The following is a 69,124-nucleotide window of genomic DNA, read 5'->3' as shown; positions in this document are numbered from 1 at the left end:
TATATTCAGATTTCTGAGGTTTTACCATACTGTCTTCCACAGTAGTAGCACCAGTCTACAACCCTACCAGCAGTGGATCAGGGTACCTTTTCCCCACATCCTTGCCAGCATTTGTCATTTGGTGATTTCTGTATGCAAGCCATTGTTTGTGGAGTGAGGTGAAACTTCATTGTGGTTTTGACTGAGTGTCCCTTATGGTTAGTGACCTTGAGCATTTTTACAAGTGTCTGTAGGTTGTTTGAATTTCTTCTCTCTTTTTAAAATTAATTAATTAATTAATTTTTAATTAATTAATTAATTAATTTTAAATTGAATTTCCTCCCTTGAAAAATGCCCGTTTAAGTCCTTTGCCCGTTTCTTTAGTGGATTATTTCTTTCATTGTTGTTGAGTTTCTTGAGCTCTTTATATATTCTGGGTTAACCCTTTATCAGTTGCGTACTTTGCAAACATTTTCTCCCATTTTCTCAGTTGTTTTTTCACTTTGCTGAGTATTTCCTTTGCAGTATAGAAGCTCCTCAGTTTGATGTAGTCCCACTTATCAATTTTGGTTTTTATTGTCTGTGCTTTTGGGTTCTTTTCCAAGAAGTCTTTGCCTATGCCATTTTTTGTAGTTTCCCCCATGTTCTCTAGTGATTTGGAGGTATTGAGTCATAGAAATTCTTGAGTTGTTGATTTCCAGCTTTATTCCATTGTGGTCTATCCTAGAGAAAATTCCATGCCCTGATATGAAGAATGTGTATTCTGCCACGGTAAAGTGTAAGGTTCTGTAGATATCTGTTGGTCTATAGCGTCGATTGACTCTTTTGTTTCCTTGGTGATTTTCTGTCTGGTTGATCAGTCCACTGCTGAAAGTGGGGTATTAAAATACCCCATAACTATTGTATTGGATTTTATGTCTCCCTTTAGGTCCATTAACATTTATTTTTTTAAAATTTTTTTTAAATTTTTTTTTTAACTTTTATTTAATGAATATAAATTTCCAAAGTACGGCTTATGGATTACAATGGCTTCCCCCCCATAACGTCGCTCCCACCCGCAACCCTCCCCTTTCCCACTCCCTCTCCCCTTCCATTCACATGAGGATTCATTTTGGATTCTCTTTATATACAGAAGATCAGCTTAGTATACATTAAGTAAGGATTTCAACAGTTTGCAACCACATAGAAACATAAAGTGGAAAATAATAGATGATTTTTTAAATGATGATGAAATCAGATCAGACCTATTGTCATGTTTAATCCCAGTGAGAGTTAAGTTGGGAATTGATAATTTCTTCTTCTTCTTCTTCTTCTTCTTTTTTTTTTTTTACAGAAGATCAGTTTAGTATACATTAAGTAAAGATTTCAACAGTTTGCACCCCCATAGAAACACAAAGTGAAATATACTGTTTGAGTACTCGTTATAGCATTAAGTCTCAATGCACAGCACAATAAGGACAGAGATCCTACATGAGGAGTAAGTGCACAGTGACTCCTGTTGTTGACTTTACCAATTGACACTCCTGTCTATGGCATCAGTAATCTCCCTATGCTCCAGTCATGAGTTTCCAAGGCTATGGAAGCCCTCTGAGTTCTCAGACTCTTCTCTTGTTTAGACAAGGTCATAGTCAAAGTGGAGGTTCTCTCCTCCCTTCAGAGAAAGGTACCTCCTTCTTTGAAGACCTGTTCTTTCCACTGGGATCTCACTCACAGAGATCTTTTGCCAGAGTGTCTTGGCTTTCCATGCCTGAAATACTCTCATGGGCTTTTCAGCCAGATCCGAATGCCTTTAGGGCTGATTCTGAGGCCAGAGTGCTGTTTAGGACATCTGCCATTCTATGAGTCTGCTGAGTATCTCGCTTCCCATGTTGGATCACTCTCCCCTTTATTTATTCTATCGGTTGGTGTTAGCAGGTACTAGACTTGTCTATGTGCTCCCTTTGACTCTTAGTCCTTTCATTATGATCAATTGTGAACTGAAATTGATCACTTGGACTAGTGAGATGGCATTGGTACATGCCACCTTGATAGGATTAAATTGGAGTCCCCTGGTATGTTTCTAACTCTACCATTTCATTAACATTTATTCTAATTAGCCAGGTGCCCTGTGGTTGGATGCATATACATTTATTATAATTTCATCTTCCTGTTGGATTGATCCCTTAATTGTCATATAAGTGCCCTTCCTTGTCTTTTTTAACATATTTTATATTGAAGTCTCTTTTATATAATATTAGGATGTCAACACCAGCTCTTTTTGGTTTCTGTTAGCATGGAATATCTTTTTCCATCCTTTCACTTTCAGTCCTTTCAGTCTGCATTTATCTTTGTTGGTGAGATGTGTTTCTTATAGGCAGCAAATAGATGGGTCTTGTTTTTAAATCCATTATGCCAGTCTGTATTTTTTTTTAAATTTATTTGACAGGTAGAGTTCACAGACAGTGAGAGAGAGACACACACAGAGAAAGGTTTTCCTTCTATTGGTTCACTCTCCAAATAGTCGCAACGGCTAGAGCTGCACCGTCGATCCGAAGCCAGGAGCCAGGAGTTTCTTCCTGTTCTCCCTTGCGGGTGCAGGGCCCAAGCACTTGGACCATCCTCCACTGCTATCCCAGGCCACAGCAGAGAGCTGGACTGGAAGAACAGCAACTGGGATTAGAGCTGGTATCCATATGGGATGCTGGTGCCACAGGCAGAGGATTAACCAAGTGTGCCATGGCGCTGGCCCCCAGTCTGTATGTTTTAACTGGAGAGTTGAGGACATTTACATTCAAGGTGATTATTGATAAGTAATTACTTGGCCCTGCCATTTCCTCCTAGATATTCCTATTGTTTACTTTGGATTTCTTTTGTGCTTTTACTGGGGGGTTTTCTACCATCTTATTCTTTTGTAATGATGGCTATCTTTTTGTATTTCTCTGTGTAGCATACCCCTAAGCATCTCTTGTAAGGCTGGATGAGTGTGACAAATTTTTTCAATTTCTGTTTGTTATGGAAAGTCTTTATTTCACCTTCATTCATGAATGTGAGCTTTGTGGGGTATAGTATTTTGGGTTGACAGTTTTTTTTTCTTTTAAGACTTGACAATATCTCACCATTCCCTTCTAGCCTTTAGAGTCTTCGATGGAAGTCAGCTGTGTCTAGTGGGAGATCCTCTGAAAGAAATCTGGCGTTTCTCTCTTGCACATTTAAAATATTTTTTTTATATTTTACTGTGGAGAGTTTGACTGCAATGTGGTGTGGTGAAGATCTTTTCTGGTCATGACTGTAAGGGGCTCTATGTGCTTCCTCTACTTCCTTTCTCCATATTGGGGAAGTTTATTTTGTAATTATTTCACTAAATAGGTTGTCTAGTCCATTCTCTCTCTCTCTCTCTCTTTTAAAGATTTATTTATTTATTTGAAAGTCAGAGTTACACAGAGAGAGGAGAGGTAGTGAGAGAGAGTGAGAGAGGTCTTCCATCTGCTGGTTCACTCCCCAAATAGCTGCAATGGCCGGAGCTGAGTTGACCCAAAGCCAAGAGCCAGGAGCTTTTTCTGGGTCTCCCACATGGGTGCAGGGGCCCAAGGACTTGGGCCATCTTCTACTGCTTTCCCAGGCCATAGCAGAAAGATGGATTGGAAGTGGAGCAGCTGGGATTTGAACCAGCGCCCATATGGGATGCCGGTGCATTTTAGGCCAGGGCATTAATCAACTTTCTAGGTCTGTCTGCCTCAAAATAAAATAAACCGTATTTCAAATTTTAAATTTGGATCTTTCCTTGGTGTAGCATTATGCAACAGCACGCTGTCAGCCACCCAACTGAGAGTAAAGAGCTGATACTTTACGGGGTACTGTGTTCTAAGCCATGATGTTTGGTAGGTTAAGTGTTAAGTGGATTTTTGACTTAGGATATTTTCAACTTACAGTGAGTTTATCAGGATATAACTGCATTTTAAGTTGAGGAGTAGCTACTATATTTAGGTATCCCATTATTCCCAATATATAGTGTTTAGAAAAGAAAAAGGACTAAATTTGGGTACAGTTTATACCAAAGACAATGCTTGAGGATGTGCAAAGGCTAATAGTACAGGCTGTACCTTGGAACTATATACTCCTAATGGAACAGGACTTTGGATTTGTCTATTACTAAAACTCAGGCATATTGATTTTTAGCTAAAATCTAACTATGCCATCTAATGGCAGAAGTTGGTATTTTAAATCAGAAAATCTGTTGTCACTAAGCACAGGTATTTGATACACAATTAGTGACTGAAGGACAATAAATTTCCTATATTTTTTGTTATGATGGCAAGAAGACATTTAAGTGAAGAAAGAACTGTACAAGAAATTTCCTGGATAAAATGTAATTATAAAAAGTAATATTGTAAAACAGAGTCCTAATTGATGTAAAATGCTATATAAAAAATAAAACTAGTCATAGACCAATGAGCCATAGCTAGTGGCCCAATGGTTTAATAAATGTTTCAGAGCCAGTGCTGTGGCTCAGTAGGTTAATCCTCAGCCTGCAGTGCTGGCATCCCATATGGGTGCTGGTTTGAGTTCTGGCTGTTCCTCTTCTGATCCAGCTCTCTGCTAATGGCCTGGGAAAGCAGTAGAAGATGGCCTAAGTGCTTGGGCCCCTTCACTTGCATGGGAGCACCTGTGTGGGAGACCTGGAAGGAGCTCCTGGCTCTTGGCTTTGGATCAGCCTAGCTCTGGCCATTGCAGCCATTTGGGGAGTGAACCAGCAGATGGAAGGAAGACTTCTCTATGTTTCTCCCTCTCAATATCTGTAACATTACCTCTAAAATAAATAAATAAAATCTTTAGTAAATGTTTCATGATGCACAATTAAGGAATATTATGTTGTGGAGAATGTAATTGTAGAAGGCCACTGGAATTTCAGAAAGAACATTAAAGTGTATCTATGGATGCCAGCCTAATTACAAGCTCAGAGGAGAACTGAATTCTAACATGGCTGCCTTGGTCCACTACCTATAGGTAGCCACTTGGAGCAGGCATGGCGGTATACAAACCATGCAACAATGAGTGTTACAAAAACATATTCCACTGTCACCTATCAAAGACACTAATAAATATAGTATAAGACTTTCTTGGATGTGAAAAAGAAAAAACTTGCAGAAATTGACCTTGGGGAGAATCCCCCAAGAATAAAGACTGGCAGGTGTTTGACAATGGGCTGCTAAGTTTTCTGATGGATTAAAAAGATTTTTTAATGAAACTGCACATTTATCGCCGGCTTTGTTCATTCTTTAGCTGAAGTTACAGTGGAAATACCATCAAGATCCTGGAAATAATCATTTTATATCAATTTGAAATCATAATCTACATCTTGTTGGATCAGGAACACATTGTAATATGACCATTATACAAGAATGAGTCAAAAGGCCCTCTAAAATGTATAGAAGCCTGCCTGAATTGGATATTTGGAGTAAGAAATGTAAACACTTTTATTTAAGACATGATAAAACCATGAAGGGCTTCCTAGCTCAACTAGGTGAGTTTGTGCCTCACCTGAAAATGAGGAAATGAGTGACAGATGTAGAATCTTTTAAAAGAGAGACTTCTAGGCACTGGAAAGTTTTTGTTTTGTCACCACAGTGGTTTTATGCCTAGGCAGCTGCACGTTTGAAATAAAGGCAACACTGCTGCTAAAAGTGCTATCTTTATTCTTTTGAACTAGATTGCATGTATTCCTAAAGCACCTCTAGATTGTTGAGTATCAGACTAGAACTGATTGTTAAGTGACTCTCCAGCACAATAACCTCATGAGTTACTTCTCCAGTTCTAACATTTCTTTTCAGGAATGGATAAAGCAGAGGCCCGAGCAAGGTTTCTTTTGCTGTCTTATAAGCTTTATTTTTTATTGTTTTTATGATGTAGTATTTTTTATCTTTTTGCTATTAAAGTTTCCATATGTGATATTTAAGGTACAACTCACTTAAGCAGCATTTAGTTGATAATCTCTTTTCTTTTAGAATATTTAGTCCATCTACATTTAATGAGAGAAAGGGTATAAATTTCCCATCTCATTATTTGCTTTTTATTTGTCACATTTACTTTATATTCCTTCTTCTCTCTTTTTCCTCTTCCTTTTGGGTTATCCATTTTTAAAGTCACTCCATTTCTTTCCCCAGTTAGGAGGAAATCTTTTACTATTGTATTAATTGTTTCTTAATGGAGAATGAGACTGGAAATGGGAGAGGGAGGTTTCTTTGGAAAAAAATGAAATTCTAAAAGTATATTATTGTTTTAAAACGTTTATTCATTACATAAATAATACTAGTGTTCAAAAATAAATAATATTACTGTTCAAAAAGCCTGGCCAAAAAAGCCTCAAACAAAAAATTTGCTTAAAAATTTTTCTTTAAGGTCTACAAATTACATATATTTTATGTATACAGATTAAGGAATATAGTGATGCTTCCCACCTCATCCTCCCTCCCTCCCATATGTCCACCTTTCCTCCTCCTTCCTCTCCTATTCCCTCTCAATTTTTACAATGCTTTACTTTCAGTTTACTATGTACTCATAAGATTTACCCTACATTAAGTAAATAGTTCAACAATAGTAAGAAGAAAGAAACACTGTTCCTCAACAGTAGAAACAATGGCTATAAACAATCATTGAATCTCAAGATATTAATTTCACTCCTATACATTACATTTTTGATACTCAATTACCACAGATCAGGGAAAACGTATGGTATTTATGTTTCTGGGACTGGCTTATTTCAATAAGTATAATGATTTCCAATTGCTACCATTTTTTGGCAAAAGACACTTTCACTTTTTTTATATGAGTGAATAGTGGAGGCGGAGCCAAGGTGGCGGAATAGTGAGGGCGTGCACCGATAGTCCGGGAAAATTTAGTTTAATAAAAGCGGAGTTACGGTAGCCTCAGAAAAAGGATCAGCAAAAAATTGCAGAGGAAACTCTTCTGGAGCTATTTGCTGTGACTCGAAGGACCTACTGGGAGAGCAGGGTCGCCCACCACGTGGAAGCCGAACCGCGGGAGCCGCAGAATCTGAGCGCCAGTGCGGGAAGGGGAGTCTATGTGACAAAGAAACCAGCGGGGAGAGGAGAGACGCCCAGGGCTCCGAGTCCACACATCAGCGCTGGAAGCAGAGGTGAGCTTAGTAACCGGAGACATTGGCGGGGAAATGGCGGACAGAATTTTAGAGGGACGTGGGTTTTGAAGCGGGAAAGTCCAACAGACTACAGGAGAGAAGGAAAAATAAATAAATAAATAAATAAATAAATAAATAAAAAGGTGGGGGCATACTGGTACAGACAAGTTCCACTCTCCGCCAACCTTGCAAAGGCAAGCAAGAGACAGAGCTGGGATATACATAATAAAAGGGGAGAGTTAAGACTACAATTCAGTAGCCTAGGCAACCCAGTGGGAGTCCAAAGGACTCTTTGGGTAGAAGCCAGTGAAGCTAAATACCATCCATTCTGCTCAGCCTTGCAGTACTACTTACCTCCTGAACAAAAAATAAAATAAAATAAATAAATGAATAAATAAATAAATAAAGAGAGATTTACCACGCATAACCTGAGGGTTTCACCTTTGCACACCTGTAACCCTGAAGAACCAAGCAGAGCTCTCAGGCCACACCCATCTCAAGCCTCCAAGGCTCCTCCATCAGCAGGCAGTACACTTAACACGGACATAGTATAATAATAATAATAAAAAAAAAACCTCACAGTGAGGGAAACAGAATTAATCATGCCAAGCAATAAACACAGAAATCGAGGGAACAAGATCAACGATGACATTATGATGCCTCCAATAAGCAAAACACCCCAAGCCAAGATTATGAAGATGATGAGATAGAAGAAATGCAAGATACGGATTTCAAAAAATTTATGATAAGAACATTTAGAAGTTTTCAAAAGCAAATCCTTGAACTACAGAAATCCTATTGGACAGCATTGAGAATCTCTCTCGTGAAAATGAAATTTTAAGGAAGAATCAAAATGAAACGCAGAAACTAGTAGAGCAGGAAAGTGCGATAGTGAAGAGAAATCAAAATGAAATGAAGAGCTCAGTAGATCAAATGACAAACACATTAGAGAGCCTTAAAAACAGAATGGGTGAAGCAGAAGAGAGAATATCAGACTTAGAAGACAGAGAACAGCAAAGGATACAGTCAAACCAAAGAAAAGAAGAGGAAACTAGAAATCTAAAAAATATTGTTGGGAATCTACAGGATACCATTAAAAAAACCAACATTCGGGTTCTAGGAGTTCCTGAAGGCATGGAGAGAGAGAAAGGATTAGAAGGTTTTTTAGTGATACTAGCAGAGAACTTTCCAGGTTTGGAGAAGGACAGAGACATCCTAGTACAGGAAGCTCATAGAACCCCTAGTAAACATGACCAAAAGAGATCCTCACCACGACACGTTGTAATTAAACTCTCCACAGTGAAACATAAAGAAAAGATCCTAAAATGTGCAAGAGAGAAACGTCAGATTACTCTCAGAGGATCTCCAATCCGACTCACAGCAGACTTCTCATCAGAAACACTACAAGCTAGGAGGGAATGGCGAGACATAGCACAGGTGCTAAGAGAGAAAAATTGCCAGCCCAGAATATTATATCCTGCAAAGCTCTCATTTGTGAATGAAGGTGAAATAAAGACCTTTCATAGCAAACAGAAATTGAAAGACTTTGCCGCCACTCGTCCGGCCCTGCAAAAGATACTTTAGATGTGTTGCACTCAGAAACACAGAAACACGGCCATCAAAATGAAAGAAGGTAAAGGAAGAACACCTACCAGTAAAAGAGCATAGGAAGCTCAAAGCATATACTAGAAAATATCTCCGGGAAAATGGCAGGGCAAAGTCACTATGTATCAATAGTCACATTAAACGTGAATGGCCTGAACTGTCCAGTTAATAAACACAGACTGGCTGACTGGCTTAAGGAACAACACCCAACTATTTGTTGCCTATAAGAAACACATCTCTCTAACAAAGATGCATGCAGACTGAAAGTGAAAGGTTGGAAAAAGATATTCCATGCCAACAGAAACCAAAAAAAAGCAGGTGTAGCCATATTAATATCAGACAAAATAAACTTTAATACAAAAACTGTTAAGAGAGACACAGAGGGGCACTATATAATGATTAAGGGTTCAATTCAACAGGAAGATGTAACTATTATAAATGTATATGCACCTAATTACAGGGCACCGGTCTATTTAAAAGATATGTTAAGGGACTTAAAGGGAGACTTAGATTCCAATACAATAGTACTGGGGGACTTCAATACTCCGCTCTCAGAAATAGATAGATCATTCAGACAGAAGATCAACAAGGAAACAGCAGATTTAATTGACACTATTGCCCAAATGGATCTAACAGATATATACAGAACTTTCAATCCTACATCTAAAGTCTTTACATTCTTCTCAGCAGTGCATGGAACCTTCTCTAGGATTGATCACATACTAGGTCATAAAGCAAGTCTCAGCAAATTTAAAAGAATTAGAATCATACCATGCAGCTTCTCAGACCACAGTGGAATGAAGCTGGAAATTAGCAACTCAGGAAACCCCAGAAAGTATGCAAACAAATGGAGACTGAACAACATGCTCCTGAATGAACACTGAGTCATTCAAGAAAGCAAAAGAGAAATCAAAAACTTTCTGGAAGTAAATGAGGATAACAACACAGCATATCAAAACTTATGGGATATGGTAAAAGCAATTTTATAGCAATTGGGGCCTATATCAAGAAATTGGAAAGGCACCAAATAGATGAGCTTTCAGCACATCTCAAGGACCTAGAAAATTTGCAGCAAACCATACCCAAATCTAGTAGGAGAAGAGAAATAATTAAAATCAGAGAAGAAATTAACAGGATTGAATAAAAAAAAATTACAAAAAATCAGCCAAGCGAAGAGCTGGTTTTTTGAAAAAATAAACAAAATTGAGACCCCATTGGCCCAACTAACTAAAAAAGGAAAAGACCCAAATCAATAAAATCAGAGATAAAAAAGGAAACATAACAACAGACACCACAGAAATAAAAAGAATCATCAGAAATTACTACAAGGACTTGTATGCCAGCAAACAGGGAAACCTATCAGAAATGGATAGATTCCTGGACACATGCAACCTACCTAAATTGAACCATGAAGACATCGAAAACCTAAATAGACCCATAACTGAGACAGAAATTGAAACAGTAATAAAGGCCCTCCCAACAAAGAAAAGCCCAGGACCAGATGGATTCACTGCTGAATTCTACCAGACATTTAAAGAAGAACTAACTCCAATTCTTCTCAAACTATTCAGAACAATCGAAGAAGAGGGAATCCTCCCAAATTCTTTCTATGAAGCCAGCATCACCTTAATCCCTAAGCCAGAGAAAGATGCAGCACTGAAAGAAAATTATAGACCAATCTCCTTTATGAACATAGATGCAAAAATCCTCAATAAAATTCTCGCCAATAGAATTCAACAACACATCAGGAAAATCATCCACCCAGACCAAGTGGGATTTATCCCTGGTTTGCAGGGATGGTTCAACATTCGCAAATCAATCAATGTGATTCACCACATTAACAGACTGCAGAAGAAAAACCATATGATTATCTCAATTGATGTAGAGAAAGCATTGGATAAGATTCAACACCCTTTCATGATTAAAACTCTAAGCAAATTGGGTATAGAAGGAACATTCCTCAATATAATCAAAGCAATTTATGAAAAGCCCACAGCCAACATCCTATTGAATGGGGAAAAGTTGGAAGCATTTCCACTGAGATCTGGCACCAGACAGGGGTGCCCACTCTCACCACTTCTATTTAACATAGTTCTGGAAGTTTTAGCCAGAGCCATCAAACAAGAAAAAGAAATCAAAGGAATACAAATTGAGAAGGAAGAAGTCAAACTATCCCTCTTTGCAGACGATATGATTCTTTATTTAGGGGATCCAAAGAACTCTACTAAGAGACTATTGGAACTCATAGAGGAGTTTGGCAAAGTGGCAGGATATAAAATCAATGCACAAAAATCAACAGCCTTTGTATACACAGACAATGCCATGGCTGAGAAAGAACTGCTAAGATCAATCCCATTCACAATAGCTACAAAAACAATCAAATACCTTGGAATAAACTTAACCAAGGACGTTCAAGATCTCTACGATGAGAATTACAAAACCTTAAAGAAAGAAATAGAAGAGGATACCAAGAAATGGAAAAATCTTCCATGCTCATGGATTGGAAGAATCAACATCATCAAAATGTCCATTCTCCCAAAAGAAATTTCTACATTCAATGCAATCCCAATCAAGTTACCAAAGACATTCTTCACAGATCTAGAAAAAATGATGCTGAAATGCATATGGAAGCACAAGAGACCTCGAATAGCTAAAGCAATCTTGTACAACAAAAACAAAGCCGGAGGCATCACAATACCAGATTTTAGGACATACTACAGGGCAGTTGTAATCAAAACAGCATGGTACTGGTACAGCAACAGATGGATAGACCAATGGAACAGAATTGAAACACCAGAAATCAACCCAAACATCTACAGCCAACTTATATTTGATCAAGGATCTAAAACTAATTCCTGGAGCAAGGACAGTCTATTCAATAAATGGTGCTGGGAAAACTGGATTTCCACGTGCAGAAGCATGAAGCAAGACCCCTACCTTACACCTTACACAAAGAATCTACTCAACATGGATTAAAGACCTAAATCTACGACCTGACACCATCAAGTTACTAGAGAACATTGGAGAAATCCTTCAAGATATTGGCACAGGCAAAGAATTTCTGGAAAAGACCCAGGAGGCACAGGCAGTCAAAGACAAAATCAACTATTGGGATTGCATCAAATTGAGCAGTTTCTGTACTGCAAAAGAAACAGTCAGGAGAGTGAAGAGACAACCGACAGAATGGGAAAAAATATTTGCAAACTATGCAACAGATAAAGGGTTAATAACCAGAATCTACAAAGAGATCAAGAAACTCCACAAAAACAAAACAAACAACCCACTTAAGAGATGGGCCAAGGACCTCAATAGACATTTTTCAAAAGAGGAAATCCAAATGGCCAACAGGCACATGAAAAAATGTTCAAGGTCATTAGCAATCAGGGAAATGCAAATCAAAACCACAATGAGGTTTCACCTCACCCCGGTTAGAATGGCTCACATGCAGAAATCTACCAACAACAGATGCTGGCAAGGATGTGGGGGAAAAGGGACACTAACCCACTGTTGGTGGGAATGCAAACTGGTCAAGCCACTATGGAAGTCAGTCTGGAGATTCCTCAGAAACCTGAAGATAACCCTACCGTTCGACCCAGCCATCCCACTCCTTGGAATTTACCCAAAGGAATTTAAATTGGCAAACAAAAAAGCAGTCTGCAGCCTAATGTTTATTGCAGCTCAATTCACAATAGCTAAGACCTGGAAACAACCTAAATGCCCATCAACGGTAGACTGGATAAAGAAATTATGGGATATGTACTCTTTAGAATACTATACCGCAGTAAGAAACAACGAAATCCAGTCATTTGCAACAAAATGGAGGAATCTGGAACACATCATGCTGAGTGAAATAAGCCAGTCCCAAAGGGGCAAATACCATATGTTCTCCCTGATCGGTGACAACTGACTGAACACCAAAAAGGAAACCTGTTGAAGTGAAATGGACACTATGGGAAACGGTGACTTGATCAGCATAGCCCTGACTGTTAATGAACAACTTAATACATTATCCCTCTTAGTAGATTTTTTGTCTGTTCTACTTAATATGACTGGTTTAATTCTGTAATTAATACACAGTTATTCTTAAGTGTTGAAATTTAACTGACATGTGATCCCTGTTAAACATAAGAGTAGGAATAAGAGAGGGAAGAGATGTACAATTTGGGACATGCTCAAGCTGACTTGCCCCAAATGGTAGAGTTAGAAACATACCAGGGGATTCCAATTTAATCCCATCAAGGTGGCATGTACCAATGCCATCTCACTAGTCCAAGTGATCAATTTCAGTTCACAATTGATCATAATGAAAGGACTAAGAGTCAAAGGGAGCACATAGACAAGTCTAGTACCTGCTTACACTAACCGATAGAATAAATAAAGGGGAGAGTGATCCAACATGGGAAGCGAGATACTCAGCAGACTCATAGAATGGCAGATGTCCTAAATAGCACTCTGGCCTCAGAATCAGCCCTAAAGGCATTCGGATCTGGCTGAAAAGCCCATGAGAGTATTTCAGGCATGGAAAGCCAAGACACTCTGGCAAAAGATCTCTGCGAGTGAGATCCCAGTGGAAAGAACAGGTCATCAAAGAAGGAGGTACCTTTCTCTGAAGGGAGGAGAGAACCTCCACTTTGACTATGACCTTGTCTAAACAAGAGAAGAGTCGGAGAACTCAAGGGGCTTCCATAGCCTTGGAAACTTATGACTGGAGCATGGGGAGATTACTGATGCCATAGACAGGAGTGTCAATTGGTAAAGTCAACAACAGGAGTCACTGTGCACTTGCTCCTCATGTAGGATCTCTGTCCTTAGCGTGCTGTACATTGAAACTTAATGCTATAACGAGTACTCAAACAGTATATTTCACTCTGTGTTTCTATGTGGGTGCATACTGTTGAAATCTTTACTTAATGTATACTAAACTGATCTTCTGTAAAAAAAAAAAGAAAAAGAAATTATCAATTCCCAACTTGACTCTCACTGGGATTGAACATGACAATAGGTCTGATCTGATTTCATCATCATTTAAAAAATCATCTATTATTTTTCACTTTATGTTTCTGTGTGGGAGCAAACTGTTGAAATCTTTACTTAATGTATGCTAAACTGATCTTCTGTATATAAAGAGAATTGTAAATGAATCTTGATGTGAACGGAAGGGGAGAGGGAGTGGGTGAGGGGAGGGTTGCGGGTGGGAGGGACGTTATTGGGGGGAAGCCATTGTAATCCATAAGCTGTACTTTGGAAATTTATATTCATTAAATAAAAGTTAAAAAAAAGAAAGCAAAAAAAATTGAGTGAATAGTGTTCCATAGTGTATATATACCATAATTTCTTTATCCAGTCAACATTTGATGGACATCTGGGTTGATTCCATATCTTAACAATTGTCAGTTGAACTACTATAAACATGGGGGTACAGATAACTCTTTCTTTCTTTCTTTTTTAAAGATTTTATGTATTTATTTGAAAGTCAGAGTTACACAGAGAGAGGAGGGGGAGAGACAGAGAGAGAGAGAGAGAGAGAGAGAGAGAGAGAGGGAGAGAGTCTTTCATCCACTGGTTTACTCTCCAATTGGCCACAACAGCCAGAGCTGCGCCGATCTGAAGCCAGGAGCCAAGAGCTTCTTCTGGGTCTCCCACGCGGGTGCAGAGGCCCAAGGACTTGGGCCATCTTCTACTGCTTTCCCAGGCCATAGCAGAGAGCTGGATCAGAAGAGGAGCAGCTGGGGCTAGAACTGGTGCCCACATGGGATGCCGGCACCACAGGCGGAGGGTTAACCTACTGTGCCATGGCACCGGCCCCCAGATAACTCTTTCATATGCTGATTTCATTTCGCTTTGGTACATTTCCAGGAATGTACCATACCAGTTTCTGAAACTGCTGCATACTTGCTTCTTTTTTTAAAGATTTATTTTATTTATTTGAAAGACAGATTTACAAAGAGGTAGAGACAGAGAGAGAGGTCTTCTATCCGTTGGTTCACTCCCCAATTGGCTGCAAGGCAGGGGCTGAGCTGATCTGAATTCAGGAGCCAGGAGCTTCTTCTGGGTCTCCCACATGGGTGCAGGGGCCCCAGGACTTGTGCCATCCTCTGTTGCTTTCCCAGGTGCATTAGTAGGGAACTGGACTGCAAGTGGAGCAGTGGGGACTCAAACCAGTGCCCATGTGAGGTGCCATCACTGCAGACCAGGACTTGAACCCAGTGCGCCACAGTGCCTCCCCCACATACCTGCTTCTTAAGTCAACGTTGTAATATGTGCCTGACTTGTGTACAGCAGAAGTAGTGCAGGCAACCAAAGGCTCCTTCATAAGAGATGCTTACCTGAGTCAACAGGCATTTATTATGTTGAGAACAAGCTATGCAGCAAGGCGGCATGGCCAGATGGAGACTTTTTATCCAAAGGCAAAATATCCCAAATGGTTCCCCTGGTACAGGCACTTTCTAGTTTCACACTCATAAACCTGTATAAAATCTTCTAAATTTAATCTTTTCTTCTTAAAGGGCTTTCCATGACAGGAAGCCATTTCTGTGGTCATGCATTTGTGATGGGTTTGCAGTTACAAGTGAGTAAGAGACTGAATAAGTCACCAAGGTGCTTTCATTGAAGGTCAAGCCAATTTCTTTGTACACTCTGAAAACTGTCAATAACATTGACATTGGCATTCATTCTTAGGTCCTATGCTAGGTTACACTTTGTGGCTGGGTGCATGATTTGCCTGGCAGAATGCCCCACAGTATCAGCTAACCCAGAAAGCAGTTGTGTTTCTCAGATACATTTGATATTCCTGTTTGGAACTTTCCTGTGGCTAAGGTGCAATGAGAATAGTTGCATGGTGCTTTCCAAATGTTCTTTATAAACTCTGTGGAACAGACATGAGCAAGTATGATTCATGAACTTTTCAGAAAGGTCAAATACCATAGCTGACATAATTTACATTCATCATCCAGATACTGTCATACCTCCAGTATTCATGTAGACGTCGGGAAGAACCACCATGTTCCTCTCATCAGCTTTAGTTGCTTTTGGTGGATTGATCTTGGCTTTCAGTCTTAGTGCACTGGATTTGGTCAATTGCTTTTTCTGGCAGCAGGGACTGGTATGTCAGTTTGCTTCCAATACGCTTGCTTCCTGAAGTTTTGCCTTGGGGAAGCCCGGATTTATCTGCATTGTAATTTCAGCTTTTTTAGTTCCTTTGGGTCAATGGCATCTGACTTCAACATGTTCCCACTAGATTCACCAACATTTAGCCACAAAATGATGTGAATATCTTGGGGCATGGGCTCACTTTACCAAATCCCTGAATAACAATTTTATCTCCAAACCCTGGCGTCATCCTTATGCTCATGTAAGTAGTTTTATTGAGGAAGTTTTCAATCTCAAGAAAAACATTAGGGGGGCTAGCGCTGTGGTGTTAGTGGGTAAAGCCGCCGCCTGCAGTGCCGGCATCCCATATGGGTGCTGGTTCGAGTTGTGGCTGCTCCAGTTCCGATCCAGCTCTCTGCTATGGCATGGGAAAGCAGTGGAATATGGCCCAAGTCCTTGGGCCCCTGCACCCATGTGGGAGACTCAGAGGAAGCTCCTGGTTCTTGGCTTCTGATCGGCGCAGCTCTGGCTGTTGGAGCCAATTGGGGAGTAAACCAGTGGATGGAAGACCTCTCTCTCTCTCTCTGCCTCTCCTGCTCTCTCTGTGTAACTCTGCCTTTCAAATAAATAAATAAATCTTAAAAAAGAAAAATATTAGGGCCAGTAGCATAGATATGACCATGATGTCAACCTGACTGATAGCCAGAATAGTTTGTGATGCTGGCTCAGGTAATCAGCAATGCAGGACATCTGTCACCAGTGCCCATTTCTAGGAGTAGGTGCATTAATGACAGAACCAACAAAGATCTCCTTACTAGTTCTGGAAGGAACTTTGTGATCCTCTCTAATTTATTTTGGAATAGTTCTTGGGATTGGTATCAACGCGATCTGTAGTGCTTCTGTGTGGCATATTAACCACAGCACATTTTTATGTGTTAATAAAGGCAAAGCACTTACCGGCTCCATGCTCCCATCTTTGCTTAATGGATAACCTCTCTTGCTGAGGTGCAGTACTGGCAGTGCTGGGCCTGGTAGCGCACGATGACGTCCCAGGAGCTGCTGTCATGCTGGATAGGGGAGGACAGGCTCAACCAGTGGTTGCAGGGTTTGATGCCGTGCCCCTGGCACTGGTTCTGCTCCTTGCTGTTTCCAATTTTGATGCATCATCTTGTTTCCCATGTTGTTGGTGTTGCCAGGAGAAAACAGTCCACCATCTTAAAGAAGCTGGCATCGTTTTCGCTGTTCACCACTGGCTGGCTGTGGCACAGTTGTTGAAGTACGATGGAGTGGGTTGTGGGTAGAGGGTTTCCCAGGCGGCAGCCCGGCAGCGGTGCTGTGTGGCTCCAAACATTAAGGTGCATGAGGTAGGAAGGAAGAATCCTGGGTGAGCTTTTAAAGCTCCAGCATCCTGACTCGTGGCTGCCTGTCTCCTGCAGTCACTGGTCACCTAACCCAGGTGAGCCCTCTGTGTCGACTGCCTAGGAGCACTGCGGACTTGGGAATTGGGCGCAGCCAGAGACCAGCTGGGGTCCAAGTTACGCCATGCATGGTGGCTGAGGAGGTTCACTCTCACTTTTTTTTAAAAGATTTTATTTATTTATTTAAGAGGTAGAGTTACAAACAGAGAGGAGAGACAGGGAGAAAGGTCTTCCATCTGCTGGCTCACTCCCCAAATGGCTGCAGCAGTCAAAGCTGTGCTGATCCGAAGCCAGCAGCCGAGAGATTCCTCTAGGTCTCCCACAGTGGTGCAGGGACCCAAGGACTTGGGTCATCTTCCATTGCTTTCCCAGGCCATTGCAGAGAGCGGATCGAAAGAGGAGCAGCTGGGACGCGAACCTGTGCTCATATGGGATGCAGGCACTGTAGGCAGAGGCTTAGCCTACTATACCACTGCACTGGCCCCCACCTTCCCTTTTAAAGTAATATTTTCCTTCACCGTCAAGGCACATTTTGGAATAGTGAACCATAGTTTGCATTCATTTTCTTTAAGCATTTAAAAAATACTAACCCTGGGGCAGGCGCTTTGGCGCAGTGGGTTAACGCCCTGGCCTGAAGCAGCGCATCCCATACGGGCGGCAGTTCGAGACCCAGCTGCTCCACTTCCAATCCAGATCTCTGCTATGGCCTGGGAAAGCAGTAGAAGATGGCCCAAGTCCTTGGGCCCCTGCACCTGTGTGGGAGACCTGGAAGAAGCTCCTGGCTCCTGGCTTTGGATTGGCACAGCTCTGGCTGTTGCAGCCAATTGGGGAGTGAACCATTGGATGGAAGACCTCTCTCTCTCTCTCTCCTCTCTCTGAGTAATTCTTTCAAATAAATAAATATTTAAAAAAATACTGACCCTTTCTTTTAAAGCTTCCCTTACTTCTGTGGGGAAACCAATTATTAGTCCTATGACTGTTCATTAAAGGCAGGTTCACAATTGCTTATTTTCCAGGTGAGAAGTGGAATGGAGGCCCATGGTCCTTTCTGTTCCAACCTCTGGATCTCTTGTGAATGCAGAGGGTCCTTGTATACTGAGGTAATTCAGCCCTCATGGTCAGGCCGAACACACATTCCTGGGGAGAGAACTGAGAGGCGCAGACTGCACCTGTGGCTGTTTGGGCAGGGAATTCTGAGGTCCTGGAATCTGGGGGCATGCTTACAGAGTGTGCTTTCTGTGGATAGGTGCCCCTGCTGGGGAGATCAGCTAGGCTTTGCAGGAGCCTTAACCTTGTGGAGAGCGGCAAACTGGAAGTGAAGCAGGAACCCCTAAGCACATTTTCTGGGTGATGTCCCAATAATCTGTGTCTAAATGTGATGCTACTTAAAAATAATTTGTCATTTTTTAAAAAAATTAAACCACTTGAGACATGATTGACATGTTAAAACATCTCAGATTTAATGTATGCAAATCAGTGAGTTTGGGGAAGAGTATACACTCATGAAACCAACACCACTATCAACACTGCTGTACACTTACTGAACACTTCCCAAAATTTCCACTCTCCTCTTTATTATCATTAATATTGCTTTTGGGGCTGGCACTGTAGCGTAGTGATGCAGTGCTGGCATCCCATATGGGTGCCGGTTCGTGTCCTGGCTGCTCCACTTCTGATCCAGCTCTCTGCTATGGCCTGGGAAAGCAATGGAAGATGATCCAAGACCTTGGGCCCCTGCACCCATGTGGGAGAACCAGAGGAAGCTCCTGGCTCCTGGCTTTGGATCGGCACAGCTCCAGCCATTGCAGCCAATTGGGGAGTGAACAAGGGATGGAAGACCTCTCTCTTTCTCTGGCTCTCCTTCTCTCTCTGAGTAACTTTTTCAAATAAATAAATAAATCTTTAAAAAATATTGTTTTTATTTTTGTATTAAGAATACATAAGATCTATCCTCTTGGAAACATTTATGTATACAGTATTGTATTGACACTAAACTATATGGAATATCATCATTATAATATATAATATCTACATTAATCTATATTAATCTGTGTATTGATAGAAATAATTTATGTGGCATAACTGAAACTTTGTTCTCTTTGCCTTTCAGCTACCCACTTCCCCCTTCCCTCAGCCCCTAAAAATCACCATTCTTCTTTATGTTAATATGAATTTGACTATTTTAGATTTCACAAGTGAGATCATAAAGTATTTCTTTCTGTTGGCTTATTTCAGTTTTTATAACATCTCCATGTTGTTGTAAATGACAGGGTTTTCTTCTGTTTTAAGGCTGAATAATATTCCATATATGGGTACATATCTGGTGAATATGTTCCAAGATTCCCAGTGTATGCTTGAAATGGATGATAGTACTGGACCCTATATATTCTGCTTCTCCATATATATCTATATATATCTATGATATATATATATATTCCTATATACCTATGATAAAGTTGAATTTATAAGTTAGGTACAGTAAGAGGTTACAATGATAATAAAAATAGAGCATTTATTACAATATTTATTGCAATATACTGTACCAAAATCACCAACCTTACTACTCTTATGCTTTAGGACAATTATTAAAATAAAGGTTAGTTGAACACAGCCCTTTGATACTGTGACATCTGATAGCTGAAACAGCTACTAAGTGACTAACAGGAGGGTAGCATTTATCAGTTTAGGGAGATATCCTGGACAAAACATTCACATGGAAGAAGGGGTGATTCATGTCCTGGGCAAGACAGAGTGGGAAGGTGTGAGATTTCATCAGGTTACACCGAATAGTGTTCTACATTTAATATTTCAGACTGTGGTTGTCTATGGGTAAATGAAGCTATGGAATGTGAAGCACAGATTAGGAGCTGGGGATTACTGTGTACCAGTTTTGTTTCTCCATTCATCCATCCAATGGGTATTTGGCATGTTTCCACAACTGGCTATTTTGAGTAAGGCTGTTATGAATCTGGGAGTGCAGGTATCTCCTAGGTCCTGATTTCAGTTCCTTTGGATAGATACACAGATGTGTAATTGCTGGATCATATGGCACTTCTATTTTTAGTTTTCTGAGGAAACTCCATACTGTTTTCCATAATGATTATGCTAATTTAATTCTGACAGTCTACCAGATTCACTTTTCTTCACACTTTTTTTGTCTTGTGTTTATGACTATTCCAACAGATGTAAGATTATATGTCATTTACATCCCATGTTGATTAGTGAAGTTGAGCACCCTTTAATGTATCTGTTAGCCAATTCGTTATGTGATCTTTGGGAAAATATCTATTTGGTTCGTTAGTCCATGTTTTAATCAGATTATTAGTTTTTTTCTGGTGCTGAGTTATATGAATTTCTTATATAATTTGAGATTTTTAACCTCTCAACAGATAAATGATTTGCAAATGTTTTATCCCATTTTTAGGGCTGCCTTTTCATTCTGATGATATTTCCTTTGCTATACAGAAGCTATTTTGTTTGATGTAGTACCACTTGTTTTTGTTCACATTGGCAGTGCTTTTGATGTACATATCCCTAAAATCATAAAGATAAATGTCATGAGGTTCTTTCTTCTACGTTTTCTTCTAGGAATTTTATAGTTTCATGTCTTACATTTAAGTCTTTCTTCAGTTTGAGTTGGTGTTTGTATGTGATATAAGGTATAGGGCAAATTTCATTCTTTTGTGTATGGATATAAGTTTTTGCATCACCATTTATTTTAATTATTTGTTTTTATTGATACACATTAATTGTACATATTTATGGGGTACATGTAATATTTTGACATATGCATACATTGTAATGATCAAGTTAGGATAATTAACATCCATCACTTCATATATTCAAGATTTCTTTGTAGTGTGAACATTCAGAAGTCTTTTTTCTAGCTATTTAGAAATATACAATATGTTACTGTTAACTACTGTTACCCTACTGTGTCATACGTAAGAGTGTTAATTGTTTTATTTATTTATTAATTTGCATACATTTCATAAATATAACTTTGGGAACATAGTAATTCTTCTCACTGTACCCACCCTCCCAACCATACCCATACTCCCACACCTCTTCTGTTCCCTATCCTGTTCCCCGTTTTATTTTTTGCTAGGATCTATTATCATTAAACATTATACACAGAAGATTTTTTTTAACTTTTATTTAATGAATATAGATTTCTTTTTTTTTTAACTTTTATTTAATGAATATAAATTTCCAAAGTACAGCTTATGGATTACAATGGCTTCCCCCCCATACCGTCCCTCCCACCCACAACCCTTCCCTTTCCCACTCCCTCTCCCCTTCCATTCACATCAAGATTCATTTTCGATTCTCTTAATATACAGAAGATCAGCTTAGTATACATTAAGGATTTCAACAGTTTGCTCCCACACAGAAACATAAAGTGAAAAATAATAGATGATTTTTTTTAAATGATGATGAAATCAGATCAGACCTATTGTCATGTTTAATCCCAGTGAGAGTCAAGTTGGGAATTGATAATTTCTTTTTTTTTTTTTTTACAGAAGATCAGTTTAGTATGCATTAAGTAAAGCTTTCAACAGTTTGCACCCCCATAGAAACACAAAGTGAAATATATTGTTTGAGTACTCGTTATAGCATTAAATCTCAATACACAGCACATTAAGGACAGAGATCCTACATGAGGAGTAAGTGCACAGTGACTCCTGTTGTTGACTTTACCAATTGACACTCCTGTCTATGGCATCAGTAATCTCCCTATGCTCCAGTCATGAGTTTCTAAGGCTATGGAAGCCCTCTGAGTTCTCCGACTCTTCTCTTGTTTAGACAAGGTCATAGTCAAAGTGGAGGTTCTCTCCTCCCTTCAGAGAAAGGTACCTCCTTCTTTGATGACCTGTTCTTTCCACTGGGATCTCACTCACAGAGATCTTTTGCCAGAGTGTCTTGGCTTTCCATGCCTGAAATACTCTCATGGGCTTTTCAGCCAGATCTGAATGCCTTTAGGGCTGATTCTGAGGCCAGAGTGCTATTTAGGACATCTGCCATTCTATGAGTCTGCTGAGTATCTCGCTTCCCATGTTGGATCACTCTCCCCTTTATTTATTCTATCGGTTAGTGTAAGCAGGTACTAGACTTGTCTATGTGCTCCCTTTGACTCTTAGTCCTTTCATTATAATCAATTGTGAACTGAAATTGATCACTTGGACTAGTGAGATGGCATTGGTACATGCCACCTTGATGGGATTAAATTGGAATCCCCTGGTATGTTTCTAACTCTACCATTTGGGGCAAGTCAGCTTGAGCATGTCCCAAATTATACATCTCTTCCCTCTCTTATTCCCACTCTTATGTTTAACAGGGATCACATTTCAGTTAATTTTCAACACTTAAGAATAACTGTGTATTAATTACAGAATTAAACCAGTCATATTAAGTAGAACAGACAAAAAAACTGCTAAGAGGGATAATGTATTAAGTTGTTCATTAACAGTCAGGGCTATGCTGATCAAGTCACCGTTTCCCATAGTGTCCATTTCACTTCAACAGGTTTCCTTATTGGTGCACAGTTAGTTGTCACCGATCAGGGAGAACATATGGTATTTGCCCCTTTGGGACTGGCTTATTTCACTCAGCATGATGTGTTCCAGATTCCTCCATTTTGTTGCAAATGACTGGATTTCGTTGTTTCTTACTGCGGTATAGTATTCTAAAGAGTACATATCCCATAATTTCTTTATCCAGTCTACCGTTGATGGGCATTTAGGTTGTTTCCAGGTCTTAGCTATTGTGAATTGAGCTGCAATAAACATTAGGGTGCAGACCGCTTTTTGTTTGCCAATTTAAATTCCTTTGGGTAAATTCCAAGGAGTGGGATGGCTGGGTCGAACGGTAGGGTTATCTTCAGGTTTCTGAGGAATCTCCAGACTGACTTCCATAGTGGCTTGACCAGTTTGCATTCCCACCAACAGTGGGTTAGTGTCCCTTTTTCCCCACATCCTCGCCAGCATCTGTTGTTGGTAGATTTCTGCATGTGAGCCATTCTAACCGGGGTGAGGTGAAACCTCATTGTGGTTTTGATTTGCATTTCCCTGATTGCTAATGACCTTGAACATTTTTTCATGTGCCTGTTGGCCATTTGGATTTCCTCTTTTAAAAAATGTCTATTGAGGTCCTTGGCCCATCTCTTAAGTGGGTTGTTTGTTTTGTTTTTGTGGAGTTTCTTGATCTCTTTGTAGATTCTGGTTATTAACCCTTTATCTGTTGCATAGTTTGCAAATATTTTTTCCCATTCTGTCGGTTGTCTCTTCACTCTCCTGACTGTTTCTTTTGCAGTACAGAAACTGCTCAATTTGATGCAATCCCAATAGTTGATTTTGTCTTTGACTGCCTGTGCCTCCTGGGTCTTTTCCAGAAATTCTTTGCCTGTGCCAATATCTTGAAGGGTTTCTCCAATGTTCTCTAGTAACTTGATGGTGTCAGGTCATAGATTTAGGTCTTTAATCCATGTTGAGTGGATTTTTGTGTAAGGTGTAAGGTAGGGGTCTTGCTTCATGCTTCTGCACGTGGAAATCCAATTTTCCCAGCACCATTTATTGAATAGACTGTCCTTGCTCCAGGAATTAGTTTTAGATCCTTGATCAAATATAAGTTGGCTGTAGATGTTTGGGTTGATTTCTGGTGTTTCAATTCTGTTCCATTGGTGTATCCATCTGTTGCTGTACCAGTACCATGCTGTTTTGATTATAACTGCCCTGTAGTATGTCCTGCAATCTGGTATTGTGATGCCTCTCGCTTTGTTTTTGTTGTACAAGATTGCTTTAGCTATTCGAGGTCTCTTGTGCCTCCATACAAATTTCAGCACCATTTTTTTCAGATCTGAGAAGAAGGTCTTCGGTTTCTTGATTGGTATTGCATTGAATCTATAAATTGCTTTTGGGAGAATGGACATTTTGATGATGTTGATTCTTCCAATCCATGAGCATGGAAGATTTTTCCATTTCTTGGTATCCTCTTCTATTTCTTTCTTTAAGGTTTTGTAATTCTCATCGTAGAGATCTTGAACGTCCTTGGTTAAGTTTATTCCAAGGTATTTGATTGTTTTTGTAGCTATTGTGAATGGGATTGATCTTAGAAGTTCTTCCTCAGCCATGGCATTGTCTGTGTATACAAAGGCTGTTGATTTTTGTGCATTGATTTTATACCCTGCTACTTTGCCAAACTCTTCTATGAGTTCCAATAGTCTCTTAGTAGAGTTCTTTGGGTCCCCTACATAAAGAATCATGTCATCTGCAAAGAGGGGTAGTTTGAGTTCTTCCTTCCCAATTTGTATCCCTTTAATTTCTTTTTCTTGCCTAATAGCTCTGGCTAGAACCTCCAGAACTATATTGAATAGCAGTGGTGAGAGTGTGCATCCCTGTCTGGTACCAGATCTCAGTGGAAATGCTTCCAACTTTTCCCCATTCAATAGGATGTTGGCTGTGGGTTTTTCATCGATTGCTTTGATTGTATTGAGGAATGTTCCTTCCAAACCCAGTTTGCTTAGAGTTTTCATCATGAACGGGTGTTGTATTTTATCAAATGCTTTCTCGGCATCTATTGAGAGAATCATATGGTTTTTCTTCTGCAGTCTGTTAATGTGGTGTATCACATTGATTGTCTTGCACACATTAAACCATCCCTGCATACCAGGGATAAATCCCACTTGGTCTGGGTGGATGATCTTTCTGATGTGTTGTTGCATTCTATTGGCGAGAATTTTATTGAGGATTTTTGCATCTATGTTCATCAGGGATGTTGGTCTGTAATTCTCTTTCAGTGCTGCATCTTTTTCCGGCTTAGGAATTAAGGTGATGCTGGCTTCATAGAAAGAATTTGGGAGGATTCCCTCTTCTTCGATTGTTCTGAATAGTTTGAGAAGAATTGGAGTCAGTTCTTCTTTAAATGTCTGGTAGAATTCAGCAGTGAATCCATCTGGTCCTGGGCTTTTCTTTGTTGGGAGGGCCTTTATTACTGTTTCAATTTCTGTCTCAGTTATGGGTCTGTTTAGGTTTTCGATGTCTTCATGATTCAATTTATGTAGATTGCATGTGTCCAGGAATCTATCCATTTCTGATAGGTTTCCCTGTTTGCTGGCATACAAGTCCTTGTAGTAATTTCTGATGATTCTTTTTATTTCTGTGGTGTCTGTTGTTACATTTCCTTTTTCATCTCTGATTTTATTGATTTGGGTCTGTTCTCTTCTTTTTTTTAGTTAGTTGGGCCAATGGGGTCTCAATTTTGTTTATTTTTTCAAAAAACCAGCTCCTCGTTTGGCTGATTTTTTGTAATGTGTTTTTGGATTCAATCCTGTTGATTTCTTCTCTGATTTTAATTATTTCTCTTCTCCTACTAGATTTGGGTCTGGTTTGCTGTAGGTTTTCTAGATCCTTGAGGTGAATTGAAAGCTCATCTATTTGGTGCCTTTCCAATTTCTTGATGTAGGCACCTATTGATATAAACTTTCCTCTTAACACTGCTTTTGCTGCGTCCCATAAGTTTTGGTATGTTGTGCTGTTATCCTCATTTACTTCCAGAAAGTTTTTGATTTCTCTTTTGATTTCTTCTATGACCCATTGTTCATTCAGGAGCATGTTGTTCAATCTCCATGTGTTTGCATATGCTCTAGGGATTCCTGAGTTGCTAATTTCCAACTTCATTCCTTTATGGTCTGAGAAGCTGCATGGTATGATTCTAATTCTTGTGAATTTGCTGAGACTTGCTTTATGGCCTAATATGTGGTCAATCCTAGAGAAGGTTCCATGTACTGCTGAGAAGAATGTAAAATCTTTAGCTGTAGGATTGAAAGTTCTGTATATATCTGTTAGATCCATTTGGGCTATAGTGTCATTTAAATCTACTGTATCCTTGTTGATCTTCTGTCCTATTGATCTATTTCTGAGAGTGGAGTATTGAAGTCCCCCAGTACTATTGTATTGGGGTCTAAGTCTCCCTTTAAGTCCGTTAATAAATCTGTTAGATAAACTGGTTCCCTGTAGTTAGGTGCATATACATTGATAATTGTTATATCTTCTTGTTGTATTGATCCCTTAATCATTATATAGTGCCCCTCTTTGTCTCTCTTAACAGTTTTTGTGGTAAAGTTTATGTTGTCCGATATTAAGATGGCTACGCCCGCTCTTTTTTCATTTCTGTTGGCATGGTATATCTTTTTCCAGCCTTTCACTTTCAGTCTGTATGGATCTTTGTTGGAAAGATGTGTTTCTTGTAAGCAGCAAATAGATGGGTTTTGTTCCTCAACCCAATCAGCCAATCGGTGTCTTTTAACTGGACAGTTCAGGCCATTCACGTTCAATGTGACTAATGATAAGTGGTAACTTTGCCCTGCCATTTGCCAAAGATAAGTTCTAATATATGCTTTGAATTCCCTGTGATCTTTTGCTGTGAGGTTTCCTTCCTTGGTTTCCTTCCTTTACCTTCTTTCATATTGATGACCGTGTTTCTTTGTTTCTGTGTGTAACACATCTTTAAGCTTCTTTTGCAGGGCTGGACGAGTGGCAGCAAATTCTTTCAATTTCTGTTTGCTATGAAAAGTCTTTATTTCACCTTCATTCACAAATGATAGCTTTGCAGGATATAATATTCTGGGCTGGCAGTTTTTCTCTCTTAGTACCTGGGCTATATCTCGCCATTCCCTCCTAGCTTGTAGAGTTTCTGATGAGAAGTCAGCTGTGAGTCTAATTGGAGATCCTCTGAGAGTAATCTGACGTTTCTCTCTTGCACATTTTAGGATCTTTTCTTTATGTTTCACTGTGGAGAGTTTAATTACAATGTGCCGTGGTGAGGATCTCTTTTGGTCGTGTTTATTAGGGGTTCTGTGAGCTTCCTGTACTAGGATTTCTCTGTCTTTCTCCAAACCTGGGAAATTTTCTGCTAATATCTCACTTTTTAAAAAGGCCTTCTAATCCTTTCTCCTTCTCCATGCCTTCAGGAACTCCTAGAACCCGAATGTTGGTTTTTTTAATAGTATCCTGAAGATTCCCGACAATATGTTTTAGATTTCTAATTTCCTCTTCTTTTCTTTGGTCTGACTGTATCCTTTCCTGTTCTCTGTCTTCTAAGTCCGATATTCTCTCTTCTGCTTCACCGATTCTGTTTGTAAGGCTCTCTATTGTGTTTTTCATTTGTTCTATTGAATTCTTTTCTTCAGTCACTATCACAGTTTCCTGTTGTACTAGTTGTTTTGTTTCATTTTGATTCCTCCTTAATATTTCATTTTCACGAGAGAGATTTTCTATCTTGTCCATTAAGGATTTCTGTAGTTCAAGAATTTGTTTTTGAGAACTTCTTAATGTTCTTATCAATTTTTTGAAATCTGCTTCTTGCATTTCTTCTATGTCATCATCTTCATAATCTTGAATTGGGGTGTCTTTTTCATTTGAGGGCATCATGGTGACTTCCTGTTTTTATTACCTCGGTTTTTGCATTTGTTATTTGGCATATTGGAGATATTTGGTTTCTTCACTGTGGTGCTTTTTCTTGTTGTACTATGACTCTAGATTAAGTGGACTCTCTGTTTTTGATGGAGCCTTAGGGCTTGAGATGGGTGTGGCCTGAGAGCTCTGTTTGGTGTGCCAAAGGTGACACTCCCAGGTTAGGCGTGGTAAATCTCTCTCTCTCTCTTTCTTTTTTTTTTGATTCAAAAGGGAAGTAATTCCACACAGCTGAACGAAGTTGGAGGTAGTTAGCAGGCAAATGATATACCCACAGGAGCCAGAGATCGGAAGCTCTTTCCCAAGGACCACACAGGGAATCTGTTCGGCCCTCAGAGTGGGCTCAAATTCTCCTTCAGTCTCCCACTGGGTTGCCAAAGTTATGGAATTATAGCGTCTCTGGAGAGTACTCACGTGAATTCCGTGAGTTCTCTCCCCCACCGTCTCTTTTTTCACAGTCTCAGTTCAGTAGCACCACAAATTTACAAGGTCCTAATCTCCTGTTCATTCGCTCCGCCCAGAGTCAGGTTTTTCTGCTAGGCTCAGGGCCGGTGCAGACCTGAGGTCGCTCTGCTTATGACGTATGTCCAAGATGGCGCCTGCTCTTTGTCTTGCTCGCCCTTGAGAGGTGAGCGGAGAGAGAGAAACCGTGTCCGTACCAGTCACCTTTTTTTTTTCCCTCTCTCTCTTCCAGTTAGCCTGGTGAAGTCCCCCCCGCCTGGGGGTCATTCCCTCTAGTCTCCTCTCTCCGCTTGCCTGCCGGTGTCTCGGGCTATTGAGGTTCGGCTCACCTCGCGTTCCAGCGCTGGTTTGTTGAGTCTGCCGCTGGTGTCCCGAACTGTGGGCTCCCATGTTCTCCATGCAGGTCCACTGTGAATCACGCATTCCGGAAGAGTTTCTTCTGCTGTTTCCTCCCCTACTCTTCCTTGAAACTGCAGTGTCTCCACTTTCATTAAACTATCTCTCCCCGGACTATCAGTGTGCTCCCTTCCTATTCCGCCATTTATTTCATAATAATGAATATAGATTTCCAACGTACAGCTTATGGACTACCTTGGCACCCCCCCCCCCCCGGTGACTTCCCTCCCACCTGCAACCCTCCCCTTTCCTGCTCTCTCTCCCCTTCCATTCATATCAAGATTCATTTTCAATTTTCTATATATACAGAAGATCAGTTTAGTATACATTAAGTAAAGATTTCAACAGTTTGCACCCACATAGAAACACAAAGTGAAATATACTGTTTTAGTACTCGTTATAGCATTAAGTTTCAATGTACAGCACGCTAAGGACAGAGATCCTACATGAGGAGTAAGTGCACAGTGACTCCTTTTGTTGACTTTACCAATTGACACTCCTGTCTATGGCATCAGTAATCTCCCTATGCTCCAGTCATGAGTTTCCAAGGTTATGGAAGCCCCTTGAGTTCTCCGACTCTTATCTTATTTAGACAAGGTCATAGTCAAAGTGGAGGTTCTCTCCTCCCCTCAGAGAAAGGTACCTCCTTCTTTGAAGACCTGTTCTTTCCACTGGGATCTCACTCACAGAGATCTTTCATTTAGGTTTTTTCTTTTTTTCCCCAGAGTGTCTTGGCTTTCCATGCCTGAAATACTCTCATGGGCTTTTCAGCCAGATCTGAATGCCTTTAGGGCTGATTCTGAGGCCAGAGTGCTGTTTAGGACATCCGCCATTCTATGAGTCTGCTGAGTATCTCACTTCCCATGTTGGATCACTCTCCCCTTTATTTATTCTATTGGCTAGTATTAGCAGGTACTAGACTTGTTTATGTGCTCCCTTTGACTCTTAGTCCTTTCATTATGATCAATTGTGAACTGAAATTGATCACTTGGAATAGTGAGATGGCATTGGTACATGCCACCTTGATGGGATTGAATTGGAGTCCCCTGGTATGTTTCTAACTCTACCATTTGGGGCCAGTCAGCTTGAGCATGTCCCAAATTGTACATATCTTCCCACTCTTATTCCCACTCTTATGTTTAACAGGGATCACATTTCAGTTAAATTTGTACACAGAAGGTTAACTATTCTAGGTAAAGAGTCTAACACTTTGTATGAGAAAGTAAAAGTAAAGAAAAAAAAAAACTGTTCCTCAAACAACCAAACAACTCAGGTGAGGGCTGTTCAAAATCATTGCATCCTGAAGGTATTTCACCTTTTTTTTTTTAAAAGAAAACTATCTTTACAAAGAACCCAAGAATGATACACTTTTTGTGAGCACTTAGACTAACTCTAACTTATGAAACATAAGAATATCATCCACTTAATAGACTAAAACAAAGTAATTCTTTGAGAACAAGTTTTACTTCTAAGTCTCATAATACAACTCTTTGAGCACAGAGGTCCTGCAAGGGGAATTAGTGCACAGTGACTCTTGTTGTGTATTTAACAATTAAGACTACACTCTTATGTATGATGTTGGTGACCATCTGTGAAAGTTTGGAGATGTGGATAGGGTGATTTGCCAGCCTTTAGCAAGTCATATTTTCCTTCCTTTTTCTCCCTGCTTCACAAGAATCTGAAAGAAGAAGGAATTTAAACTTTGTCTTTAAATCACCTTATGCCATATGCATAAGGTGTGTATGCACAAAATGCAATATGATACTTGGGGATTCTACCACTACATCTCACACCCCACCAAGAACTAAGAGGGCAAATATCTTTTACACCACATTTATTTTCCTAGTTGTTTATTTGGTGGTTTCTTTGATTGACAGTTGGCATGTGCTTGGGTCTCACTTGATTTCCAAATTCCCAGTTGCAGAGAAAGACGCTGGTGTCTCCTCCCGTGAGCAATACCGTCTCTTCCAGGCTCAGTGATGATGTCCTGACTGCACCTTCTCTTTTCCAGGCAACTGAAGTTGTACCCTAGATTTCACAGTCACATGAATGGGAACAAAAGAAATTTATTCTCCTCTCTGGATAGTTAGATCACTTGGAAGGTGACACTGAAGGTAAAAACAGTCCTTGTGGAGATTCCTCTACCCTCCCATTCCCATCCCAAGTCATCTAACAGGAACTGAGGGAGAAGTATCAATAGACCATGTTGTCTTATGTAGTAGCCACTTCAGGATCCTTACTGCACTACACTGGATGTCTATGTTGTACTAAAGATAAAGGAAGCTTCTTGACTGAAGGTCTGAACCAAAATTGGATTTGGAGTGATGGCAGAGGTAAGATTACATCTTTCAGGAAGATGTAATATTGTTGCCAAAATATTGATACATTCTGTGCATTTTGGTGATTTATGGGGATTATTCAAGGAAGTATACAATCATTGTTCTTAGACATGGACAGATGACATCAATATTCTCCATCACCTAAAACTCAGACTCTGAATTTTTAATGGTCTTTAGAGGGGGCCTTCTAAAGGAGTGGCTAGCAAAGTCTGGGGCACATGGTGAGTATCTGTGACAGTGACCTTTTCCATGTGGGGTCAGGTGTCAGTTGAGTCTAAGGAGCAGGAGAATTAAAACACAAGCATGTTATTATAGAAAATCTGGCAAAGCAGTCTGTTATGACGTGCTATGTTTGACTCAGTACTGAATTAAAACTTCAAAGTAATGTACGTTTCTAGAGTGCTTTCCAGATGGGTATTATGGACTTCACATTTATTTGTGTGTTTTTAATCTCCACCCCCACTTTTCCATCTCTCTATCCTGCAATTGCATCTCCTTGATACTTCAACACTCTTCCCCAATAGAATATCCACACTTGACGTGCTCTGTACAGAGACCAAAGGAAACTGAACTGGCCATGTCCTCACTTACCCATCTCTCACCCTGTTTCTCCTGCACTGGACCCCACCTGCTTGGTGAGGTGCTTTTCTGCCATGTAGGAATGCTGACCACTGAGGCCTGGGGTTCCTGACTACAACAGGGTAGGCGTGGCAGAGCTCAGGTGGAAAGGCTGCATGCGTGAAACACCTGGAAGAAGTAGGGGAGTCTTTCTTCCTTGATGATAGAGTTAGGGTCCAGGGTAGCAAGTTGATTGGCCAGAGAGCTGTGTCCTGTGGGCACGAGCTGCTGATGGTTGCTCTCCAGTGTTGAACTGTGATCTTCTCAACTGTAGGGTCATCCCGCAATCTGGAGGTTTAATGCTTCTGTACCAATAAGAGGAAGTTGTATATACATGAGGGAAAGAGATACCACCATTTGGGTCGTTCCCCGCCCCCCCCGACCTTGATCTCTGTGGTTCTTAGGGATTTTGTTACACTCCACCAAGAATGGCCATTACTGGCAATGGGAGTTGCAATTCCTTGACAATTGTGTGGCCCACAGGAGGAAGCCATTGCTGGGTGTCAGGAGATCAAATGTTATAGCCTATTAGAGCCTATGTTTTCATCAGGAAAACTCTTCCTGCTTGCCCCAGAGGCATATCAAGATTAACAAGACCTATCCAAAGGATTTTGACCAATCAGAAATTATGCTCATAGGTAACAGTTTACAATAATTATATATAGAATTTACATAATTATGGGATTACCTATCAGTGATTCTTTCCATGGATTCAGCACAGAACAAGTTAAAGAGTAATGACCTGTCTCTTTTAAAGGAATGCTTGTATATTATGAGCACCAGCCCTGTGAGATAGGGGCAGGTTCTGTTCACACAGGCATCTAGAATGTTCACCTTCTCCATTTCCTGGTTCAGGCAGGATCATATCTGAAACATGCCAAACAGATTTTACAAAAAAGTAGCTTTAATGCTCTCTGTAGAACATGGCACTGCCAACTTTTTTGATACCAGTTCTCTGTTCCTCAGTTGTCATGGTCGGAAAGTTATTCCGAGGGTCTAAATTACTATACCCCGGTGTGGTATAGTAATCTGTTATTTTTCTCCTTGTCTTATTCTTATGGAAAATAAATTGACAACCCTCAATTGTGTGGGGCATTGGACTCTCAAAACTTTGCAATTTTTCTTTATCACCATCCAAGTCTCTGATTACTTACTTCTTTTCCTTGAGTTTCCTGTTTGTTGTTGTTATTATGTTCCCTTACCTCTCCACTGAATGAAGAGAATGTCCCCAAATCTACTATGGTAAGGTCCAGGACTGGTCCCGAGATTCTAAAGGTTTTTGATGGGGCTGCTGAGGATGGAAGTTCTGGTTCAACAGTTCACTATCCATTGAGAGTGGTATGGGGCCATCTCTTACCCCTTTGGAAGAAACATGTTTTGAAGGTAAAGACTTCCAAAGGCTCAAAACTCAGAGGTAGTTATGGCTGGGTTGATGTCATCTCCCTTGGGGAGAATAGGGCCACTTACCCAGTCCTGGGTGTAGTTGATGCGGGTGTTACAGAGCAGCTGCTCATCCCTGAGGTAGACACAGATGAAGGAGTCAGTTTGTTAAAGAAGTCTGGAAACAGTCACCAAGCTCACATCCCTGGTTAGGAGTACAGCCAAAGTGGGAGGAGCCAGTCTTACGGAGACGCAGAGGCCTTTCAGAGAGGCAGTTGTAGCATATGGTAGAGACATCTATCCACCTAGGAAATTGTGGTCATGGAACTCTGTTCAACTAGTGCTGGTACTTAGCAGTTAGCCAAATGACTGAGTCTCAGGGTGCTGCCGCTGAAACAAATACCTGATTTCTAGCTTGCTATCTATCTTTCTTTGTTGTATGGAAAATGGATAGAATAAGACTTTAATTCTCATCTCATCCTAAATTCTTCCCTTCAAGAAGCAGAAAAGAAACAGCAGTGGTTAGATCTTAAATTCACAAATTCATAGGGTAATAAGATGGGTATTTAGGACTCTACAGTTGCCTATTATAAACACATAATCTCAGAACCTCAAGCCCTGGAATGTAGAATCAGACCTTCTGAATAAGAATCTTTTTAACAAGGGATTCAGGCAATTTGTATACATGCAAAATTGAAAAGCCTTAATTTATTAGTTCTCTTCTGGGTAAGTTGAGGAATGAGCTCCAAATATAACTTATGCTCTAACTCCAGGATTCTGGATATTCTTGCATTTTTCTGAACCTTTAGAATTTGCATTGGAGAATTTGAGAACTGGAACTTGACCACCCTGAATAATCATTACTCTCTGACCTCTCCATTATTCCATCCCTATGCCAGCCCCACTAACCCCTTACAGGGGAGCTGGGAAGCAGCTCCTCTCTCTTATCTACCCCAATGAATCATGTCTGAATGACAGGTGAGAATGTCCTCATGCCCGCAATATCTATTCTAAGGGAAAGAGGGACTCAGATGTTATAGACCGAATGCTTGTTTTCTCTCCAGATTCATACATTGAGACTAATCCTCAAACTGATAGTATTTGAAAATTGGGCCTACAGGAGGCGATTATGTAGTGAAGGAAGGCCCTCATGAATAAGATTAATGTTCTTACAAAAGAGAGCCGAGTTTTCCCTTGTCCTTTCTTCCGTGTGAGGACACCATGAAAAAAGACCACTGTCTGTGGATCTGGAAGTAGGCCCTCACTGCTGGCACATCGAGCCTGGACTTCCCAGCCTCCAGAACTGTGAGAAGTGACATGTCTGTTGTTTATATGCCACCCTGTCTACGATATTCTTTACAGCAGGCTGGATGGGCTAGGATATCATGTAACTGGGCTAGACAGTGAAGAGATTACCAGTGTTCATGGAGGCTTTAAGGAAAGCTCAACATGAATGGAAGGAAAAGGAAAAGAGGACCTGAAGTCCAGCTCTAGCCCAAGTGGAAAATCCTAAGATGAGACTTAGAGATGAACTCCCAAACCTCCTCCCTAGTTTTCCTCCCCAAACCTTGGAATTTGGTTCTTTTACCTCGAATCCGAGCATCTTCCTGCAGCTGAAAAATAATTCAGAGAATCAGAATCTCAAGATGCTGGTCTTCTCTGGACCATCAACCATAGGCTTAGTAACATGTAGAGAGGTATACTTGGGGCATATGTGCTTCTTGGGAATGGAACTAAATTCTAAGTCTCTGCAAAGCAAACATTCTATTGTGTTTGTATCTCTGATACCAAACCATGTAAGATAATGCTCTGCATATAGCCTATGCTCAGCTAATATTTGTTGAATAATGAACCAATCAATAAATGTGAGCAAGATATGATCTCTTTAGGAGTGGGAGACACACTTGGATTCCTAGCTACTCATTCAGGGCCTTCACTTCTTTTATTTTTTCTGGCCTTTCTGCTGTGGTTTTTCTGGTCTCTTTCATCCTTCTCCATGGTTTTCTTGAAGTCCTTGTAAAGGACCTTTTTTAAAAGCTTTTATTTTAATAGAAAACTTTTATTTAATAAATGTAAATTTTGAAAATACAACTTTTAAGATTATAGTGGTTCTTCTCCCATAACCACCTTCCCGCATGCAAACCATCCCATCTCCTACTCCCTATACCATCCCATTCTTCATTAAGATTCATTTTCAATTATCTTTACATACAGAAGATCAACTCTATACTAAGTAAAGACTTCAGCAGATTGTACCCCCACAGACACACGAAGTATAAAGTACTGTTTGAGTACTAGTTATACCGTTAATTCACATAGTACAACACATTAAGGACAGAGATCCTACATGGGGAGTAAGTGCACAGTGACTCCTGTTGTTGATTTAACAATTGACACTCTTATTTATGATGTCAGTGATCACCTGAGGCTCTTGTCATGAGCTGCCAAGGCTATGGAAGCCTCTTGAGTTCACAAACTCTGACCTTATTCAGCCAAGGCCATAGTCAAAGTGGAAGTTCTCTCCTCCCTTCAGAGGAAGGTACCTCTGTGAAGGACCTTTTAAGGAATCCTTCTCACTCACCTCAGAGAAAATAACTGCTGATGATATACTTTGGGCCTCTTCTCACAAAAGCCAACTAACATTTTTTTTGCTGCATTGGAATGCAGTAGTGTTGGGTCTTATGTTTAATCAGAAAGAAGTCTAAGTCTACTTCTCTCTGTATCTTTAGTCTGACTTAATTCTTCTGTTTTAACTACGCCAGCTTGGAGGATCTGTGAGGGCAAGGACTGTGTCTGACCCTGTGAAGAAGCACCAGAGGGAAGTTTTGTCAAGGGGATGTCAGATGGACTTCCTATGTGGGCCCCATGAGGCTGGAGGTCAAAACACAGAAGTCTCACTAATGGAGAAGCTTCCTCCTCCTTCTCCTCTGCTCAAGACCTAGGCTATACACAGAGTGAGAGTCTCCTTGGTCTCAGAGGCAAAACTGGAGTGGAGATATCAAGCTTCTGATGTTTATCCGCAGTTGGGTGGGGACCAAGACCTCTGCAATGTTCACTAGAGAAAACCCCAGATGAAGCAATGAGATGAAATGACATGGCTTCTTAGTAGAAAGGGACTCACTTCTATGGCCCAGAAGTGGTCTATATAGTAAAATAGAGGAAGTTTATTTTCCATACCTTCTCAGTGCCTTTGGACATCAATCCTCCTCAAGTAGAAAGAGAGAGCTATTGTTTCTAAGATCCCAGGAAGCTCGTAATATATTTAGAGTCTAATTTTAATGAAGTTATGTCTTTATTTAGAGAAAAAGTTAAGGAAACTGTATGGAAATTTTCTGTTTGCCCTAGTTTTATAATGTCTTTACTTGTCCAACATTGTTCCCCATGTTTATGGCCTCTATAAATAGTCTGTTAATAAACATTGGTGGGGCCAGCCATGTGGCGTAGTAGGCTAAGCTTCTGCCTATGGTGCTGGCATCCCGTAAAGTCACCCGTTCATGTCCTGGCCGCTCCTCTTCTGATCCAGCTCTCTGTGTGTATGCCCTGAGAAAACAGTGGAAGATGGCCCAAGTGCTTCGGCTCCTGTACCCATGTGGAAGACCCGGAACAAGTTCTTGGCTTTGGCATGGCCCCACTTCAGCCATTTGGGGAGTAAAACATCGGATAGAAGACCTTTCTCTCTGTCTCTCCCTCTCTCTGTCTGCAACCCTGCCACTCAAATAAATAAAAAAAAATTTTAAAAAAGTAAATATTGGTGTAGGTAGGAACTATTATTTTGCACTGTAACAGTGTAAAAACAGTAAAATGTGACATTGAGTTTGGTAGGACTGAGACATATCAGCACCTTGAGCTAGCTGCTACAGTAACCCAGTGTCCAGGGCAAGCCATACTACAGTGCATGCTTGACTATTTTGTTTATTTGATCAGTGAAGAAACCAAGATCTGCATGGAGGAGGAGGGATAGAATAAGAGTATTGTTTCCATTACCTAAGAAGTTTACCTTTGGTCTCTGATTGCACTCCCTGTAGTTAACTCATCTAATAAGGTGACTTGTCATGTCACTTGGGGAATTCCCTCAACATAGTCATTTATCATAGTCATGGAACCATATAGAGTATTCTTTTTTTTTTTGATAGGCAGAGTTAGACAGTGAGAGAGAGACAGAGAGAAAGGTCTTCCTTCCGTTGGTTCACCCCCCCAAGTGGCTGCTACGGCCAGCGTGCTGCGCCGATCCAAAGCCAGGAGCCAGGTGCTTCCTCCTGATCTCCCATGTGGGTGCAGGACCCAAGCACTTGGGCCATCCTCCACTGCCTTCCTGGGCCACAGCAGAGAGAGGGACTGGAAGAGGAGCAATTGGGACAGAACCAGCGCCCCAACTGGGACTAGAACCCGGAGTGCTGGTGCCACAGGTGGAGGATTAGCCTAGTGAGTCGTGGCGCCAGCCCATATAGAGTATTCTTACTGAGAGAAATTCTGGTAGATACAATTTTTCTTCATATATTATCATACTTCCTGAGGGGTATTGTTAAGTATCTTCTTGCCTTAGCTACCTGGACAGACTGGTCAGTGTTACTCTTTAAGGGAAAAAAAATTACTATATAAATAAATGAAGTTAAAATGTTGGTTAGAGTCAACATCTCAGTAGGGCACAGAGAAAATGGGATCAAGGGCAGGTGATAAGGCAAGAGAATTTCAGGGATAAATATTTAATCTTGGGACCAGCACTGTTGTACAGCTGGTTAAGCCACCTCTTGCAGCAGCAGCATCCTTGAACATGCTGGTTCAAGTCCTAGATGCTCCTCTTCTGACCTAGCTCCTACCTAATGCACCTGGAAAAGCAGTAGAAGATGACCTGAGTGCTTGGGTCCCTGAATCCACATAGGAGACTCAGACAAAGCTGCTGTCTCCTGGCTTCGGTCTGGCCTAGCCCTGGTTGTTGCAGCCATTTGGGGAGTAAACCAGCGAATGGAAAACTTCTCTCTCTCTGCCTGGGCCTCTCTATCTCTGTAGATCCACTTTTCATATAAATAAATAAATAAATAAATCTTAAAGTATTAATCTCACCTCCTTTTGTATATCCTTAAAAGCTGTCAGCACCTGACAGAAGATGAAAATATATGAAAATTAGTACTACAGATTACTGCTTTATTATAAAGGGATTTATGTATAGAATTAGGGTATATAACCCCCCTGCCATTAGGCTGTTGAATGTGAATGTCAAGAGACCCTGGCTTTCTATCTTTTGCAATAAGTCCTCATTGACTTCCACCATACATATGTCATGACTGCCATTCCTTCACTTGATCAGTGGATGAAATACATTTAACAAAGGTGCATGAGCTAGTCAGGAGACTAGTATATTTAAAATCTTTCACAGCTTCTCTCTACATTTAAAGTGGTTTGGCTGCAAACAGCATGTATAATGAAATCTACTATTACATTTCATATATGTTGTTTCTTGTCCTGAAGTTAAGCATAGATAGAAAAATCAACACACTTTTATATTTAGGTTATAATATAATGGAGGCCAACATCAAATGTTGGTGAGTAGATATGATAGCTGACACTCCCTTGCATTATTGGAGGAAACGCAAAATCATATTTTCACTTTGGAAAAGTTCTGACAGTTTCTTATCAAACTAAATATATACTTGTCCTATCATCCAGATGTGGATGGATACAATGATTGTGGCAACTCTGGGTTGCCTCATTTTGGGGAAAGGGACAATATGGGAAAATGCAAGATAGTGTGATATTGATAATCTTGACCTTGTGTAGGCCTAGGCTAATGCTCCTGTGCCTTATTTTAAAAAAAATTTAAAAAGTTTAAAAAATAAAAATAGAAAAAGTCTCATAAAATATGGTTATATAAAAAGAAAATATTTTTGTTTTTATACACAGTTTGTTTTCTAAGCTGTTATTACAAAAATGAAAAAAATAAGTTTATAAAGGAAAGTTAAGTTATAGTCTATTAAAGAAATAAATTTTAAAAATAAATTTAATAAATTAAGTTTACCAAGTCTATAATAGTGTACAGTAATGTCTTAGGCATTCAGGTTGTCTTACCACTCATTCATTTATTGAACTTGAACAACTTCCAGTTCTGAAAGCTATATTCATGATACTTGACCTGTACAAGTGTGCCATTTTTATCCTTTATGTTGTATTTTTACTGTACTATTTCCATGTTTACATATGTTCAGATGCACAGTTACTTACCATTGTGTTGCAATTCCCTGCAGTATTCTGTGTAATACTGTCCTGTACAGGTTTGTGGCTTGGAAGCAATCGGCTACAGCTTATAACCTAGCCTTGTACCATTTGGGTTTAGGTAATTACGTTCTTTGATGTCCACAAAATGATGAAACGTTTCTCAGAACCTATCCTGTCATTATACAACACATGACTGCAATATTATTAAGTGGAGACTGGCAGGAGGGGTTCTGGTAAACCTCACCAATTTTTTAATAAAAAAGCCAGAATTGTTGATTAAATAATAAGCAGCCTTTTCCTGCTCTCTTCTGTATGAAAAACTTATACTTAAGTTCAAAATAATTTAATTAACTTTAATGCTCTTCTATATCCAGGTATCTAAATGCACAGTACATGCAGTTAGCATATCGAGAGACGTCAGAGTAGCTGGACTTGTGGGAAACTTCAGGTAACTGCATTCTGTGAAAGTTTGCAGAAGTTTGATGTGGCTACCTCTGTGCATAGTTAGCTTTTTCATGCAAATACCATCCAGATTTGTATTGCATGCAAATATCACCCAGATATAAAGTGAAACCTGACATTTTCAAGTTTGAGAATTGGCCATATTTCTGCACATGTTTCTGCAGACAAAAGTTTGCATCGCCATCCATTTCCAATAACAGAATTGTAAAATCATGCAGACATGAAAGTCAGACATAAAACAGGTAAATGAGCTAGTCAGGAGGCTAGCATATTTAAAAATCTTTCACAGATTTTTCTTTTTCACAAATCTTTCACAAATTTTCTCCACCAACCAGTTGACTTCACAAGAATAATTTGGCTAGTATCACTTGTATGTTCAGGTTCAAGACCTGTGATATTCTCCAATGGAAAGAACCAAACCTTTTAACAGAGGACCTCTTTGAGGCCAGGTAAAGAAAAACCAGACATTGTGTAGCAAGCAAAATAAAACATTATATATATATTTCATATATATATTCATATACATTCATATATACATATATTCATATATATGTATATATTTCACGAGACAGATGAGCTTTTCCTAAACAAATCTATAAATTCAAGGTAATTCTAATAAGAATGAGGATTTTTTTTATGAAACTTGACAAACTGATTCTAAAATCAGCCAGGAATAGCTAAGGTAGTTTTGAGAATAATAATAGAGGATTTTATAAGGTACTTTATAACTTTTAAGTAGGTAAATAGTATATAATTTTTAAAATAATTTTTATTTAAAATTTAATTAGTTCTTTTAAACAGATTCAATGTGCTTTATAAATACAATATTTTATTTTATTTAAGGTAAACACATTTCATGTATTTCATATATACAGATTTAGGAACATAGTGATACTTCCCACCCTACCCTCCCTCCTGCCAGCACTCCTACCCTTCTTCTTCTTTCCTCTCCCATTCCAGTTCTTATGTTTTTATAAAGATCTATTTTTACTTAACTTTATACTCATAATATTAACCCTACACTAAGTAAGAGTTCAACAAATAGTAAGAAGAAAAAAACGCTGTTCCTGAACAAGTAGACACAAGGGCTATAAACAATCATCAAAGCTCAGTATGCCACTTTCAGTCCTGCACATTACATTTTTATACTCTAAAAGAGCATATAATTGACAGAGACGTGGGTGACTATATCAGTGGAGTCCTCAGTCAGAGGTGATTTAGTCCCTCACCAGCCCCATGGAAGGACATTCAGGTGACTTGTCATGTAGTATCTGGAGACATTGTTGGTTATCACAAATAGGAAAGAAGCTTTTTAGTGTCATTCAGTTAGTAGAGGCCAGAGATGCTTCTGAATACCCTGCAGTGTGAACACCTCCACCCCTGCAACACACACCAAAGAATTATCCAGCCCTAAATGCCGGTAGAGATGCATTTGGGAAAGTGCTATAGAGTGTTCATGAACAGACCTGTACATATATGGGAAGTTGGTATATGTTAGAGGTGGCATTACAAATTTGCAAGGAAAAATGAACTGTTGAGAAAATTATCTTTGGATACAGAAAAATTGTTTTCAAAACCACATAACATTTATAAGTAAATTACAGTAAGATAAAAATAAATTGCCACTATAAAACAAATATCAGAAGAAAATAACAAAATTATAAGGATAGAAAATAATTTTTACTAAAATGTAAAGCAAAGAAAAGCTATGATTTATTTTACTAGTATAAGCCTTATTTGAGGCAAAAGATAGATTGGGAAAAATCTTATAGAAGATATTTGCCACTTATATTATAAAAGACTAGTATCAAAATTATATATATCATATATGTATATGTATGAATACATTATATATGCACTATATATACATAGATAAGTATATTTTATATATATATATATACACACACTTATCTGTGAATAGTTAACAAACAAGTAGAATTATGTTTAAAGGGTATGCAGTGTGAAGAAGTAGTTCACAGAAGAGGAACTACTACTGACCAATAAATATAAAAATACATGGTCTACCTTATTGACAATCTGGTACAAATAATAATAATATACAGCTTAACCCATTAGGGCAATAAAAATTTTAAACCAAATAAGGTCATTTGGTGGATGATTGAAGGGGAATTGGAATTCTAATGCAATTGTAAATTATCACAAACACACACACACATCATTTGTCTTGGTGAAATACTGAAAGTAATCTTATTGCCCACAATACAGCAACAAACAAAATGTAAATAGACAAGATGGAATTAAATAGGATACCACATATATAATAATCTCTCTACCTATATGTACGCCATTGCCATGACTTGGATGTGTCCCTCCATAGACATGTGTTGGAAACTCAGTTCCCAATGCAACATTGTTGGGAGGTAGGGGCCTAACGAAAGATGATTAGGCCAAGAACTCTGCCCTCAGCAGTGATGTTTCAGGAGTGGGTTCATTGTATTGGGAATGGATTCCTTAAAAAAGGCTGAGTTTGGCCCATTTTGCTCTCCGTTTCTAGCCGTCTTGCCTAATGCCAGGGAGTGATTTGCAAGAAGGCTCCTGTCAGATTCTAGCCCTTTACTCTGGGACTTCTGAGCTTCCAGAACTATGAGTCAATGAATTTCTGTTTATTATAAATTAGCCAGTCTTTGTAATTGTAACAGCGGCAAAAAGGCCCCAGGCATTCATATTCTGCCTCTTAAAAATCATTATGTCAAATGACTCAAGCCCAGAACTCTGCCAGCAAAAGTTATTTATCCATGGAACCTGTGGATATCTCTTCCTCACTCTAATCCAAGCCATGTCCCTTATCCTATACATTATATTACTCTTAAGATTCTGAACTGGAAATACACAGTTATATCAGCCTTCATTGTGGGGACTGAGGTGTAACTTATTACATTAAACCTGAGAGAAAGGTCAAACCTGTGCTTTGAAGAAGGTTTGTGGCAGTCCCTGATAACTGAGGAATAAACGTCTTTGATATAGGACTTCAACAGCCAGGACTCATGACAGCCTCAGACAGTGGGTGAGGTGCACAGGGGTGAAGAGTTCAGAAGATTTGGGACTGAATGAGAAGCAGAACAAGATAGGAGGGAGTGTGATAGTCCTTTATCATCGATCAGTAAACTGCTCAAGGGAAGAGAAATACATTTACTTTTTACGCACTGTCTCCCTTCTCCCACCTTTCACTGTTTTGTCAAGAATGACCCCTCTTTACTCACCTGATCCCACAAGGTTTCAGTGATTGTTACCTGTTTTTCCTGTCGAAATAAGGAAAAAAATATTGGGGATATTACTCTCTCTGAGAATCTGAATGGCTACTTTAAAGAGTTTGTGGAATAAGAGATAGCATTTGGAATAGAGATGACACCTGATGTTACCTCATGTTTCAGAATGTCCAGTGTCTTCTTCAGACATATCTCCTGCACATCTCTTGATCCAGCTTGTGAGTAACATGCACAAGTGGTCCCATACATTTACCCACCTTATCAATGCCGGTGTTACCTGCCTGCAGTCAGGGTATAATAGTGGCCTTGGACATATTTGTTGGTCTTGGTAGATAGCAGCTCATTGAGAGTACCTGAATTACAAAGCCCAGGTCCTCCAAGATATTATCTTTACATCAAGTGGTTTTTCTACCTCCTCTCCACACCTCTTTTCCTCCCCTTCCTAGCAACCTGAAACCCCAAAGACGCCAGGTATATTTGGATGTCTTACCCACCTGAGGTCTCATTGTCTCTCTTATGGAAGTGCTGGAAAGAAAAGATGATATAAATCTGATGAGGAGCCAGGAAAATAATCCAGAGACTTCTCCTAACTCTGCCCTACAACTCCTAGCATGAATTCTTGAGGTTTACTACCAAGTAAGGAAGACTAGCTGGGATTCTTATAATCCTCTAGGTCGTCTAGCTTCATCTTCCCGATGCTGTGTGATAGCACTTTGAAAACTCTAGAGCGCAGAGCAGTGGATATGAAGACAGCTGTCACCATCATTAAGCATTATCATTCTCCTGACTAAATGTATCTGCCCTCCACCCTTCACCCCACCTAACTTGGAACTGCCTAGGTCTCTGTAGAAGTCACGTCCAAATATAAGACTACTGCCTTTTTATGTCCTCCCAAAAAGCGTTATCCCTTTTTATGAGCTCTGATGGGGTAGGAGTGGGGATGGAAACTTTAGGAATAAGTTATAAGATTTTGCTTATTCTTGCCAGCACGACTGTGAAGCTCTTATTCCTAAATATTGTGAGGGAGTAGGTATAGAGAGGGCCAAACTGGCAACTGGCAGGAAGGAGACAGATCAAACAATGGGTGAAACTTGGACAATCTGAACAAACTCAGCCTAGACTTGCATAGAGGTTATGGGCCAAAGGAAGACAGTCCTAGCTGGAGGAGGACATTACCTCTTAGAGTTGTTCAGGGCCTGCTTGTAAGACAGGGGGAAAGCTAAAGAAGAAAGCATGTTTCAGAACCCAAGGATACTTACATCTCTAGCCTGAGTTTTCTGCTTGTACAGAACTGCCATAAAAGAAGCAGTAGGTCTTTTCAGATAAAGGTATAGAGGTCAGTAGCCACAGGGAGTCTGGGGACACAGAAGAAAGCAGAAACAGCCTAGGAGGACTTTGAGCCAGCCAGATCTACAGTTAAGAGGTGACTCTTGAAGGTCATCAGTTTCGCATAGCAAATAACAAGGTGGAAATCTCCTTAGGCATCGTTGGGTCAAATGATTCAAGCACAGAACTCTTCCAGCAAGAGTTATTTATCCATGGAACCTTTGGCTATCTCTTCCTCACTCTAATCCAAGCCATGTCTCTTATCCTACAAATTATATTACTCTTTTTTTTTTGACAGGCAGAGTGGACAGTGAGAGAGAGAGAGAGGGAGAAAGGTTTTCCTTTTCCGTTGGTTCACCCCCCCAATGGCCGCTGTGGCCAGCGCGCTGGGGCTGGCGCACCACGCTGATCCAAAGCCAGGAGCCAGGTGCTTCTCCTGGTCTCCCATGCGGGTGCAGGGCCCAAGGACTTGGGCCATCCTCCACTGCACTTCCGGGCCATAGCAGAGAGCTGGCCTGGAAGAGGGGCAACCGGGACAGAATCTGGCACCCTGACCAGGACTAGAACCCGGGATGCCGGCGCTGCAAGGCAGAGGATTAGCCTATTGAGCCGTGGCGCTGGCCTCCAACCAAGTCTTTTAAATAGAGAGGTGAATAATTGACATACTGGGTAAAAGATATGGGCACAAATGATGAAGTGTGTGTGTGTGTGTGTGTGTCTGTATAGTGATACAAAGAGAGACAATGAAAGAGTAGGGGACAGAGAAGAGACAGAGGTAGAAGTAGAGGTGGGGTGGGGGGAGAGGAGTTTGAGAGATTGGCCCAATAAAATCTGGATGATTTATTACCTGAAATTGGAGGAGAATATTGAGCCTACATAAACCAGGCACTGCCAATGGTGCTTTCACGTATGTATTCTATCCTCAGGTGGTCCTGTGAGGGAGGTGTGGGTGGCCTATTTCACTCTGCAGCAAACCAAGACTCTAATATGCTATGTAATAATGGTTGAAAACCTTGAATCTGACTCAGGTCTGTTTAATTCCATTTTGTGTCATGATTTCTCTGTGAGAGCATACATTACTGTGTCCTACCCACTTTAAAGCTGAGTTATTGGAAGTCTAATTACATTATAGTAGGAAAAATCTGCAATTTAGAGACAGAATTTATTTGAATTCTAACCTCTTTCTCTCTACGAATCTGTTTCATCACTTATAGAAAAAGGTAAATGACCTTTATCTTAAGAGTTTGGGGGAGAATTGTATGCAAGCCCCCAACTGTTAAACTCATTTCAAGTCTTGTTGCAGTGTTATTGCACAGTGTCCTTCCCACTCCCACTGCAAAAAAAAAAAAATCTGTTCACCAGCAGAGAATTCAGGGCTCTGGGGTGGCTTATGTGCTTTCTCATACAAAACTCTACGACTTCAGCATCTAGCCTCAGTTTTCTCCTCAGAGTTCTGCAGCTGTCAAGTTCCCATCTTTCTCTGAATTTTCTCCTTCTCAGTTACTCACTGATTCTCAGAGACTTGAGGCCCAGTTAACCATTCTGCTTATATTAATAAACTGGGCAGCGTAAAAACCTAGAAGCTTTTTAAGTCTTTTTGCTCAAATTCCTGCAAACTCTTATCTCAAAATATCTTTGCATATGTCAAAGACTCAAGTTCTAGCTCCCTTTTGAAGTTTTTCTTGACCCATCAGTTCATGGCAAGCCTCTCTTTATTCTGGCTTTATGACTAACATTCCCTGTGTTTCGTATTCAGCCTCAAGCAGCAAATTAGATTCTTCTTCTCCACATTAATCTAAGAGAAGGATAGTTTTAGATGACTGTCCTTAATTCACATTATTGAGAACATTAAGATTAGAAAACATTGACCCTGGGGGGCCGGCACTGTGACATAGCGGATAAAGCCACTGCCTGCACTGCCGGCATCCCATATGGGCAGCGGTTTGAATCCCGGCTGCTCCACTTCCAATCCAGCTCTCTGCTATGGCCTGAGAAAGCAGTAGAAGATGGCCCAAGTCCTTGGGCCCCTGCCCCTGCATGGGGGACCTGGAAGAAGTGCCTGGATCCTGGCTTCAGATCGGCGTAGCTCTGGCCATTGTGGCCAGCTGGGGAGTGAACCAGCAGATGGAGGACCTCTCTCTCTCTTCCTCTCCTCTCTCTGTGTAACTCTGACCTTCAAATAAGTAAATAAATCTTTTAAAAAAAACATTGACCCTGGAATGAACAGATATCCTTAGGATTATATACCCAATTAGCTCCTAGAGGCATTTCAGTCAATGCCAATCTTCTAAATTAGAATTAGAAATACTTGTTATTGTCCCTTCCATCCAGAGAATGGAGAAGGGGGAGGACATAGACATTCACACCTTCCCAAGGCAGGCCAGGAAGTAAGCACAGCCAAAGAGAGATGAGAAACAGGTGACCCTAATTATTCTCCCATAGAATATATCTAAACTAAGGACATTTGATGGTCATCATTACCCCCATTTACCTTTTCTGCTGGTTGGACATCATTCCTGTCTTTTGTTCTTGATCCTGGTAGGCATGCTGTGCCATTCGTTCTTGGACAGAAACCAGAGATTATGGAGCTGAAGATGGGGACAGCTCCAGGCCCTGGGGAGGCATAAATGGATAGGGGAGAGGCAGGCTACAGTGAAAAGAAAGCACAATTTGAAGAACTGATTGGACAAATTTCCCCCTAGGTCAGGAAGAATCTGGGTTTTGAATGGGGTCAGTGTGTGTGTGTGTGTGTGTGTGTGTGTGTGTGTGTGTATGTATGTTTAAAGATAAGGGTGAGAAGCATTCACCCTGGTAAAAATCTCCCTGCCCTTTTTCAGTAGCAACAGAAATTCCATTGTGAAAGTGGATGAAGAAAAACAAGGGCAACCTAAGTGAAAAATACGTGGCTAAGATTGGAAGGCAAGGAGTAGGCCAGAGGCTTCTTGAGTTGCTAGTGGACTCTAGGACATGAATAAGAAGTAATTCCTGGTGAGTCTGAGGTTGGCAGATCTCCCCCTCTACCCTTCCTTACAACAGATCCTCATACTCAGCTAAGGTTAGAACTACAGATGACAGAACAGTCAGCTCTAGCTTTCAAGTGCTTAGTAGAGGAAGAGGGAAGCCCCACAGTTCATACTGTCAGAGATACTTGAGGCTGAGAGGTCAAAGCAACATCCTAAACAAGAGATAAACCCTCCCATACAGGGCCCACTCTGTGGTGTAGCAGATAAAGCTGTCGCCTGTGATGCTGGCATCCCATATGGGTGCTGGTTCACATCCCAGCTCCTCTACTTCAGATCCAACTCCCTGATAATGGCCTGGGAAAAGCAGGGGAATATGGCCCAAGTGCTTCGGTACCTGCCACCCACGTGAGAAACCTGAATGAAGCTCTTGGCTTCGTCCAGTTACAGCCATCTAGGGAGTGAACCAGCAGATAGAGGATCTCTCTCCCTCTCTCTCTCTCCCTCTCCTTCTCTCTCTCTCTCTCCTCCCCCAGTAGCTCTTTCAAATAAATAAATAAATCTTAAAAAAATCAGCCCTCCTATTTCCCCAACCTTTTCCACTTCTACGCTTATCCACTTCCAAACTCCCATCAGGAGCCACATCGTATACCCAGAAACTTACCTGAATGGGCTACCCAAATCACAGTTTTCCCCACCCCTTCCCCACTAGATTTTGCCCTCTTCAAGACCCATCTCACAGCAGTCCTCTGCTCCCCATATTGACCTTGCCCTTTCAACACTCTATGACCTCAGCTGTGACCTCATAGAGCTAGGATGACTGACTCTCTCTTCCCAGCCTCTTCACAAACTCCATTTAATCCAGATTATGATGGCAAAACAAAGGGATAACATTGTGACATTTCAGATTTAGTTTCTAGAAATTTTTGCTGCTTCATTGTTCCCTACTCATTGCATTAGATATCCATTGCTTCTGAGAGATAGCAGAAGGATATCAGAAAAATGATCTTACTCTGAATTTCAAAATAGGGTCTTAACAGTCTAGCTTTGTATTTCATAAACTAGGTTCTTGAGAGAGAAGTTACTTTGCTTTTGGTTCCAAAAGTCTTTCACTTTGGGATTGGCTTATTTCACTCAACATAATGTTTTCCAAATTCCTAACAGGGATCACTTTTCAGTTAAAATTTAAACACATAAGAACAATTGTGTGTTAATTACAGAGTTCAACCAATGGTACTAGAACAAAAACAAAATACTAAAATGGATAAAGTATTACATTGTACATCAACCGTCAGGACAAGAGCTGATCAAGTCACTGTTTCTCACAGTGTCCATTTCACTTCAACAAGTTTCCCCTTTGGTGCTCAGTTAGTTGTCGCCAATCAGGGAGAACATATGATATTTGTCCCTTTGGGACTGGCTTAATTCACTCAGCATGATGTTTTCCAAATTCCTCCATCTTGTTGCAAATGACTGGGTTTCATTGTTTAAAAAAACTGTAGAGGGAACAAAGCAATTCTCTCAAAGAAGAAAAGAGGAGTTCTAATAAGGAGGCAGGGAAAATATTGGAAAAGATGTGTTAATTGTAGGTGGGAAACTCTGAGAGGATCCTGCTTCTTTTTGGTGATGATGTATGATGATTTAAGTAACATCCCCTTATATATCTAAAATCTTGAGAATAGAAGGAACCACTGCTCTGCTTCCTCTTGCAAATGGACCTCTGGAGAATAGCCTCAGAGAGGGTGCTGTGCCAACATGGGGTGTGTTGCTCCCCCTCTTCATGGAGGAACGACACAGGACCCTGCGCTGTTCTTTTGTCTGCTTGGCCCTCCCCGGGTTTGCTGCTGGTTCTTCCCGGGTTGGCTGCCGTCCCTTCCACCTCCGTGGAAGGGCGGTTCCCCCTGGCCACTTTCCCAACTTCCGCAGGGGAGTGGCACACCGCCGGCTGGCTCTCTTGGGGGCTGCACAGGTGTTCCCTCAGATGTTCCCCTTAGATGTTCCCGGTGCATGTTTTCTCTCTCCTCCTTTATAGTCCTCTTCCACCAATCCCAACTCGGCTGCCCACACGCCGAGTATGCTGCTCTCCTCCAATCAGGAGCAGGATCAGCTCCTGGAGGTCATCTCTCAAGTTGGCAAGAGGCAGCTGCGTAGAAGCTGTTTACTCCTCTCCCAGCGCCATATTGTGGGAGAGCAGATGCATAGAATAAGTCTTAATTCCAGTAACTTAGTCTAGTCCGAGTTGCTCCCCACAGGGTGGTCTTGGTCAAGTGGGAAATATGATGTGGAATGTTTAAGCAGAAAGGGTTTGAGATCGTTCTTTCCAGTTCCCATAGCCTACCCAGGTGATAGTGGAAAAAATTCACAAATACAGATAGAAAAGGAAAGATCTGAGATCTGAAGTGGACTCACAATGCATGCCATCTGTGACAACCTTCCTGTGTAAGTTCCATGAATAAAGGTGTGTCCTCCTCTAGTCACCTGCCTTTAGCAGGATTTAAGGCTTTGATTTTAGAGGTCCTGGGGCTACAGGAAACTACCATGGTCACTCCCTAAGCACTACATTCTTCCTTTATGACTTGCTTAAATTTTTTTTATTTAATAAATGTGAATTCACAAGTGCAACTTTTGTATTGTTGTGGCTTCCCCCCCAACCTCCCTCCCTCCCTCCTTCGGCCCTCCCCTTTCCCACTCCCTCTCCCATCCCACCCTTCATTGAGTTTCATTTTCAATTACCTTCATATACAGAAGATCAACTTAGTATATACCAAGCAAGGATTTCAACAGGCTGCACTCACACAACCGCACAAGGTATAGGGTATTGTTCGACTAATAGTGTTGTCTTTAAGTTTCATAGTAAAACACATTATGGACAGAGATCCTACATGGGGAGCATGTACCCAGTGACTCCCGTTGTTGAATTAACAATTGGCACTCTTATTTATGACGTCAGCAATCACCCGAGGCTCTTGCCATGAGCTGTCCAGGCTATGGGAGCCCCTTGAGTTCACCAACTCTGAACTTGTTTAGTCAAGGCCATATCACAGTGGAGGTTCCTTCTTCCCTTCAGAGAAAGGCACCTCCCTCCTTGATGGCCTGTTCCTTCCACTGGGGTCTTGTTCACCAGGATCTTTCATTTAGGTTGTTTTTGCCACCGTGTCATGGCTTTCCATGCCTGTGAGACTCTCATGGGCATTTCAGCCAGATCTGAATGCCCCAAGAGTTGATTCTGAGGCCAGAGTGCTGTTTGGGGCGTTTGCCATTCTATGAGTCTGCTGTGTGTCCTGCTTCCCCCGCAGGATCATTCTCTCCCTTTTAATTCTATCCTTTATTATTTGCATACACTGGTCTTATTTGTGAAATCTCTTCGACACTTACCCTATCTTTTTGATTGGTTATGTACTATAAGTACATAAGTATAACTTATCACTTTACCAAGTGCACTGGCATTGGTACATGCCTCCTTGATAAGATTGAGTTGAAATCCCTGTCACATTTCTAGCTCTACCATTGGAGGTAAGTCCGAGTGAGCATGTGCTGACCTATATATCTCTTCCCTCTCTTATTCTCCCACTCCTATATTTAACAGAGATCACTTTTCTGTTAATTTTAAACACCTAAGAATGACTGTGTATTGATTACAGAGTTCAACCAGTGGTATTAAGTAGAACAAACAGAGCAACAAAAACAACAAAAATACTAAAAGGAATAAAATAGTAAGTTGTTCCTCAACAGTCTAGACAAGGGCTGATCATGTCATTGTCTCTCACAGTGTCTATTTCACTTCAATGGGTTTCCTTTTAGATGATCGTTTAGTTGCCATCGATCAGGGAGAACATATGATATTTGTCCCTTTTGGACTGGCTTATTTCACTCAGCATGATATGTTCCAGATTCCTCCATTTTGTTGCAAATGACTGGATTTCATTTTTTTTACTGCTGTATAGTGTTCCATAGAGTACATATCCCATAGTGTCACTCCCCCTCTTCGTGGAGGAATGACACTAAGCCCTGCCTAGGCTTCATATCCGAGTCACGGCACCATTATGTGGCTCCCCCTCTTCATGGAGGAACGACACAGGACCCTGCACTGTCCTTTCATCTGCTCGGCCCTCCCCGGGTTTGCTGCTGGTTCTTCCCGGGTTGGCTGCCGTCCCTTCCACCTCCGTGGAAGGGCGGTTCCCCCTAACCACTTTCCCCACTTCCATTGGGGAGCGGCACACCGCCGGCCGGCTCTCTTGGGGGCTGCACAGGTGTTCAGATAGATGTTCCCTTTAGATGTTCCTGGTGCATGTTGTCTCTCTCCTCCTTTATAGTCCTCTTCCACCAATCCCAACTCTGCTACCCACACGCCGAGTACGCTGCTCTCCTCCAATCAGGAGCAGGATCAGCTCCTGCAGCTCAGTCAATCAAATTGGCGAGAGGCAGCTGCGTAGAAGCTGCTACTCCCTTCTCAGCACCATATTGTGGGAGAGCAGATGCATAGAATAAGTCTTAATTCCAGTAACTTAGTCTAGTCCAAGTTGCTCCCAGTTGCTCCCCACACCATAGTTTCTTTATCCAGTCATCCGTTGATGGACGTTTAGGTTGATGCCATGTCTTAGCTATTGTGAATTGAGCTGCAACAAATATTGAGGTGCAAATGGCTCTTTTTTTCTCCCCTTTAACTCCATTTGGGTAAATTCCAAGGAGTGGGATGGCTGGGTCCTGTGGTAGGGCTATATTCAGGTTTCTGAGGACTCTCCAGACTGTCTTCCATAGTGGCTTTACCAGTTTGCATTCCCACCAACAGTGGATTAGTGTCCCTTTTTCCCACATCCTCTCCAGCATCTGTTGTTGGTTGATTTCTATATGTAAGCCAATCTAACCGGAGTGAGGTGGTATCTCATTGTGGTTTTGATCTGCATTTCCCTGATGGCTAGGGATCCTGAGCATTTTTTCATGTGTCTGTTGGCCATTTGGATTTCCTCTTTTGAAAAATGTCTGTTAAGGTCCTTGGCCCATCTCTTAAGTGGGTTGTTTGTTTTGATGTTGTGGTGTTTCTTGATCATTTTATAGATTATAGTTGTTAATCCTTTATCTGTTGTGTAGTTTGCGAATAATGTCTCCCGTTCTGTTGGTTGCCTCTTCACTTTCCTGACTGTTTCCTTTGCTGTAAAGAAACTTTTCAATTTGAGGTAATCCCATTTGTTTATTTTATCTTTATTTACCTGTGCCTCTGGGGTCTTCTTCAGGAAGTGTTAGCCAGGGCCATCAGGCAAGAAAAAGAATTAAAGGGATACAAATGGGAAAGGAGGAAGTTAAACTATCCCTATTTGCAGATGACATGATACTATATATAGGGGATCCAATAAATTCCTATAAGAGACTATTGGAATTCATAGAAGAGTTTGGTAAAGTAGCAAGATACAAAGTCAATGCTCAGAAATCCACAGTCTTTGTATATACAGACAATGCCGTGGCCAAGGAAGAACTTCTAAGACCAATCCCATTCACAATAGCCACAAAAACAATAAAGTACCTTGGAATAAATTTAACCAAGGATATCAAAGACCTCTATGATGAAAATTACAAAACACTAAAGAAAGAAATAGAAGACGACACAAAAAAAATGGAAAAAACCTGCCATGCTCATGGATTGGGAGAATCAATATCATCAAAATGTCCATTCTCCCAAATGCAATTTACAAGTTTAATGCAATACCAATCAAAATACCAAAGTCATTCTTCAAAGACCTAGAAAAAACGATGCTGAAATTCATATGGAGAAACAGGAGACTCAGAATAGCTAAAGCAATCCTTAACAATAAAAACAAAGCTGGAGACATCACAATTCCAGACTTCAAGACATACTGCAGGGCAGTTATAATCAAAACAGCCTGGTACTGGTACAAAAACAGATGGATAGACCAATGGAACAGAATAGAAACACCGGAGATCAATCCAAACATCTGTAACCAACTCATATTCGACAAAGGACCTAAAATCAATCCCTGGAACAAGGACAGCCTCTTCAACAAATTGTGCTGGGAAAACTGGATGTTCACATGTCAAAGTATGAAGCAAGACCCCTACCTTACACTTTATACAAAAATCCACTCAACATGTATCAAAGAACTAGAGATGCGTCACGACACCATGAAACTAATTGAGAGCATAGGGGAAACCCTTCAAGACATTGGAAAAGGCGAAGAATTCCTACTTAAATTGTTAAAAGATAAGTCACCAGAAACCTTGGTTAGAAGTTACTCTGTCCCTTCCTCTAGGAAAGGGGTAAGGAATATTCAGCTCACGAATTGTCTAAGGCCCTTGATAACATTTGATCTTGCATTGCCAAGTCAACTACAGGTGGGACTCATACAACTGCTGTTTAATATAGTCCTGTATCTTTGTTGGTGAGGTATGTTTCTTGTAGGCAGCAAATGATGGGCTTTGTTTTTTAATCCATTCGGGGGCTGGCGCTGTGGTGCAGCAGGTTAAAGCTGTAGCCTGCAGTGCGGCATCCCAAATGGGCCCTGGTTTGAGTCCCAGCTGCTCCACTTCCAATCAAGCTCTCTGCTATGGCCTGGGAAAGTAGTGGAAGATGGCCCAAGTCCTTGGACCCGTGTACCCGTGTACCCGTGTGGGATTCCTGGAAGAAGCTCCTGGCTCCTGCTTCAGATCAGCTCAACTCGGGCTGTTGCGGTCATTTGGGGAGTGAACCAGCAGATGGAGGACTCTCTCTCTCTCCCTCCCTCCCTCCCTCCCTCTGGCTCTACCTCGCTCTGTAACTCCATCTTTCAAATAAATAAAATAAATCTTAAAAAAAAATTTTAAAAATTAATCCATTCAGCCATTCTTTATCTTTTTTTTGCTTTTTAAAACTTTATTTCAATTTAACTATGATTACAGAAATACACTCATATTGGTTAATAGACCACAATTTAAATTGAACTTATCCTACAATTTTTACTAAAAACCTTGTAAATGGTTTAAGGTGTTTTTTTTTCCCAAATCAGTTATTCTTTTTTTTAACTTTTATTTAATGAATATAAATTTCCAAAGTACAGCTTATGGATTACAATGGCTTCTCCCCCATATCGTCTCTCCCACCTGCATCCCTCCCCATTCCCACTCCCTCTCCCCTACCATTCACATGAGGATTCATTTTCGATTCTCTTTATATACAGAAGATCAGTTTAGCATACATTAAGTAAAGATTTCAACAGTTTGCTCCCACACAGAAACATAAAGTGAAAAATAATAGATGATTTTTTAAATGATGATGAAATCAGATCAGACCTATTGTCATGTTTAATCCCAGTGAGAGTCAAGTTGGGAATTGATAATTTCTTCTTCTTCTTTTTTTTATACAGAAGATCAGTTTAGTATACATTAAGTAAAGCTTTCAACAGTTTGCACCCACATAGAAACACAAAGTGAAATATACTGTTTGAGTACACGTTATAGCATTAAGCCTCAATGTACAGCACATTAAGGACAGAGATCCTACATGAGGAGTAAGTGCACAGTGACTCCTGTTGTTGACTTTACAAATTGACACTCCTGTTTATGGCATCAGTAATCTCCCTCTGCACCAGTCATGAGTTTCCAAGGCTATGGAAGCCTTTTGAGTTCACCGACTCTTATCTTGTTTAGTCAAGGTCATATTCAAAGTGGAGGTTCTCTCCTCCCTTCAGAGAAAGGTACCTCCTTCTTTGAAGACCTGTTCTTTCCACTGGGATCTCACTCACAGAGATCTTTCATTTAAGGTTTTTTTTCTTTTGCCAGAGTGTCTTGGCTTTCCATGCCTGAAATACTCTCATGGGCTTTTCAGCCAGATCCGAATGCCTCAAGGGCTGATTCTGAGGCCAGAGTACTGTTTAGGAAATCCACCATTATATGAGTCTGCTGAGTATCTCACTTCCCATGTTGGATCACTCTCCCGTTTATTTATTCTATCGGTTAGTGTAAGCAGGTACTAGACTTGTCTATGTGCTCCCTTTGACTCTTAGTCCTTTCATTATGATCAATTGTGAACTGAAATTGATCACTTGGACTAGTGAGATGGCATTGGTACATGCCACCTTGATGGGATTAAATTGGAATCCCCTGGTATGTTTCTAACTCTACCATTTGGGGCAAGTCAGCTTGAGCATGTCCCAAATTGTACATCTCTTCCCTCTCTTATTCCTACTCTTATGTTTAACAGGGATCACATTTCAGTTAAATTTCAACACTTAAGAATAACTGTGTATTAATTACAGAATTAAACCAGTCATATTAAGTAGAACAGACAAAAAAACTACTAAGGGATAATGTATTATGTTGTTCATTAACAGTCAGGGCTATGCTGATCAAGTCACCGTTTCCCATAGTGTCCATTTCACTTCAACAGGTTTCCTTTTTGGTGTTCAGTCAGTTGTCACCGATCAGGGAGAACATATGGTATTTGCCCCTTTGGGACTGGCTTATTTCACTCAGCATGAAGTGTTCCAGATTCCTCCATTTTGTTGCAAATGACTGGATTTCGTTGTTTCTTACTGCGGTATAGTATTCTAAAGAGTACATATCCCATAATTTCTTTATCCAGTCTACCGTTGATGGGCATTTAGGTCGGTTCCAGGTCTTAGCTATTGTGAATTGTGCTGCTAAACATTAGGGTGCAGACCACTTTTTTGTTTGCCAATTTAAATTCCTTTGGGTAAATTCCAAGGAGTGGGATGGCTGGGTCGAACGGTAGGGTTATCTTCAGGTTTCTGAGGAATCTCCAGACTGACTTCCATAGTGGCTTGACCAGTTTGCATTCCCACCAACAGTGGGTTAGTGTCCCTTTTCCCCCACATCCTCGCCAGCATCTTTTGTTGGTAGATTTCTGCATGTGAGCCATTCTAACCGGGGTGAGGTGAAACCTCATTGTGGTTTTGATTTGCATTTCCCTGATTGCTAGCGACCTTGAACATTTTTTCATGTGCCTGTTGGCCATTTGGATTTCCTCTTTTAAAAAATGTCTATTGAGGTCCTTGGCCCATCTCTTATGTGGGTTGTTTGTTTTGTTTTTGTGGAGTTTCTTGATCTCTTTGTAGATTCTGGTTATTAACCCTTTATCTGTTGCATAGTTTGCAAATATTTTTTCCCATTCTGTCGGTTGTCTCTTCACTCTCCTGACTGTTTCTTTTGCAGTACAGAAACTTCTCAATTTGATGCAATCCCAATAGTTGATTTTGGCTTTGACTGCCTGTGCCTCTCGGGTCTTTTCCAGAAATTCTTTGCCTGTGCCAATATCTTGAAGGGTTTCTCCAATGTTCTCTAGTAACTTGATGGTGTCAGGTCATAGATTTAGGTCTTTAATCCATGTTGAGTGGATTTTTGTGTAAGGTGTAAGGTAGGGGTCTTGCTTCATGATTCTGCACGTGGAAATCCAATTTTCCCAGCACCATTTATTGAATAGACTGTCCTTGCTCCAGGAATTAGTTTTAGATCCTTGATCAAATATAAGTTGGCTGTAGATGTTTGGGTTGATTTATGGTGTTTCAATTCTGTTCATTGGTCTATCCATCTGTTGCTGTACCAGTACCATGCTGTTTTGATTACAACTGCCCTGTAGTATGTCCTGAAATCTGGTATTGTGATGTCTCCGGCTTTGTTTTTGTTGTACAAGATTGCTTTAGCTATTCGAGGTCTCTTGTGCCTCCATATAAATTTCAGCACCACTTTTTCCAGATCTGAGAAGAAGGTCTTCGGTATCTTGATTGGTATTGCATTGAATCTGTAAATTGCTTTTGGGAGAATGGACATTTTGATGATATTGATTCTTCCAATCCATGAGCATGGAAGATTTTTCCATTTCTTGGTATCCTCTTCTATTTCTTTCTTTAAGGTTTTGTAATTCTCATCGTAGAGATCTTGAACGTCCTTGGTTAAGTTTATTCCAAGGTATTTGATTGTTTTTGTAGCTATTGTGAATGGGATTGATCTTAGAAGTTCTTCCTCAGCCATGGCATTGTCTGTGTATACAAAGGCTGTTGATTTTTGTGCATTGATTTTATACCCTGCTACTTTGCCAAACTCTTCTATGAGTTCCAATAGTCTCTTAGTAGAGTTCTTTGGGTCCCCTATATAAAGAATCATGTCATCTGCAAAGAGGGATAGTTTGAGTTCTTCCTTCCCAATTTGTATCCCTTTGATTTCTTTTTCTTGCCTAATAGCTCTGGCTAGAACCCCCAGAACTATATTGAATAGCAGTGGTGAGAGTGGGCATCCCTGTCTGGTACCAGATCTCAGTGGAAATGCTTCCAACTTTTCCCCATTCAATAGGATGTTGGCTGTGGGTTTTTCATCGATTGCTTTGATCGTATTGAGGAATGTTCCTTCCAAACCCAGTTTGCTTAGAGTTTTCATCATGAACAGGTGTTGTATTTTATCAAATGCTTTCTCGGCATCTATTGAGATAATCATATGGTTTTTCTTCTGCAGTCTGTTAATGTGGTGTATCACATTGATTGTCTTGCACACATTAAACCATCCCTGCATACCAGGGATAAATCCCACTTGGTCTGGGTGGATGATCTTTCTGATGTGTTGTTGCATTCTATTGGTGAGTATTTTATTGAGGATTTTTGCGTCTTTGTTCATCAGGGATGTTGGTCTGTAATTCTCTTTCAGTGCTGCATCTTTTTCCGGCTTAGGAATTAAGGTGATGCTGGCTTCATAGAAAGAATTTGGGAGGATTCCCTCTTCTTCGATTGTTCTGAATAGTTTGAGAAGAATTGGAGTCAGTTCTTCTTTAAATGTCTGGTAGAATTCAGCAGTGAATCCATCTGGTCCTGGGCTTTTCTTTGTTGGGAGGGCCTTTATTACTGTTTCAATTTCTGTCTCAGTTATGGGTCTGTTTAGGTTTTCGATGTCTTCCTGGTTCAATTTAGGTAGGTTGCATGTGTCCAGGAATCTATCCATTTCTGATAGGTTTCCCTGTTTGCTGGCATACAAGTCCTTGTAGTAATTTCTGATGATTCTTTTTATTTCTGTGATGTCTGTTGTTACGTTTCCTTTTTCGTCTCTGATTTTATTGATTTGGGTCTTTTCTCTTCTTTTTTTAGTTAGTTGGGCCAATGGGGTGTCAATTTTGTTTATTTTTTCAAAAAACCAGCTCCTCGTTTGGCTGATTTTTTGTAATTTTTTCTTGATTCAATCCTGTTGATTTCTTCTCTGATTTTAATTATTTCTCTTCTCCTACTAGATTTGGGTCTAGTTTGCTGTAGGTTTTCTAGATCCTTGAGGTGAATTGAAAGCTCATCTATTTGGTGCCTTTCCAATTTCTTGATGTAGGCACCTATTGATATAAACTTTCCTCTTAACACTACTTTTGCTGTGTCCCATAAGTTTTGGTATGTTGTGCTGTTATCCTCATTTACTTCCAGAAAGTTTTTGATTTCTCTTTTGATTTCTTCTATGACCCATTGTTCATTCAGGAGCATGTTGTTCAATCTCCATGTGTTTGCGTATGCTCTAGGGATTCCTGAGTTGCTAATTTCCAACTTCATTCCTTTATGGTCTGAGAAGCTGCATGGTATGATTCTAATTCTTGTGAATTTGCTGAGACTTGCTTTATGGCCTAGTATGTGGTCAATCCTAGAGAAGGTTCCATGTACTGCTGAGAAGAATGTAAAATCTTTAGCTGTAGGATTGAAAGTTCTGTATATATCTGTTAGATCCATTTGGGCTATAGTGTCGTTTAAATCTACTGTATCCTTGGTGATCTTCTGTCCTATTGATCTGTCTATTTCTGAGAGTGGAGTATTGAAGTCCTCCAGTATTATTGTATTGGGGTCTAAGTCTCCCTTTAAGTCCCTTAACAAATCTTTTAGATAAACCGGTGCCCTGTAGTTAGGTGCATATACATTGATAATTGTTATATCTTCCTGTTGAATTGATCCCTTAATCATTATGTAGTGTCCCTCTTTGTCTCTCTTAACGGTTTTTGTGGTAAAGTTTATGTTGTCTGATATTAAGATGGCTACGCCCGCTCTTTTTTCATTTCTGTTGGCATGGTATATCTTTTTCCAGCCTTTCACTTTCAGTCTGTATGGATCTTTGTTGGAAAGATGTGTTTCTTGTAAGCAGCAAATAGATGGGTTTTGTCCCTTAACCCAATCAGCCAATCGGTGTCTTTTAACTGGACAGTTCAGGCCATTCACGTTCAATGTGACTAATGATAAGTGGTAACTTTGCCCTGCCATTTGCCTAAGATAAGTTCTAATATATGCTTTGAATTCCCTGTGATCTTTTGCTGTGAGGTTTCCTTCCTTGGTTTCCTTCCTTTACCTTCTTTCATATTGATGACCGTGTTTCTTTGTTTCTGTGTGTAACACATCTTTAAGCTTCTTTTGCAGGGCTGGACGAGTGGCAGCAAATTCTTTCAATTTCTGTTTGCTATGAAAAGTCTTTATTTCACCTTCATTCACAAATGATAGCTTTGCAGGATATAATATTCTGGGCTGGCAGTTTTTCTCTCTTAGTACCTGGGCTATATCTCGCCATTCCCTCCTAGCTTGTAGAGTTTCTGATGAGAAGTCAGCTGTGAGTCTGATTGGAGATCCTCTGAGAGTAATCTGACGTTTCTCTCTTGCACATTTTAGGATCTTTTCTTTATGTTTCACTGTGGAGAGTTTAATTACAACGTGTCGTGGTGAGGATCTCTTTTGGTCGTGTTTATTAGGGGTTCTGTGAGCTTCCTGTACTAGGATTTCTCTGTCTTTCTCCAAACCTGGGAAATTTTCTGCTAATATCTCACTAAAAAGGCCTTCTAATCCTTTCTCCTTCTCCATGCCTTCAGGAACTCCTAGAACCCGAATGTTGGGTTTTTTAATAGTATCCTGAAGATTCCCGACAATATGTTTTAGATTTCTAATTTCCTCTTCTTTTCTTTGGTCTGACTGTATCCTTTCCTGTTCTCTGTCTTCTAAGTCCGATATTCTCTCTTCTGCTTCACCGATTCTGTTTGTAAGGCTCTCTATTGTGTTTTTCATTTGATCTATTGAATTCTTCACTTCAGTCACTATCCCAGTTTCCTGTTGTACTAGTTGTTTCGTTTCATTTTGATTCCTCCTTAATATTTCATTTTCACGAGAGAGATTTTCTATCTTGTCCATTAAGGATTTCTGTAGTTCAAGAATTTGTTTTTGAGAACTTCTTAATGTTCTTATCAATTTTTTGAGATCTGCTTCTTGCATTTCTTCTATGTCATCATCCTCCTAATCTTGAATTGAGGTGTCTTTTTCATTTGAGGGCGTCATGGTGACTTCCTTGTTTTTATTACCTCGGTTTTTGCGTTTGTTATTTGGCATATTGGAGATATTTGGTTTCTTCACTGTGGTGCTTTTTCTTGTTATACTATGACTCTAGATTAAGTGGACTCTCTGTTTTTGATGGAGCCTTAGGGCTTGAGATGGGTGTGGCCTGAGAGCTCTGTTTGGTGTGCCAAAGGTGACACTCCCAGGTTAGGCATGGTAAACCTCTCTCTCTCTCTCTCTCTCTTTCTTTTTTTTTTTTGATTCAAAAGGGAAGTTATTATGCACAGCTGAACGAAGTTGGAGGTAGTTAGCAGGCAAATGATATACCCACAGGAGCCAGAGATCAGAAGCTCTTTCCCATGGAACACACAGGGAATCTGTTCTGCCCTCAGAGTGGGCTCAAATTCTCCTTCAGTCTCCCACTGGGTTGCCAAAGTTATGGAATTATAGCGTCTCTGGAGAGTGCTCACGTGAATTCCGTGAGTTCTCTCACCCATCGTCTTTTTTTTCACAGTCTCAGTTCAGTAGCACCACAAATTTACAAGGTCCTAATCTCCTGTTCATTCGCCCCGCCCAGAGTCAGGTTTTTCTGCTAGGCTCAGGGCCGGTGCAGACCTGAGGTCGCTCTGCTTATGACGTATGTCCAAGATGGCGCCTGCTCTATGTCTTGCTCGCCCTTGAGAGGTGAGCGGAGAGAGAGAAACCGTGTCTGTACCAGTCACCTTTTTTTTTCCCTCTCTCTCTTCCAGTTAGCCTGGTGAAGTCCCCCCCGCCCGGGGGTCATTCCCTCTAGTCTCCTCTCTCCGCTTGCCTGCTGGTGTCTCGGGCTATTGAGGTTCGGCTCACCTCACGTTCCAGCGCTGGTGTGTTGAGTCTGCCGCTGGTGTCCCGAACTGTGGGCTCCCACGCTCTCCACGCAGGTCCGCTCCCCTTCCAGCACCGATGTGTGGTTCGGAGCCCTGGACGTCCCAAGTCTCCCTGCTGTTGTCTGTGTGGCACGCACTCCCTTTCGAGCACTGGCGCGCAGACCCTGCGGCTTGCGAGGCTCAGTCCCGCGGCTCGGCTTCCGCAGCTCGGTCCCGCGGCTCGGCTTCCGCAAGGTGGGCGACCTTGTTCTCCCAGTAGGTCCTCTGATTCACGGCCACTCGATCCAGAAGAGTTTCTTCTGCAATATTTTCATGGTTCTTTTTTCTGAGGCTACCGTAACTCCCATTTATTAAACTAAATTTTCCCAGACTATCGGTGCGCCCCCTCACTATTCCGCCATCTTGGCTCCCTGGATTTCCTCTTTTGAAAAATGTCTATTGAGGTCCTTGGCCCATCTCTTAAGTGGGTTGTTTGTTTTGTTGTTGTGGAGTTTCTTGATCTCTTTTTAGATTCTGGTTATTAACCCTTTATCTGTAGCATAGTTTGCAAATATTTTTTCCCATTCTGTTTGTTGCTTCTTCACTCGACTCAGAATATTTTTTAATAATGCAGATTTTAAAAAGTATTCATCTTTCAAATTGTTATGCAGTCCAAATATACAATAACTTGGGAAACAACATTTAGAAAGCAAAAACCAATTTAAAATGACAAATTAAAACAACTAAGATATTGTATGACTCAGGTTTTACAGTTTTCTATTTGCATGAACAATTCAGAAATCTGTTTCTTCAGCTGGCTCCACTGTTCTGGATTTAAAGAAATGCCTTTTCTCCTGGTTTCATTTATTCTTCAGGATCCATCCAGTATTCTGGAATATCAACTAGAACTTTCCCTTTGAAGTCCCAAACACTGATGTACCTCATTTTTGCCAATCTGAAACATGTTATCATCTCTGCTGCTGCTCTGTTTGGGAGATGAAAAGCTCTCAAGGTCGCAACAGTCTATTGATTCTTCACAGGTTTTTCTGGAGTAATTTGCTTTTTCCTCTTTAACTTTTTGTCAACTTCACTGTCAGAATTACTGCCAGATGAGCTTGAAGAAACAAGTTCCTTTCACTTAGGCATTGCTCCTTTCCTGCAGTCAAATAGTCTCCGACTCACTCATGACTCTCAGTACAACCTCAAGTATCATTTGTTAGGTTGTTGGATGGTGATGAATTTTTTCAGTTTTTGCTTGTTTTGGTAGGTCTTTATTTCACATTCATTTATGAAACACAATTCTTGGTTGGCAGTTTTTCTTTTTTAGTTTTTAAAAATTCAATGGAGTTCATAGATAAAATTCAAATAATTTAATGATAATTCCCCTCCCCCTCCAATTCTTTTTTAGTTTTGGTATTTGAAATAACATATTTTTAATTTATTTACAGTCAATGGCTTAATGATCAAACAAATGCAGTTTTCTACAGAAAAAAGGAAATAGACCATAGTTTAGCAGGAACATGGCAAGGGCGTTAAATAATCAAACGGAAAGATGACTGTTTCAGCCATGTACGGTAAATTTTAAAGTAATTATAGTTCACTAAAACTGGACTCTATCACTCCATTCTCTCCTGGGCTATAAGGTTTCTGTTGAGAAATCTGCAGCTGGGGCTGGCACAGTGATGTAGTGAACTAAGCCTCTACCTGTGGCACCATCATCCCAAATGGGTGCCAAATTCAAGTCATGGGTGCTGCTCCTCTTCCAGTACAGCTCTATCTGCTATGGCCTAGGAAAGCAGTAGAAGATGGCCTAAGTGCTTGAGCCCCTGCATCCAATTGGGAGACATGGAAGAAGCTCCTGGCTTCTGGCCTCAGATCAGCCCAGTGGCTGCAAGGCCTTTCTCTCTGTGTCTCCCTATCTCTATCTGTAACTATACCTCTCAAATAAATAAAATATCAAAAAAAGAAATATTAAGAAAAAGAAATCTGAGGTCAATCAAAAAAATTAAAAATCGACTAGGAGCCGGCACCGCAGCTTAATAGGCTAATCATCCGCCTAGCGGCGCCGGCACACTGGGTTCTAGTCCCTGTCGGGGCACCGGATTCTGTCCTCTTCCAGGCCAGCTCTCTGCTGTGGCCAGGGAAGGCAGTGGAGGATGGCCCAAGTGCTTGGGCCCTGCACCCCATGGGAGACCAGGAGAAGCACCTGGCTCCTGCCATTGGATCAGCGTGGGGCGCTGGCTGCAGCGTGCCTGCCGTGGCGGCCATTGGAGGGTGAACCAACAGCAAAAGGAAGACCTTTCTCTCTGTCTCTCTCTCTCACTGTCCACTCTGCCTGTAAAAAAAAATTAACTAGGAATTCTCTCTTGCAAACTATGTGTTGTGGTTAGTTGCTTTTCTGATTATGTCTATCTGAGGTTCTATGAACTTCCTTTATTTGGATGTCAGTATCTTTTGCCAATTGGTATTTCCTCTATTTCACTGAAAGATTTTCTAAGCCACTCGAATATTGGTTCACTTGCTGGTATCCCATAGATCCTGAACACTGTTTTCATTCTTTCTTCGAAATATTTCAAAAGACATGACTTCTAGATCACGTATCATTTCTTCAGCTTGATCTAGTCTGTTAGTAAGGATTTTTGCTTTGTTTTTTTTTCTTTGACTTAATTTTTACTTCTTTTCGAATACTTGGTTCTCATTAACATTTGTATCTTTTGGTTGATTCTCTCATTCATGTCAAGTACTGATTTCCTAATTTCATTTAGCTGCTTATCTATATGTCCTTGTGTCTCTAAGTAACATTCCAACCATTCTTTTTAATTCTTATTCATTCCCTTGAATAATGTCTTTCTTCATGCCCTGATACTGTTCCTATGGAGGCATCATATTACCTTCTTATTTATTATTCCTATGTTTCTATGGTGATTTTTGTGCATCTTGGATATCTGTTTCTATCTCTTTAGAGGGCATTTTCTGTTAACTGAAAGGTTTTTTTCCTTAAAATGTGCCTTTGCATATTGGTTTGTAAGACTACTAAGTTCCCAATATCACAAGTCCCAAACCATCTCCTGGATGAACTGGAGACAGTAGCTTCTGAGGGGTTGACAGCAGGCCCTACTTGTGCTGAGGGTGTAGGTGAGCAGACGCCTAACTGATGCCCAAGTCAGGAATTGGAGTTCCATATCAGTGATGGCTTCAGAAGCAGGATCTTCTTATAGACCCCTAGCCAAAGCCAACTCCAGATCTCCAAAAATAGCATTCATGCTAGGAGGACAAGAAAGGTCCCAGAGATACTGAGTGGCTAGATCCATCAAAATGACAGTGGAAAACAATAGTCAGGCCACTGTCTTAGGGCTGATGGCTGGGCTGGTTGGGGAGCAAGAACCTCGGGCTAGAGCTACAACTGAACAGCATCACCCAAAACATGGCAGCTAGTGTGGGAGTAACTGGAGCCCTGAGTTCTACATTGGGCCTGGGCAAAGCATACACTGCCCACGACCAAAGCAAGGGGGAGAGGGTTGATGCACTGCATTGTGAAGGGATTGGAGATCCCATTTCTTTTTTTTTTTTTTTTAGAAAACTTTTATTTAATAAATATAAATTTTGAAAGTACAACTTTTGGGTTTTCACTCCCATAACCAACCCCCTATCCACAAACCATCCCATCTCCTACTCCCTGTCCCATCCCATTCTTCATCAAGATTCATTTGTGATTATATTTATATACAGAAGATCAACTTAGTATACACTAAGTGAAGATTTCAACAGATTGCACCCACACAGAAACACAGAGTATAAAGTACTGTTTGAATACTAGTTTTACCATTAATTCTCATAGTACAACACATTAAGGACAGAGATCCTACATGGGGAGAAAGTGCGCAGTGACTCCGTTGTTGATTTAACAGTTGACACTCTTATTTATGACGTCAGTAATCACCCGAGGCTCTTGTCATGAGGTGCCAAGGCTATGGAAGCTTCTGGAGCTCACAAACTTCGACCTTATTTAGCCAAGGCCTTAATCAAAATGGAAGTTCCCTCCTCCCTTCAGAGAAAGGTATTTCCTTCTTGGATGGCCCGTTCTTTCCACTAGGATCTCACTCACAGAGATCTTTCATTTAGGTCTTTTTTTTTTTGCCAGTGTCTTTCTTGGCTTTCCATGCCTAAAATACTCTCATGGGCTTTTTAGCCATATCTGAATATGTTAAGGGCTGATTCTGAGGCCAGAGTGCTGTTTAGGGCATCTGCCATTCTATGAGTCTGCTGTGTATTCCATTTCCCATGTTGGATCGTTCTCTCCTTTTTAATTCTATCAGTTATTATTAGCAGACACTGGTCTTGTTTATGTGATCCCTTTGATACTTAATCCTATCTTTATGATCAGTTATGAACTTAAACTGATCACTTTGACTAGTAAGATGGCATTGGGGCTTGCTCCGTGGCTCAATAGGCTAATCCTCCACCTGCGGGGCCAGCACACAAGGTTCTAGTCCTGGTCGGGATGCCAGATTCTGTCCCAGTTGCCCACCTTCCAGGCCAGCTCTCTGCTATGGCCCGGGAGTGCAGTGGAGGATGGCCCAGCTCCTTGGGCCCTGCACCCGTATGGGAGACCAGGAGAAGCACCTGGCTCCTGGCTTCAGATCGGCATGGTGCGCCGGCCACAGCAGCCATTGGAGGGTGAACCAATGGCAAAAGGAAGACCTTTCTCTCTGTCTCTCTCTCTCACTGTCCACTCTGCCTGTCAAAAAAAAAAAAGGATGGCATTGGTACATGCCAACTTAATGGGATTTGAAGTCTCATGGCACGTTTCTAGCTCTAGCATTAGGGGTAAGTCCAAGTGAGCATGTGCCTGACTGTACCTCTCCTCCCTCTCTTATTCCCACTCTTATTTTTAACAGGGATCTATTTTCAGTTGGGTTTAAACACCTAAGAATAATTGTGTGTTAATTAAAGAGTTCAAACAATGTTATTAAGTAGAAAAAGAAAATACTAAAAAGAATGGGATGGCGGAATAGTGAGGGTGCGCACCGATAGTCCGGGAAAATTTAGTTTAATAAAAGGGGAGTTACGGTAGCCTCAGAAAAAAGAACCAGGAAAATATTGCAGAGGAAACCCTTCAGGATAGAGTGGTCCTGAATCGGAGGACCTACTGGGAGAACAAGGTCGCCCACCTTGCGGAAGCCGAGCCGTGGGACCGAGCCGCGGAAGCCGAGCCGCGGGACCGAGCTGCGCAAGCCGAGCCGCAGGACCGAGCCGCTGGAACACGAGGTGAGCCGAACCTCAATAGCCCGAGACACCAGCAGGCAAGCGGAGAGAGGAGACTAGAGGGAATGACCCCGGGGGGGGGGGAGGACTTCACCAGGCTAACTGGAAGAGAGAGAGAGGAAAAAAAAAAGGTGACTGGTACGGACACGGGTTTCTCTCTCTCTGCTCACCTCTCAAGGGCGAGGAAGACAAAGAGAAGGCACCATTTTGGACATACGTCATAAGCAGAGCGACCTCAGGTCTGCACCGGCCCTGAGCCTAGCAGAAAAACCTGACTCTGGGCGGGGCGAATGAACAGGAGATTAGGACCTTGTAAATTTGTGGTGCTACTGAACTGAGACTGTGAAAAAAGAGACGATGGGTGAGAGAACTCACGGAATTCACGTGAGCACTCTCCAGAGACGCTATAATTCCATAACTTTGGCAACCCAGTGGGAGACTGAAGGAGAATTTGAGCCCACTCTGAGGGCAGAACAGATTCCCTGTGTGTTCCATGGGAAAGAGCTTCTGATCTCTGGCTCCTGTGGGTATATCATTTGCCTGCTAACTACCTCCAACTTCGTTCAGCTGTGCATAATAACTTCCCTTTTGAATCAAAAAAAAAAAAAAGAAAGAGAGAGAGAGAGAGAGAGGTTTACCATGCCTAACCTGGGAGTGTCACCTTTGGCACACCAAACAGAGCTCTCAGGCCACACCCATCTCAAGCCCTAAGGCTCCATCAAAAACAGAGAGTCCACTTAATCTAGAGTCATAGTATAACAAGAAAAAGCACCACAGTGAAGAAACCAAATATCTCCAATATGCCAAATAACAAACGCAAAAACCAAGGTAATAAAAACAAGGAAGTCACCATGACGCCCTCAAATGAAAAAGACACCCCAATTCAAGATTATGAGGATGATGATATAGAAGAAATGCAAGAAGGAGATCTCAAAAAATTGATAAGAACATTAAGAAGTTCTCAAAAACAAATTTTTGAACTACAGAAATCCTTAATGGACAAGATAGAAAATCTCTCTCGTGAAAATGAAATATTAAGGAGGAATCAAAATGAAACGAAACAACTAGTACAACAGGAAACTGGGATAGTGACTGAAGTGAAGAATTCAATAGATCAAATGAAAAATACAATAGAGAGCCTTACAAACAGAATGGGTGAAGCAGAAGAGAGAATATCGGACTTAGAAGACAGAGAACAGGAAAGGATACAGTCAGACCAAAGAAAAGAAGAGGAAATTAGAAATCTAAAACATATTGTCGGGAATCTTCAGGATACTATTAAAAAACCCAACATTCGGGTTCTAGGAGTTCCTAAAGGCATGGAGAGGGAGAAAGGATTAGAAGGCCTTTTTAGTGAGATATTAGCAGAAAATTTCCCAGGTTTGGAGAAGGACAGAGAAATCCTAGTACAGGAAGCTCACAGAACCCCTAATAAACACGACCAAAAGAGATCCTCACCACGGCACGTTGTAATTAAACTCTCCACAGTGAAACATAAAGAAAAGATCCTAAAATGTGCAAGAGAGAAACGTCAGATTACTCTCAGAGGATCACCAATCAGACTCACAGCTGACTTCTCATCAGAAACTCTACAAGCTAGGAGGGAATGGCGAGATATAGCCCAGGTACTAAGAGAGAAAAACTGCCAGCCCAGAATATTATATCCTGCAAAGCTATCATTTGTGAATGAAGGTGAAATAAAGACTTTTCATAGCAAACAGAAATTGAAAGAATTTGCTGCCACTCGTCCAGCCCTGCAAAAGAAGCTTAAAGATGTGTTACACACAGAAACAAAGAAACACGGTCATCAATATGAAAGAAGGTAAAGGAAGGAAACCAAGGAAGGAAACCTCACAGCAAAAGATCACAGGGAATTCAAAGCATATATTAGAACTTATCTTAGGCAAATGGCAGGGCAAAGTTACCACTTATCATTAGTCACATTGAACGTGAATGGCCTGAACTGTCCAGTTAAAAGACACCGATTGGCTGATTGGGTTAAGGGACAAAACCCATCTATTTGCTGCTTACAAGAAACACATCTTTCCAACAAAGATCCATACAGACTGAAAGTGAAAGGCTGGAAAAAGATATACCATGCCAACAGAAATGAAAAAAGAGCGGGCGTAGCCATCTTAATATCAGACAACATAAACTTTACCACAAAAACCGTTAAGAGAGACAAAGAGGGACACTACATAATGATTAAGGGATCAATTCAACAGGAAGATATAACAATTATCAATGTATATGCACCTAACTACAGGGCACCGGTTTATCTAAAAGATTTGTTAAGGGACTTAAAGGGAGACTTAGACCCCAATACAATAATACTGGGGGACTTCAATACTCCACTCTCAGAAATAGACAGATCAATAGGACAGAAGATCACCAAGGATACAGTAGATTTAAACGACACTATAGCCCAAATGGATCTAACAGATATATACAGAACTTTCAATCCTACAGCTAAAGATTTTACATTCTTCTCAGCAGTACATGGAACCTTCTCTAGGATTGACCACATACTAGGCCATAAAGCAAGTCTCAGCAAATTCACAAGAATTAGAATCATACCATGCAGCTTCTCAGACCATAAAGGAATGAAGTTGGAAATTAGCAACTCAGGAATCCCTAGAGCATACGCAAACACATGGAGATTGAACAACATGCT

At 40.7% G+C, this 69,124-nt stretch overlaps 1 protein-coding gene and 1 pseudogene across 1 annotated transcript; both read right to left on the bottom strand.

Annotated features, from left to right (window-relative positions):
* Nucleotides 1–30,369: 30,369 nt before the first annotated feature.
* Nucleotides 30,370–57,449, bottom strand: C11H12orf54 (chromosome 11 C12orf54 homolog). Its single transcript, XM_070053182.1, has 11 exons — nucleotides 57,323–57,449; nucleotides 47,737–47,862; nucleotides 46,604–46,725; nucleotides 44,046–44,077; nucleotides 43,281–43,311; nucleotides 42,781–42,819; nucleotides 37,949–37,981; nucleotides 34,476–34,500; nucleotides 32,975–33,023; nucleotides 31,481–31,812; nucleotides 30,370–30,578 (listed from the first exon to the last, which is right to left on the bottom strand). Exons 1-10 carry the CDS (start codon nucleotides 57,447–57,449, stop codon nucleotides 31,677–31,679), a joined length of 720 nt encoding a protein of 239 aa, XP_069909283.1. The 3' UTR covers nucleotides 30,370–30,578; nucleotides 31,481–31,676.
* Nucleotides 57,450–61,945: 4,496 nt separating this feature from the next.
* LOC100355029 (activated RNA polymerase II transcriptional coactivator p15 pseudogene) lies at nucleotides 61,946–62,331 on the bottom strand (annotated as a pseudogene).
* Nucleotides 62,332–69,124: the final 6,793 nt, after the last annotated feature.

This window comes from Oryctolagus cuniculus, chromosome 11 (assembly GCF_964237555.1).
Source record: "Oryctolagus cuniculus chromosome 11, mOryCun1.1, whole genome shotgun sequence".
NCBI classification, from domain to species: Eukaryota; Metazoa; Chordata; class Mammalia; order Lagomorpha; family Leporidae; genus Oryctolagus; species Oryctolagus cuniculus.
Note: the sequence above shows the minus strand (reverse complement) of the source record. Positions and strands in the feature narration are given on the sequence as shown.

Bases quoted from the DNA above. Each gene is read 5' to 3' on its own strand.
- C11H12orf54 (XM_070053182.1), bottom strand. From the start codon at position 57,449: ATGAAAACTCTAAGCAAACTGGGTTTGGAAGGAACATTCCTCAATACG. The intron at 46,726-47,736 runs GTAAGTTTCTGG...ATGCCTCCCCAG, and splicing joins GATTTGGGTAGCCCATTCAG to GGCCTGGAGCTGTCCCCATC. The intron at 37,982-42,780 runs GTGAGTAAAGAG...ATCTTCTGTCAG, and splicing joins CTGAAACCTTGTGGGATCAG to GTGCTGACAGCTTTTAAGGA.